Source organism: Bidens hawaiensis, unplaced genomic scaffold (assembly GCF_021521415.1).
Source record: "Bidens hawaiensis isolate Kalapana, Puna unplaced genomic scaffold, B.hawaiensis_p1.1 tig00001575_1, whole genome shotgun sequence".
Taxonomy (NCBI): Eukaryota; Viridiplantae; Streptophyta; class Magnoliopsida; order Asterales; family Asteraceae; genus Bidens; species Bidens hawaiensis.
In genome coordinates, this window is record NW_027491088.1 from 3977588 (window position 1) to 4049676 (window position 72089).

At 34.6% G+C, this 72089-nt stretch overlaps 2 protein-coding genes, 1 non-coding gene and 2 pseudogenes across 4 annotated transcripts; 3 read left to right on the forward strand and 2 right to left on the reverse strand.

Moving 5' to 3' along the window:
* The first annotated feature begins 9002 nt into the window (after window positions 1-9002).
* LOC143588323 (subtilisin-like protease SBT1.4) lies at window positions 9003-12824 on the forward strand. The gene is made up of 3 exons (XM_077069359.1): window positions 9003-9788; window positions 10752-11867; window positions 12364-12824. The coding sequence occupies exons 1-3, from the start codon at window positions 9059-9061 to the stop codon at window positions 12822-12824; spliced, it is 2307 nt and encodes a 768-aa protein (XP_076925474.1). The 5' UTR covers window positions 9003-9058.
* A 645-nt stretch (window positions 12825-13469) lies between these two features.
* TRNAS-GCU (transfer RNA serine (anticodon GCU)) lies at window positions 13470-13551 on the forward strand. Its single transcript has one exon. It is a non-coding gene; the product is annotated as a tRNA-Ser (tRNA).
* An 8236-nt stretch (window positions 13552-21787) lies between these two features.
* On the forward strand, window positions 21788-24943 carry LOC143588335 (trimethyltridecatetraene synthase-like; annotated as a pseudogene). Its single transcript, XR_013145092.1, has 2 exons — window positions 21788-22724; window positions 24248-24943. The product of XR_013145092.1 is annotated as a trimethyltridecatetraene synthase-like (transcript).
* Window positions 24944-29253: 4310 nt separating this feature from the next.
* Window positions 29254-31253, reverse strand: LOC143586949 (protein NODULATION SIGNALING PATHWAY 1-like; annotated as a pseudogene).
* Window positions 31254-33524: 2271 nt separating this feature from the next.
* Window positions 33525-34395, reverse strand: LOC143588358 (auxin-binding protein ABP19a-like). Its single transcript, XM_077069382.1, has one exon. The coding sequence runs from the start codon at window positions 34344-34346 to the stop codon at window positions 33711-33713; it is 636 nt and encodes a 211-aa protein (XP_076925497.1). The 5' UTR covers window positions 34347-34395; the 3' UTR covers window positions 33525-33710.
* Between the last annotated feature and the right edge of the window lie 37694 nt (window positions 34396-72089).

A 72089-nucleotide genomic window follows, 5' to 3' on the forward strand; every position in this document is an offset into this window, starting at 1 on the left:
CGAATCGAGTACAGTACTGGGTTAACAATGTTCCCAGATGTACCGATTGATACGTATTTAAGTTATGGGAATTATATAGTAACGACTAGATATTATATTACAGATCCAGGCACGTAGCTGTTCCTTATATTACTCACCGACTCACAAAAAGGTGAGTTTTCACGAGCCCCTTTTAATGTATTGTTTTAATTATATTTTCCCGGGGCGGAAAACATGTCTTATTTAAAGGATTTAAGTACATACCGATCGTATGGAAATACTTGTACATTTATATATATATGATCTGATGCACAGAATATATAAAATGTTTATCATGTGTTATTGTTCTGGGGTAACATAGTTCCCAGGGGTTATTATTGTTCTGGGGTAACATAGTTCCCAGGGGTTATTATTGTTCTGGGGTAACATAGTTCCCAGGGGTTATTATTGTTCTGGGGTAACATAGTTCCCAGGGGTATTTATTGTTCTGGGGTAACATAGTTCCCAGAAAGTTAATGGAAATGTTCTGGGGTAACATAGTTCCCAGCATGATTATATTGTTAATAAATGATTATTAAAATGATTTGTCAGTGTTTATTTAAATTAGTGAAACTCACCAACTATTCGTAGTTGACCCGTTTTCTTTACATGTTTTCTAGGTATGCCCAAGTTGGATTGATTGATGTGTGCTTAACTATCTGTGCTACCTGTTGGAAGCTTGCTGCTCTATGTTTTGTAATGAATTTATTAATGTCTTATCGGTAAAATATGTGTGTAACACCTAGACAGTAATGAAACTCGCAACAATGTAATATGTTATAAATTAATGTAGTGGTATTTTCTTTATAAGCAATGCTGTTGATATCAGATGTGTCTGTTGCATCCCGTGTACGTTTCCGCTGCGGTTACGGGGTGTTACAGTAAAAAACCCAACTAGGCGTCGAGACGATTTTCTTTAAATCCACTTAGTTACTCGGAATCGATCAAAAGTGGTCATCCTCCGCCATAATTGGATCTATTTGGTCAACTCGAACCGATTTTGATTTTAAAAAGTTAAACATAATTCATATTTCTATAATATTAAAGAATGACTATCATTTTATTAATTAATTATTTTTTATTTATATTGATATTCACGTATTTTTGTTATGGTCGCCAACACACAAGAAAGTCGTTTAAAAAAAAACACGTACGTTTAAACGGCATAGATTTGTCATTTTGGTTACAAGTGTATATGAATCGAACAAACACGGAGGAGGACATGTTCATCTTTGTTTATTTAACTTTAACCAAACTTGTAACCGAACAAACTTTTTTGTTCATGTTCATGTTTATTTATTAAGAATGTAACACAACAACCCGGAACGGGCTGACGTGTCACTATTACAGATATCATAACAAAATTCGAATAAGCCTAAGTCAAATTATATTTACTCAAATAACCGAAAATGAATAGTCTTTAAAAAGCATGAACTTCATTATTCTCTCTTATCACTAATTTCCCCGAGTCCCGGATTACCTGAAAACAAAATAGGAAAAACAAAACAAGAAAATACGGCTGAGCCATAAATTGCCCAGTAACGGAAAGAACAATAGTATAGGTAAAGACTAACGAAAATGAAATCAACAACTTTGATTTAAACTCGAAACCAAACTTTTTACCGAAAACATATACTTAATAAAATTCAGAGGTATGATCCGACACTTGGCCAGAACATAATCAAACGCATACGGAAGCATATCAGAAGCATATCATAACAAAATTCACACATCAAACCACGTGACTACACATATCAAAAACTCAAAAGTCACGTGAAACGGAAGCACCCACGAGCTAAAACAGAACAGACTCTTACGTAGCTAGCTAGCCCATGCACCTATGAGACGGTAAGCGTGGCGTACACTCATTATTCCATCTCCACACAACAAACTCAAACTCATAGCTAAGATCGATCTATACGCCTCTAGGGGCCAAAGTGCTACGTAAGCACTAGCTAGAGACACCGTAAACTTTTATTACGCACTGTCACGATAAGTGCATGCCGTTGACGCCCATACGACATTTCAGACATGCTCGGGTGACAGCGTACAAAAGCATATAACTAAATATATTTAAAACTGGAACATGCAATAAAGAGTACAAATAAATAATCTATTGCATGCTATATATTATATAAAACGTACAACTGAACTCAAAGTATTACTGACGGTAATGAAAATCCGTACTACAAAGTAACGGGATAGAGTCAATACTATAAGTAAGCGAAAACATAAATCGTAACGAAGTAACGGAATATAATTTATACTATGAGTAACAGAAACCAGAAACCGTACTATGAAGTAACAAGAAACAGAATCCGTACCTTAAATAAAACAAAACAGATTAAGTTGTCTTCAACTAGATTGAGAATCTACATTATAATATATAGTTCACGTAAGATTTACTGAACTCAAATTATATTGTGTGATTAACCGATCGGTCTTCCGACGACAAGACTTTTTATAAAAATATGATAATTAAACTACTAATAGTTACTAATATAAATATATAATTCTAAATGGATGACAAGAGTCCTGAATTTAACATTAATAGAATGATACTATTAGTTAGACTAAAATAATGTATGAAAATAATTTAGTAGAGTTCATGCTATATATATTACTTAGAATATATGTATATAATTATAAATAGTCATATAAGTGTAATAATTGAATTAAGGCTCCTGTGTAAAATTATAGCTTATACGTTTTAGTTATATTGATGGTTTTATGGATCACCAATACCCTTATATGATTATATGATGAAATCAAGTCAACATGTTCATAATTCACGTGCATGTTCTTTTAACAAACATGTCAGATTGGTTTGTTTGTTTTTTTTTTCTTCCAGCTTTCTTTTTATTTCTTTACTTTATTTCTGATTAATAATATATATCTCCAATATGCAAACATGCCTCTATTAACGTTTAGAGAGTTAAAGCTTTAAATGGCCGGAACCGTCAATCGTCACAGCCTCAATGAATGGATAAAACAAAGGAAGGATTGGAATTATTACCCGCAAAGTGAGCTGATATGATCAGAAAGCGAGGCGTTAGAGGCTGTAACACGGGGACGCTTACGACTGCATCGGTAGCCAAACGAACCAACAAAGTTTTTGAACAATTAGGACATCATAGAAGCAAACTAATCTTAAATGCTGGTCATGAACCAAACTGACCTGAGAACAAAATAGATGTCTGGTAGTTAGCGGCCCGGTAGTGTCCGATTTGTGGTGGCGGAGGCAGTCCGCGGCGGCAGCGGAGGACGAGGCTTATTTAATGGTGGCGGGGTAATGCAGTGATGGTAACGAAGAACAAAGGTCGTGTGCAAATAGGTGCCGGTAGGTTTCGTGAGATGTGAATTGAGAGAGTTTGAGTATGTTTAAAAAAGAAACAAATGATCATCACCATGCCGATTTATCCGGAAGTTTGTTGTAGCATATGAGAATTGAGTTTTTGAATAATAACTAAACCGTCATTCTTTGTTAAATTATATTTGTTATAATTATCTTGACTTTCCAACAAAAGTTTAAAACTAGTACATATACATATTATTTCTATTAATCTAGAATTACTAAGATTATTATAAATATTATCTAACAAAACTTGGGTTATTATAAAGAAACTAGGCATATTCTTGTTAGCCTATAAATTACCATTAATGAACACAAACGAACAAGTCTAATACAACACAGTACAAATAGGTATAATATTTTATAAGATTTTGAATTCCCTGTTGTTGCATGTTTATTTTTAACAATTCCATTTTCTATACAAAGTTTCGAAGTTTAAGAACACCCTTGCCGAGTGGCGGATCCAAAAGTTTTCCTCAGTGGAGGTAAAAAAATGGGTTCATATAAACAAGTCAAAATAGACCAGGTTTAAACATATCGATTAAGACAACTCAAAATGGACCAGGTTCTTACAAGTCGGTTAAAACATGTCAAAGTGAGTCGGGTTAAAAATACAATCCTACCCCTAGATTAATATATCACATCGGGACGAAAAAAATAAATTACAAATAAAGAAATTCAATACAACTTGAATAAACGAAGTAAGTTAATAAATAAGAGAACAAATAAAGATTTCATCTTAATTTTTTTCCCAAAAAAAAAAGATACTGCTTGAAGTAACCGGCTACACCTCATATATAATATGGCTCAAGTTATTATATAAAACAGAACAAAAATGAGAATAATAAAAAAATTTTGTAAACCACAAAAAATACCTTTCAACAAAAATTAAAAAAAAAATAATACAAAAATCATAAATCAAAATTTAATTTAAACACGGAGAAAGTAAAAACACAATAATGTATTCACCGTCTTTTTCGTTCTAAAAAAACAAAAAAACACACTGGTGAGTTAAAAAAATCATTGTGTCTTTTTGTTTATTATTGTGTTCAGTATTTAATTTTCTCATTAATTGAATATTTTTTCCTTGACATTGTGTATTTTTTCTATACTGTGACATGCGAATTGTTTTATTTTTTTTATATTAAGTTTTGAGTATTATCAACGACACAAGGTCCCTACTTCAGCGCATAAATCTACATTTGTTAGTTACATATATTAAAGTGCACACATTTGAATCTACTAAGTATAACAATTTTAAAAGGTAAAATCAACACACTTTGATGTTGCTTTTTTTTTATACTAATTTTGCTTTTGATCATGTAGCATCTAAAGTTTTCTCGCCTATCTAAATCCTCTCAAAAAGCCGCTACAATAATTGAAATGACTCGGTAATCATGATCGAAGAATTAACTCTTTGGCTTTGATGCATGATTTATTAGTTAAAAAAATCTGAGTTATCTTTGTATGCTCTAATATAATGTAAACTTTAGTATAAACGAATAAACTTCTAAAGCTCTTTTGAACACATATGTGTACCTAATTATAACTAACTTTATGCTTTAACGTGACTAGCTTAAAGCAAGTGAATATAAGAGCAGCTTCAATGGTATCATCAATGTCACTCGTCACTTTTTTACCCTCCGTCAGTCCGTTGACTATGTTAATATGTATATGATCCAACCGACAAAATTGATAGGGTTGAGATGACTGAGGAGAGAAGTTGGCTTGCTCCGGTCGCACCTTTTGCTCTAGCTTTTAAGTTAATCTCTCTTTTTCACAGTTTAATTTGAAAGACATGTGGACTTCATCACAACTTGTCAAAAATGAGAAATTGTCACCTTATTTATCTCAAATCAAAGTGTTTATTTCATAAAGTCAACAATTAATATACAAGACAACCAAACAAGAATATGAGAACTGATACGCACATACAAGCGAGCATTCTAAACAGATTGAGATCTTCAACATAAAGGACCCTAATGGGGGCCTAACCCAACACGAACGAAGACAATAATTACAGAGAAGGAAAAAAACTTAGACATTACAAGAGAGTGGATCGTTAATAAAAACCAATAAGCCATATAAAACTCAGCATCAATTATTGCAACACATAGGTTATAGTAAAGGTGTACAAAAAAACCGGTTCATGAATCCACCCAAACCGCCGGTTTTGGTACCGGTTACCCTTTTGAGTAACCAAACCTATTCTAAAACGAACCAGTTTGAAGAAAAATGGTTCTAAACCGGACCAATCTGGGTCAGGTCAGTCTCTCTTGCTTCTAAACCGGTTTGGGTCAAACTGGTTTTGAACAGGCTTTGACTAAACCGGTTTGTACACCTCTAGCTCTAGGTCATAGGCTCTAACTTTAAGCCCAACTTGTAGAGCAACTCCAAGCCCATTAGGTGTTTAAGCCCGTCAGTTGTCCAAGCCCAATGCAACCCTCATTAAAAATATAAGAACAAAGAATTAGAAGTAAAAACAAGCAACTAAAACATACAATATTTTGAATAAACAAACGATATTTCGATTATATGAATTGAACCTATATGTGTTTTAACACAGCTTCATAATCAAGTGATGTTTTTCATTGCTCTTTTAACTCCATTATCCATCCATATGGATTTCTTATGTTTTAAATCATGCAACGACATGTGTCTCACTATGTAAACAATATTTGTTAAATGATAACCAACCGTTTTGCTTTATGGGAAATTCATCATGAGCAAGGGGAGAACAGATCACTTGGAGGCATCAAACTTTAATTAAGAATGTGCAAAGAGTGTATGTGTGTCAAATACAAATTAATACGGTGACCTTACAAGATTGCATTAGAAACCAACATGGAGTATACTCAATGAACGTATTACGTATACTATTCGTCGAAATCTCTACATTATTACATTTGCATGGTAATTAAGTTTTGGATTCATTTTCCTTACAAAAATATATATATATAAAATTATTAAGCATTTATGTGTAAAGTTCTAGTTTTTAAAAACTGTAAAACAATTAAAACATCTCAGCAAGATGCTGAAAGCGAACAGACACATAAGTATTAGTAAACATATAATCAAGGTGCCTAATAACCTACAAAAGAACCACCTAATGGGATGGGACAAGGAAAGCAAACTACTTTATTGGGTCGATGCCGAGACGGTTAATGAAGATCAATATACCATATTATTGATATCTTGATCGTCTTTCGAAAACGATTGCATATACGGGTAGTTATTAATAGCCTTGTCAAGTGTGTGGTGAGACGCATACCAAATGAAATCCAACGAACGAAAGACACCCGTTAAGATGTACAACAATGTGGATGGATACTTCACTTTATGCCTTTGCAACCTTGATCCATTTCAAATAAATGCAGTGTCCAGATTCATTGTATTGGTAAATTTAACCTTGGTGAGAACCTTCTGATTTTTTTTATTTTTGGATTGGACTATTGGAGGAGTCCTTTTCACCACTTTTTGCCTTTTGTGTTGAATCTAGTCGGGTTTTATTTAAGAACAAATTCCTTTTAATTCTTGTTGTTTGTGTCACTTAAATCAAATATCTCTCACTCTCAAACTCAGGTGTTTAAAGATCTTGTCTTTTCAATAGACCATCGCTTCATTGGTTGTTAAATCCTGTACTGAAACAATGCTTGCACAACTCGGACCTTGAAGTTTAAACTTGACTTACTCGATAATATGAATTCGTTCCTTTTAGCACCTCAACTTAATATTCACAAGCATCTTTTTTATGTCTGTTATGTCCGAAACAATTTACCCTTGTTTATTTATTTGTTGTTCTACAAATGACTTTTGATTCTACATAGACAACTTGATTAAGACTAATAATATGTGGATTTGATCCTATACATAAAATATGTTTGCCTGCCTAATCAAATTTAAATAATAAATAGGGTCGATTATATATTTATTTCCTTGAGTACTACTCAACGTGCATTTTTTTCTATTGAAATATAAGATAATTAAATTGTAATATGCTTTTAGAGAACGTGACACATGGAGTGTATCTTCAATATCATTTAAATTATTGTTAATATATTATTGTTTAATAGTCTCTCTTTAGAAGTAATGACATGGAAACGAGCTCGTTGTTGATAGTTAATTTAATAGTTTCACTTTATTGCGATAAATAGAAGATAGGCAAATACGCCCATGGAGTAAATAACTAACTACAATGTGTTGATACACATAGCTCGTGTGAATGTGTGATATCCAAATAAATATAAGAAAAATTAAGATTTAAAATGAAAAAGATTCGAATTTCAATATTAAATTTAATATTTGAATTTACGAACATCAGCAATGAACTCAGATTCAGATTTAGAATGTCACGTCTATCCGTTATCGGTATTTCGCCATCAGTAAACTCTATAGCACCCCTTTTTTTCCTTTGTCGTGGGCGCACCCTCATTTCTCGCTTTGTATCTTCAAACTAACAACCTTGTTATTGGATTTTCTAAGAAAAAGAGCTCAACTTCTTTTCATGAGATGACTTGCTCCACATTTTTACGACAACTCATCTTGAATTAATTGTTATGTAACGAAAAAGTATTTTTTTTCCTATCCAGACAATTGTAAATTAAGACCTCTTTTTAAGTTTTCTTAAAAAAAATTTCAATGGTTCTTCAATATAAGAGAATATTATATACCTGGTTTCAAACCGATTAAAAGAAAAAAGTTTAATTAAAATCAAAACTTTTTAGACATTCAGTTATTGCCTATAGAAAACTTAGTTGGTCAAAACTAAGGAATCCAACTTACAAGTATTGGGCTATTGAATTTCCTATATGTACAATCTAGAGGTGCACAAGTTAGTCGGTCGCTAACCATAAATCTAACTGGTTACTACCTGGTCCATAAAAACTGATTTATACCTGATTACACATGTCGGTTATACATTTTAGGCTAGGATCGTTTTTTTTGTTTTTTAATTATTTTTTAACCGGTTTTTTTCCAGTTATTTGCCGGTAACCGGTTCGGTTAGACCCTAAACCGATTATACCGGTTAGGGTTTTCTGTGTTGAAAACCGACTAACACCTGACCCGATTAACCGGTTTAACCGATGCGCTCAACTAATCGGTTAATTGGTTTGTGCATGTCTATTACAAATACAGTCCGTTACAAAACCAAGGAAACAGAACAGTGAATGATAAATCCAAATTCCAAACAAATAAACACTCGTTTCAGGTTTTCAATAAGAAAGTTAACAAACCCTAGCCAAATTCGTTTTTTTTCTCGCTTTTCCAATCGAGTTCAACCAAAGAAACTTTTAATTAAATGATACTGATACTCGAACCGATAAACCTCAAACTTTAAACTAAGCATGTCTTTATATAATACATATATTATTAATCAATTGCAAGTTGATAATATATTACAATCTCACTTTACATACATACACATTTTTTATCTTTTTAATGTGATTAATTGTTACATGATATTTTGATCAAATTAAAAAATAATATGGCATGGGCTCTTTGGATTGGCCAATCCTGTTATTTACAAGTAGCAAAAGAGGTAGGTACAACTTAACAAGTGGCCCAATAGGATCACCCAATCAAACTCCGCCACGTACTCATCACACAACCATATATTAATATTTTAACCTTTCTCACCATCCTTTTAATCATCATATCATCCTCTCTGAATATCCAGTGTACCCAACAATGGCTACCACTACCTCACTCTCATCTTATCTTTACTTATTATTATTATTCATCATATCCTTCACATCTCTAACTCAATCAATCAAAATAAACACATATATTATCCACGCTTCTAAATCTGATAAACCTAACACGTTTTCCACTCACCACCACTGGTACTCATCAGTTCTCGGGTCAGTATTATCAGAAAACCAACAACCTGAGATATTATACACATACGAACGCTCCGTCAACGGCTTCTCCGCCAGGTTGACTCGATCTCAAGCCTCTCAACTCCGTCGTCTTCCCGGAATATTATCCGTGATTCCAGATCGAAAACGAACGCTTCACACGACTCACACACCTAACTTTTTAGGTTTAGCTGATACTTACGGCTTATGGCCGAACTCTGAGTACGGTGATGACGTCATTATTGGAGTCCTTGATACCGGAATCTGGCCGGAACGACCTAGCTTCTCCGACGACGGACTTCCGCCGGTGCCGGAGACGTGGAGAGGTGGATGTGAGGTGGCGTCGGATTTTCCGGCGACGGCGTGTAATAGGAAGATTATTGGTGCTAAGGCGTTTTATAGAGGATATACGGCTGGTTTAACTGGAAGGTTGAATGAAAGTAATAGTGGTTTTTCTCCTAGGGATACTGAAGGTCATGGTACTCATACTGCTAGTACTGCTGCTGGATCTGTCGTGCCGAATGCTGGGTTTTTTGACTTTGCGAGAGGTGAAGCCAGTGGTATGCCAGTTTTTCATCAATAGTTTACTTACCCGTTTAGATCACGAATTGAATGGTATTGCTTTCAGCTACTTTTCCATCTATAGTTTACCTACCCATATTTTTCATCGGATAACAAGATGATTTTGGAATAGTAGCCAATAGCAATACCAATGATTTTCAGATAATAATGATTCTCTAATAATAATGATCTCAGAACGGATGATTAGAAATCCCATAAGAACCGAAACTTTGTGTTTAGAAGGATTGAGTTTGTTATCCAAAGGGGATTGCAGCACAACTTGTTGTCCGCTTACCTGCCACTTCATTATAAATAGTTTAAATGTTTGACCATTTAATAGAACTGATACGTTGATACGTAAAGAAGAAAACTTGAAAACCAGTTTTGAATTTGGATTGTTTTTTATCAATATATTGTTTCTTATACACAAGCTTCTCCAGTAGTCGAGGATGGTAATATTTAGGATTCAGTAAAAAATCAAGAATGCATTACTGGGAGAAAGCTTTCCTATATTGGACACTAATATTGAATGGACGTTTTCCTTATTTGGACTGAAAAAATCGAACTTGCAAAAATTAACAAAATTTAAAATTTAATTGCTATTTGCTACTTTTCCATCAATAGTTTATCTACCCATTTTTCTGTTGGATAACAAGATGATTAGAAATTCTTTACTTTTTTCAACCCAGTTGCTCTTTTGATTTTGGATTTTTTTTAATATACTGTTGGTATACACATACTTTTTCCATTATGGAATAGAGGATGGTAATATTTAGGATTCAATTAAAACTCAAGAATACATTTGTGGGAGAAGCCTTTCCATATTGGGCACCATTGTTTTTTGAACGTCCAATTAGATCGGTTAATCATTCAAATAAAGAACGAAGTATCAAACAACCTTTTTCCTTATTTGGACTGAAAAAATCGAACTTAAAAATATGAACAAAATTTAAATTTTACAGGTATGGCGACTAAGGCGAGAATTGCTGTTTACAAAATCTGTTGGACTGAAGGCTGTTACGACTCCGATATCCTTGCTGCAATGGACCAAGCTATCGACGACGGTGTACACATCATCTCATTATCAGTCGGATCAAGCGGTTACGCTCCTAATTACTACCGTGACTCAATCGCAATCGGATCATTCGGAGCAGTGCAACACGGTATTCTCGTCTCCTGCTCCGCAGGCAACTCCGGTCCAGGCGCTTACACAGCCGTCAACATCGCTCCATGGATATTCACAATCGGAGCATCAACAATTGATCGAGAGTTTCCAGCAGATGTCATTCTCGGCGACGGGAGAGTTTACAGCGGCGTGTCGTTGTACTCCGGTGAGGGAATCGGTGACACTCAGCATCCGTTAGTTTACGCTAAAGATTGCGGTGATCGGTATTGTTATACCGGTAACCTAGATGAAACGTTAGTCGCGGGGAAAATTGTTATATGTGACCGTGGAGGTAATGCTCGGGTTGAGAAAGGACTCGCGGTTAAACTAGCGGGAGGTGTCGGTATGATACATACAAATTTAGACGAAAACGGCGAAGAGCTTCTAGCTGACGCTCATTTAGTTCCAGCAACTATGCTGGGAGCGTCAGCTGGAGATAAAGTCAAAGAGTACGTAAAATCAGACCCGTCACCAACTGCTACTATAAAATTTCGAGGAACGGTTATTGGCACGTCCCCGTCAGCGCCACGTGTGGCGTCGTTCTCAAGCCGCGGTCCGAATTATCGGACGGCTGAGATTTTGAAACCGGACGTTATCGCTCCGGGTGTGAATATTTTGGCCGGGTGGACCGGGTATACTAGCCCGACGGATTTGGATCTTGACTCTAGACGGGTTGAGTTTAATATTATATCGGGTACTTCGATGTCGTGTCCTCATGTTAGTGGGTTATCTGCTTTGTTACGTAGGGCCCACCCCACGTGGTCCCCAGCTGCGATAAAATCTGCGTTGATGACTACTGCTAGGTATATAGATGATATTGGTGAGAATATTACGGATCTTGCTACGGGTGTTCAATCCACACCGTTTGTTCATGGGTCTGGACACGTGGACCCTAACAGAGCCCTTAATCCAGGTAGTTATATTTTTCTGGTTGAATAGGTTTTTTGGTAAAAAACAAAAAAAAACAAACATACCCGATAACCCGACTCAAATAAATTTGGATTGTTTGATTTTCGGGTTTGAATGTAAAATAATAAAAAACTAATTATTCACGGCATATTATTATCGGCGCTACCGCATCGCACGGGTATTCTAGTTAACATCATATCATGATATGTAGTGATAATATTCGAAAATCACAAAATTAACTATAACATATAATATTTTAAATATTAAAAACTCCAAAGCAAAAAACATCTATAAGAAAAAGACAATTAATGTTCGGGTTGTTTGATTGGGTTTTTTCTGGTTTCTTTATTAGAAAAAATGACCCAATAACTGGCCCATTTAAGGTTTGGGTGAGTCAGGTTCAGGTTTTCAAGTTTTCTCTAATTCGGGTTCAGGTGGCTTCGGGTTGGGTTTGTTGTTTGGTATTAGGGTATAGCTAAAAAACACTCGCCTAAATGCAGGTCTAATATACGACGCCGGTTTTGATGATTACGTGGCGTTCCTATGCGCCGTTGGATATGATTCGTACAAAATAGCAACTTTTGTTAAAGATCCGGTGGATTGCAGTGCAAGTAAGTTAAATAGTCCTGGGGATCTAAACTACCCATCTTTTTCAGTGGTGTTTGATTCTCAAAACGGCGGCGTTGTGAAGTACAAGAGGGTGGTGAAGAATGTGGGGAGTGACGTGGATGCGGTTTATAAGGTGAGTGTGAGTTCGCCGCCTGGGGTGACTGTGGTGGTGTCGCCGGAGAAGCTAGTGTTTAGTGAAGAGAAGACGGAGGCTGAATACGAGATCACATTTAGTGCTGGCGGTGGTGTGTCGGAGGCGTTTGGAGCTATTGAGTGGAGTGATGAAGTGCATAATGTTAGGAGTCCGATCGCAGTGTTGTGGGCTTCGAGTACATGGGACGTTAGCATGTAATTTCACTGTTGTATTGTTGGACTATGTTAAATAAATTTGAACGGTTGCCCCGTCACACGTAGACTTGAAAAAAAACAGTTGTAAAAAAATGGTGGTCTTTTTTTTTTTTTTTTTATTAAAGTTGGGTTTTTAACTTTTTATTCAAATAATATTGTACCAGTTTCTCTCATGTTGTGAATATAGTAAAAGCAAGTTCTAGCAAATGTCAATGTACGGTTTATTTTGTTCTCAAATTTAACACCAAATATGCTAGGAACCTTAGAAAGAAAAAACACACACTAGTTATTTGTTTCACTAGTCAATTTTTCTATTAACAGGTGTATTCATATGACTTTTGAAATGATTGCGTGTAGAGAATTTGTTTAAAATTATACAACCAGTTGTCACACAACTTTAGTAATGAAAGATTCAGTATTGGAGTTAAGGAAAGTGTTCACCCAAAATGCTGATATCATATGTCTAGAAACATAATGATATATGCTAATAAAGATTTTAGACCTATTTTGAAAACACTTAGTGATCATAATCGATAGGCATGATGTATGATTTAGAAAGGATTTGAGATTTTTTATCCGTGTATTCTACAAAACAGAAAAATAATAATAAACAAATTATAGTAGTTATTTCTACTTGTGCAACATCAACGACGCTTTGGCCGAGTGGTTAAGGCGTGTGCCTGCTAAGTACATGGGGTTTCCCCGCGAGAGTTCGAATCTCTCAGGCGTCGTATGTATTTTTAATTTTTATTTGGTATTTTACTTTGCTCTATGAGTTTAATCGCATAAAGTTTTCATCCGGGTTCAATGAGTTTAATGCACATACTGTAACAGCTTCTAATAAGTATTAGTTGTATTTGTTCTTATAATCTACTATTTTTTTGAAATTCTTTAACGACCACGGCCATGAGCAAACTACAGTTAGATACCCTTTGACTGACTTATCTATGATCACCCAAATTCGCACCGATCTGTCTTGAAATTGAACCGTCATTTCTTTACAGCTTGAATGTTGTATCTAAAAGTATATATTGATCGAGCACATACACTTGCAGTTCTAAGTTCTAAGTATATAACAATTTAGTCGTGAACGCCACAATAAATTTTCATTTTATAAATGGCAATATTAAATCAAACTTGGCTGAAATGAAGTAGTCGCCTTTGTTTACTTTTGTCTAGTTGGGATAGAATAAGGGCATGTTAGTCCTAGTTATAACTCCAGGCACATATTGTTAAGTCGGTTGTAAATTGTATTCGTTATTTTGAAGGTTAAAAATGGCACTTGCACATAGCAAACACCCAAATCAAGTAAAATGAAAAGAGTAAACAAAAACAATTACTTTTGTACACATTTGTGTAAGCATAACCTAAACCCCATATCTACAACAACGGACACAAACAAAAAACTAAAGAAATCATATAGCAAATTGAGAGACACAATTTACACGAAGACGTTATGTTGATTGTTGAACTAGAAACTCTCTTCCCACCTTATATACAAGAAAAACTTAGTATTATTTTTTCTTTATTTTGAATATTTATAAATTTCAGAAAATATTTTTTATTTCTTTATAACGTGGTAGCAAATATTTGATAGAATGAAAGTGTTAACTAGTTACAGGATGCTTATTAGAGGTGCACACAGAAACTTGTTAACTGGTTTGTATCCGATTTCGTAACCGGTTACTAACTGGTCTAATCCTAATCGATTACAAACCGATCTTAACCGCCGGTTAGTAACCATTTATATTATTATATTCAAAACCGGTTATAAACCGGTTAATCCAACTGGTTACCGATTTTTTTTATTATTATTTTATTAAAAATCGGGGTATAACCGGTTATTAACCGGTCAAAACTGTTTCTTTAACCAGTATAACCGGTTACTACCCAGTCCGAAAAACCAGTATGACCGGTTAATTCCCAAAAAAGAAAAAACTGGTTAGCATATAAACCGGATAATGGTTAACCGATTTGCTTAACCAGTTAACTGCACAAGTGAACGTAGAGGTGCACAAATCGGGTTCGGGTATGACCGGGTATTAGAAAATCGGGTAATAGCAGTATCTGTGTCGGGTTAGGATCTGGGTATTGTCTGTAAAAACCATACTATATGCATCGGGTTCAGGTCGAGTATAGAACCTGGTATTTAAATACCCTATTTACAGCTATTGAAAACACCCTATTTTTTGTTTTTTTTTTCTGGTTTTTTTCCAGATATTTTTCGGATATAGATTGAACTTTTTAAGGGGTTGCACATTTTATGGGTTTTTCGGGTATTTTTCAGGTATTTTTTGGGTAATTTCGGGTATAGATCGGGTATTTGAAAACCCTGTTTCAGGTATTGGAAAAACCCGGTTCCTGGTATGGAACCCATTCCGGTTTTCGGATATTACCGGGTATAAATCGGTCCCGTTCCGGGTACGGATTTTGGTACTGAAATGCACACCTATCCGTACCCTATGAATGGGGTCGGCTACGGGTTCGGGTTCGGGTACGGGTATTTAAAACCCCAATATAAAAAAAACCGATTCTGAGTTTGGGTTTTTTTTCACCTCTGAGTGCACCGAACCCAAATCTTAATTAGCTGGGCACCAAAAAATGGGCCATTTAGTATATAGATGTATCATGATATAGGCCTGATAACGATTTTGTTTCAAACACACGATCTCTTTTACTTAGGCCCCTGAGTGAATTATTTAGAATGAGAACCAGGGCCGGCCCGCTGGGGACTTATAACATATGGTGTTTGCATTTTATAAAGTGTTTTAGAAACTTTGTTCAAACTCAATTAAGTTGGCCCGTTTAAGATTCAATCAGTTTGGTTTGTGGTTAGGTTATTGTTTTTTTCTTGATTCCGTCTAGTTTGAAACTTGAAATCAGCCATATAAACCGAACCAGTCGATTCTTACATTATTGGACCATGTATAATTGTATATCATAATCATGATCATCTTTATTATTTCAACTTTCCTTTACAAATTATAGTTAAGAATTAAAAAAATAAAAGAAAACGTACGGAGTGTAAAAAACAATATTGTAACTTTGCTTGAACCAGTCACTGTTATTACACTACAGCTTAAAAGTAATCATGATAATTACTCTAATGCTTGTCACACTTCGTACATTAAAAGTTATTTGTGTGTGTAACTGCGTATGTGTATTATAGCTTTTCTTATACTATACAAATTATTTTAAACACTATGAGCCGGTTGATAACCATCTATACACTTTTGGAGGTTGAGTCAAGATTGATTCAACTGGGCATCTCGGTTGCGACGATTGTGGGTTCAATCAGCGAAAACTTCCTGCTAATGAGTGCTGTCTCGACCGTCCGGTTACCCGTGTTGGTCAGTTGATGATGATGTAAATGGAAATATATGATTCATTTAAAATGTCTAGTTTGTATTATGATAGTTTTTAAAATCCACTAAACGTCCCAAATAGTTGTATGCCTTTTGATTCAACTTTTGCTTATATCTAGTGCCTTGTTTCAACTAGTCAAATTAATACTCAGTAAAAACATTAACTTTGGTAAAGAAATAATATTATATTATTATATACATCTAACTAGTTTTTATCCCTCGTATTACAGGGTTGTGTTTATTTTTCAAGTCTAATATTCATATTTTTTTGCATTTTAATTTTATGCATTATAAAAAAATTAATAATATACTTAGGGTTTGATGATGAAATAGTTTCACAAATAAATGACATGTTATAACCCGTTTAAAAGCTATGGGATTGATAAGACTCATGACCCACTTATTTTTTTACTATAAAATTGTTTCTTATTATAAATAATATATTTTTCTTAAAAAATTGGATATTAATATTTAGTATATCCATACTTTATAAGATTTGCATATCAAATACTTTGTGATATTTATTTTTATAACAGTGAGATGTTATAACTCGTTTAAGGTTATTTAGGTATGATGAGACCCATACCGTGAATTCGGGTCAAATGCACTTGAAGTCTTCATTTACAAATAAAACAATATGGTGGCTTGAGTAAATGTAAGAAACAATCAAAAAGCTTTTAAATGTTTCGTTTATTTACGGGGGTTGTTTTATATTATTTGTTTTAAATATTTATTTATGTTTTGAATTTTTATTGTATGAAAGTTAATAATATACTTATGGTTTGATGATAAACTGTTTCATAAATAAATGAGATTTATAACCCGGTTTAAAAGCTATGTTGTTTGATGAGACCTAGGGCTGTGCAACGGTTCAGAACAGCGAGAACCGAACCGGAACTGAAACTGAGTGAAAAATAGAACCGGAACCTATTATAGTAAACCGGTTCGGTTCCAGAACCGCTAAAGCCGGTTCTCGCTAAACGGTTCTGGCTATAACCGGTTCGATCATTTATTTATCAAATGAGTTATGCAAACTTTGCGATTTGCAAAACAAGTTTATACAATTGTATGTTTTTTTTCACGGTAAAACTAATTAAGATTACAACATGAACATCCATTATATTTTTTATTAAAACCTAAGTGTTCAAGTTAAATAAATCATTAGCAACGATAGATTAATGGAAGATCATATCATTTTATATTAAATTACATTGATAGCTTAAATCAAAATTGATCATGGTTGCTAGTTCTTGAACGTAAAGAAAGAAGATTTTGAATTAAAAAATGATTGAATGGATGCCGGTTAATAAGTTACTCTATAAAAAATGGGGATTGGTAAATTTATTTAAAACGTTTTGAATATTCCGGTTCTTCGGTTCCGAGTCTAGAACCGCCGGTTTTACCCAGAACCGAACCGGGAACCGTTTTATGCAAATTCTGATAACCGAGAACCGAACCGGTACACACATTAACGGTTTTGAGTCACCGGTTCGGTTCCGGTTCCTAAGTTCTGACGGTTCCGAACCGTTTTTTGCTCACCCCTAATGAGACCCCAAACCTGTTTATTTTTTTTACTATAAAATTGGTTTTTTAATTATAAATAATATATATCTTTTATTAATAAATCATATATTAATTTTTAGTATATCCCTACTTTATAGGATTTTTATATCAAATATTTGGTGGGATTTGTTTTTGATTTAATGAGATGTTATAACCCGTTTAAGAAATATTAGGTTTGATTAGACCAATACCCATGAATTCGGGTCAAATGCATGAGAAGCCTCCATTTAAAAATCAAGAAAATCTGGTGACTCCAAAAAAAGGGGGAGCGACCACATCACGACACATAGGATTTTATTGTTTCGTTTATATATATTATAGATACAGTTAAAACTTAAAAGTTAAAACTTATATCTTCTCTTTAAATTAAGACTTGACGATTATGTCTAATGGCGGGGACTGCGGTGGGAACAGCCGGCGGCTTAGTTGACTGTTGACCAACGTGGAAACTGAGATATTTCATTATTTCCACTTTCACTTTGATTTTTAAAAATGAATATTATGAAATTATATGAGTTTCCACTTTCTAAGAAATTCCTAGACGACTTTCAAAGATGTTCATTAGTTTTGTCCCGACTTTAAATCAATTTCATGGAAATATAGTCTTTCTTTAATAATTTATATTAATATGACAACACCAACGTGAGTATTTAGGTGCAATGACGGATATAGAAGAAAAAAATAAGGGTATCTTAAAATACTTTTATAGACGTAGAAATATTTTAATATTTACTCAGTGGTATCTAATACATAAAGTGGAGAAATTTTTTTTTTTTAATTTTTACAGTAATTTTGCACTTTGTCAAGGAAGTTGATGGGTATCTCGAGATACTATGGTCCATAGTTTGTATGCTACATCTGCCATCGATCTTGTGATTTGTTGGTTTACTGGTTGTATCAGTGTTGGATAACGTGATACATAGCTTAAAGTCACACACTCACGCATATATAGTGTCAAAGTAAAATATAAAACTATGGTATGTTTTGATTTGAATCTGAAACAATAAAGGAATTAGGATATGTATCGATGTATCGATTTACTCGTGTTTATAATTTGTCATCTTGAATGCAGTGTTACAAAACGATCATACTAAATAAAATCTCACACATAGCAAGTTATTACTAGAGAGTCTAGAGTATGGGAAATACGAGATGAAGACGAACCTTCACTCTATTTCAAAGAATAGAGTGGTTGCTTCGGCTGATAATTGTTTTTCTTCTTATAGCTATAACCATGTAGTTTGTTTATATTTGCAGTTTTAGTCCAATAGTTTCAAATTTGCAATTTTCGTCCCTGTGGATTCATTTCACTTGCAATTAAACTCGAATTCATTAACCTCGTTAAGTCTGGTCTTTAAATCCATTAACGTGCCCCTCACGTGAGACACATTTTTGTCCTTTTTCTCGCCAAATAAACCCCAGCCGTAATTCGCAAGCACCCTCACGTGAGGGGATGGGGTGTATCTGGGGGAGGGGGGATGACAAAACTGACCCTCACGTGAAGGGTACGATGATGAGTTTAACGACCAGATTATCGAGGTTAATGACTTTGGGTTTAATTGTCGATGAAATGAAACCACATAGACAAAAATCGTAAATTTGAAACTATTGGACTAAAACCACAAATTTAAACAAAGTACATAGACGAAAACCACAATGTACTCTTCCATCATTTATTTATTTGCAAGTAATGTAAGGTTCTAAGGATTTTCGTGATGGAAATTAATGGCCTACGGTGACTAGTGAGGAAGTCAAAAGAAAAATAATGTGAGTTTCTTTAAAGTGAGATGGTGTTTGCCTAGAAATTCCATAAAATAAGAAGTGATTTGGAAATGAACAAGGCATTGCTAACAACTTTCAAGGATTTTCTCATTCTACTCTTTACTTAATTCAATTATTTGTGTGAAAAGCTACACATATTGTCACCAAATTGAATCTTAAACTAAAAAAATGTGTTTTGCAGAATAAACAAAGAAACTTAAATGATTTTTCAATAACAAAAGATTAATTTAACAACCAACCACCTATGTATTTTTATACTAGATGTGTGCCTGCGCGATGTAGCGGGTGTTTGAACCTGTTAATCACGTAACAAATATAAGTGTTTATGGTTCGGTTAAAACCTTGAAATCGTTTAAACCGGTCATTGGTTTGACTTCTTTTTTCTTTCTTTTTTTACTTTCGGTTTGTTGGTCGGTTTCAAAGTTTTCAAAATGTAGTGAACGGCTGGTTTGCGATTTATACTGGCAACCGGCCATAAGAAACCAGACCATACTGTAAATGTTGAATGCATTTTAATGTTTTTTATTATTAATTATTATATATGTTTTGTAATATATATTAGATATAGTTAAAATTTAGTTGAACATAATCTTTTTATTACAAATAACTTGGTTATACAACTTCAAATTAACCTATTTGCAGTATGATTCATTTTGTGATATTTGTTGTTATTATTTCACGTCCTAGATCTTCCATTAATATTTACCATTTATTTGGCTAAATTATCATTTTTTATTTATGATCCTCTCAACTATCATATTATGTTGGTGTTTAGTTAAAATTGATGGTAAATTTAAATTAATAATTATTTTTAACTAAATTTATTATTAAAGTTTAAATTGTGAAACCAAACTCGAACCAGGCCATTGGTAACGATCTGGTTACAACTTTCAATGGTTGAGTTTTGTTTTGGACGACAAAAAAATCAGTATTAACGGTTGTACTCACAAGTTTAACTTAAAAACCATCAAAACCGACACTGAACACCCCTACGTAACATATTAATTTATTTAAAATGAAAAAAATTATAACAATATCATATCATAATTAAAGAGAATAAAATGCTCGTTTTTATGGTGTAATTTTTTTATAAAAATATTAACGCTTGAAAAGGCTATAGTCGTTTAAAAATCATGGGTGAGAAGTTAGTTTACAACTTAAATTAAAAACATAATATGGTTAAAGATGAGGGACCAAACTTGTAAGTTGAATGGATTGTGTTTAAAAGACAAGTTTACTCTTAGTAACACATGTATCACATGCTTTAAGTGTTGTAAATTACTTATAAATGGGTGTCTTAATTTGCCCTTGTTTGGTGTATTATATATAGTATAGATATCTATTTCTAAGGGTGTTAATAGACTGGCTCAATAGGTTTTAAGCAATGTTTACATAACAAGATCGCTCAACGAACCATACGGGTAACCGCTTAACTGGTACAACCGGTCGAATCGGCCAAACAATTTTTGGCTAAAAAATGATGGCGAAGGCTGAAAAAATTTAAATTACAAAATATATAATTTTTTCCATGGAACCACTTCGAACCGATTGGTTGTTTAAGAAGCGAACAAACTACACAGAACCGGACTGGTCATGTGACTAAATCCCAGTCCAACTAGTCGGACCGCCGGTCTCAAAAACACTGGTATTAAGTTACAGAAGTCCTGAGGTGAACTACTACACAGTACATACGGTTTCAAAAACATGAAACACAATCGGTAGTTGTTTTACCAGTGTATCGGTTTAACAATTCGTTTAGAAGGTTTTGCAACCGATTTTTACCCAATATAATTAAATTGTAGATGATAAAATAAGTTATGATTAAAATGTATATATGTAATAGCATATCCCATAAACGAAAAGAAAATGTATATATAGGCAAACAAACCCGGTTTCAAGTTTCACACCGCACCAAACCTTCAAGATTAAATTATCGATATCTTAGACCCACCAACTAGTTTCGACTAAATCAGTTTGATCGTTTTTTAACACTCCTAATTTTAATATGGTTAATTAAACATCAAATTCATTTTTTTTTGTTAATGTGAGAAACACGAGTCTCAGAGAGTCTTCAAAAAAAGCAAGTCAACGGTTTTGTTCGTTAGTTAGTTTGCCAGGTCGTGTTTAGATCTACCGAATCATTAAAAAAAGAAAAAAAAACATAACAATAAAATAAAAGTGTCACACTTACCATTCAAAATCCATCTATAAATAACCCACCATTAATTCATCTATTTTCATAAGTCAATAACACTCTTAGTCACCCACCAAAATATTCAACACACAATATTCCCAATGGATTCATTTTCCTACACTTACTACGTTACCGCATGGCTAGCCACGGTAACCCTCATCCTCCTAACTCGTCGTTGCCGCAATCGCCGCAACCTAAACCCGCCTCCCGGCCCTAAACCGTGGCCGATTATCGGTAACCTCAACCTCATCGGTTCGCTTCCGCACCGTTCCATCCACGATCTTTCGCAAAAATACGGCGAAATCATGCAACTCAAATTCGGCTCGTTCAACGTTGTTGTGGGCTCGTCCGTCGAAATGGCAAAAGTATTTTTAAAAACACAAGATGTTAACTTTGCCTGCCGCCCAAAAACTGCCGCTGGGAAATACACCACTTATAATTATTCTGACATCACGTGGTCCCCCTACGGCGGCGGCAGGCACGTAAAATGTGTCTAATGGAACTTTTCTCTGCGAAAAGACTCGAGTCGTATGAGTATATTCGCGTAGAAGAAACATATTCGTTGTTAAAAACGATTAACAAATCCGTGGGACAAGAAATTCTTTTAAAGGATTTGTTATCAACCGTTAGTTTAAATGTGATAAGTCGGATGGTATTAGGGAAACGTTATTTGGACGAGTCTGAAAACTCGGTTGTGAGTCCGGACGAGTTTAAGAAGATGTTGGACGAGTTGTTCTTGTTGAATGGTGTGTTTAACATAGGGGATTCGATACCGTGGATCGATTTTATGGATTTGCAAGGGTATGTGAAGAGGATGAAGGTTGTGAGCAAGAAATTTGATCGGTTTTTGGAGCATGTGTTGGACGAGCATAACGCGCGGAGACGGGCGGACGGGGAGAAGTTCGTGGCTACGGACATGGTGGATTTGTTGTTGCAGCTTGCTGATGATCCGAATCTTGATGTTAAGCTTGAAAGACATGGAGTCAAAGCTTTTACTCAGGTTTGTTATTTATTATTTGTTATAGAGTTAATAGCCATTTTCGTCCCTGTGGTTTGCTACTTTCGTCACTTCAGTCCAAAATTTGTTTTTTTGTCAATTTAGTCCTCATAGTTTTAAATATTAGCCAATTACGTCCTATCCGTCTAACGGCATCCAGCTATGCCGTTAGTTCAAGGGTATTTTTGTCTTTCTCCCTTTTATTTTGAGTTATTGGTCATTTTCGTCCCTGTGGTTTGATACTTTTGCCAATTCAGTCCAAAGTTTGAAATTTTGTCAATTTAGGTCAGTTTTTTTTCTATAACCCTAGAGAGCATTATCCAAGCCCAAAACAAGTCTACATTTACTCTGTCGACAACAGTAATCATACCCCCTCCTCTCGTATTTAGTTTCTAGACGGTTCCTAAACTCTCCCCCATGGTGGAATTCAATGGTAAAGTGGTTAAAACAATTCTGTGAAACCAAATTGTACGGAAAAAACTAAAAATCGTTTCTTTGATGAATGCATAATATTTAGGGTTTAGAGATTAAAATATCATAACGAAAATCTGGGTCGTAATCAACTATTATACATTAATCAACAAAACAATTTTTAGTTTTTTCTGTATAATTCGGTTTCAGGGAATTACCTTGACCACTTTACCATTGAATTCCACCATGGAGAAGATTTTAGGAAATGTCTAGAAAATAAATATAAGGGGGGGGGTATGATTACTGTTGTCAACAGAGTAAATGCATACCATTATTTGAGGTTGCTCGATGGTTTTGGGCTTGAATTATGCTCTTCAGGGTTATAAACAAAAAACATAAAAAATAAAAAAAACTGAATTAAACTGAACATTAAATTGATAAATTTTTAAACTTTGGACTGAATTGGCAAAGATATCAAACCACAGGGACTAAAATGACCATTAACTCAAAATTAAAAGGAGAAAGACAAAAATACCCTTATACTAACGGCATAGCTGGATGCCGTTAGACGGATGGGACGTAATTGGCTAATATTTAAAACTATGAGGACTAAATTGACAAAATTAAAAATTTTGGACTGAAGTGGCGAAAGTAGTAAACCACAGGGACGAAAATGGCCATTAACTCTTTGTTATAAGTATGAAAGTTAAAGTTACAACTTACAAAAATGATTTTTATTATAAAAGGACAAGATGCTTTTATCAATAATTCATGGTACTATTATTATGAGTACTGTGTCCTGTCACACGATATTTTGTGTTGGTATGTCCGACATAATCAATTCATAATTCCGTGTTCTTTACAAAACTCAACAAACGGAACGGGCCCTTGACCTGTATCCGTTTGATGACGATAACACTTGTCACGATATGATCTCAAAACTTTAAATTTTCGATCGAGTTAATTTTCGGTGTTGGATTTATATATTTTCAAATAGAATAATCTATCAATAAATGTAAAAATTAATAATCATATATAAATGTAACAGTCAATAGTATTAATAAATGTAACATATGCTCCCTTGCTAATATGAATTGCATTTTTTATACTTGTAGGACTTGCTTGCAGGTGGAACTGAGAGCTCGGCTGTTACTGTCGAATGGGCGATTACCGAAATCTTGAAGAAACCAGAGATATTCCAAAAGGCAACTGAGGAGCTTGATCGTGTCATAGGAAAGAACAGATGGGTTCAAGAGAAGGACATGCCTAACTTGCCTTACATTGAGGCAATTGCCAAAGAGACAATGAGGTTGCATCCCGTGGCTCCAATGTTAGTCCCAAGAAGAGCTCGTGAGGACTGTAAAGTAGCTGGTTACAATATAACTGAAGGAACCCGAGTGCTTGTTAGTGTTTGGACCATCGGGAGAGACCCGAAGATTTGGGATAAGCCAGAAGAATTTTGTCCCGAAAGATTCACTGGAAAGGAAATTGATGTCAAGGGCCACGACTTTGAGTTGTTGCCATTTGGTGCGGGTAGAAGGATGTGCCCGGGGTATAGTTTAGGATATAAAGTTATCGAAGCAACATTGGCTAATTTACTTCACGGGTTTAACTGGAAATTGCCGGGTACAATGACCAACGATGACTTAAACATGGAGGAGATATTTGGGCTATCAACACCAAAGAAATTTCCACTTGTGGTTGTGCCTGAGCCAAGGCTTCCACTAAATATGTACGAGTTCTAGAGTGTGTTTGTTGCGGGCTTTAATGTTTACGATACTAATGTATCATTATCTTATTTTGTATTCTACAAGCACTTTCAAATAAATTAATAAATAAGACATTTAACACTTTCGTTTAAACCAAATCAAAAAATACGTTCCCAATGCATCTCTCTCTCTCTCTCTCTCTCTCTCTCTCTCACATAAACAAACATAAACATACATATATATGTATATATGTAATGGGGCAGCGAAGCGGCGACAAATCACAATGGGACGTTATGGAAAGGGGTTTCTAAGTCTCGTTTCCTACGTGACGATAACATGGAAGGGATATGTTGTCCCCACATAAAGAACAACCTCAAGAACAAGATAAGTTCACGCATTTTAGACATACATCTTGAATTAATAGTTGATACATGTTCCTATAATAAATACTACCTTCAAACATTTAATATGTGACAATTATTGAGCGTATAAGTATATGTCGCATCTACTTAATTAATAGTCCTACATAACTTCTTAAAAATGAAAATAACTTCCTTTACAAACCATATAATTAGGCTTCAAAACACAATAATTTACCAAAAAATGAGGGGAAAAAATCTAAAAAATAAAGACAACTTTCTAGTTTCTACGTGCGTACAAAGATACCTAGTTACCTACCATCGACCAAACATGTAATGTCTTTAATGCAAAATTCGTTTTGTTTAACTAACTATTTACAATTCACCTTTTTTTTATTAATATGTTACTATTGTTATGCAATTTCCCTTTTATAATTCGTGAAGCTATTTATTTCTAAACATGATCACCCACCCACACACGAAGACAAGATCACGTTGGCTATTTCCGATCTCGTTTTCCGAATTCTAACATGATGCACTTTTAACTCACCAGTTTACAAGTGTGTTTTACATGGGATTTCGTTTCAAGAGGGTTTGATTTGCAAAGTGGAGAGGTGAAGACGTTTTGAGGGTTTGGATAGAGCTTTAAATGAGTTGAGCTGCTCATGAGCTACTACTGTTCGCTAAAATCTATAATTGATCCGAACTGAAACCCAAACTTCATACATCAAATTACTTGATTAAACCCTTGTGAGTAGACATGCTTTTACTTGTAAACATATAGTAATACTCAAATTAAGTAGATTGTACGCGTTTTGATGTCCACATGTTACAATTGATTTAGTTACATTAACTTTAGTTATGTGGAAATTATGAGGAAAATGTAGAAGATAATGTTGATGCGCAACATTTAAAAACACTATTGTCTTGAGACCAACACAGAGCGGAAGCTAAAATACTACTTCAAGCACTTGTTCTAATGGTGTATCTAAATATGGCAAGTTATGGAATTCAGCCCAACAGTTGACATGATCCGGCCCATCTAGACATTTCTATCCATTACTTATTGACCCATTAGCCGTCTTCAAGAATCCATAAAAACTTGAGTACTCGGGACAAGTAAAGAACGAGCCTCTAAAATATAAACTCAATAACTCTCGCATACAAAGTAAATTATAGGACGATAATCATGAAACAATAAACAAAACAAAAGGCATATTAGCAAAATAATTTGATTTAAGATCTAAACAAACCGTGAAGTTATCCTACCATTTATGGTTTTAAAATAAGTAGTCTTTTTCGTTCGTTCATTTATGTTCATGAACGTTCGTTTATTTATGTTTGTTTCTGTTTGTTTATTTATGTTTGTTTATGTATTTCTTAAATAAACGAACACAAATGTTCATTTTTTAAATAAACGAACATGAACATAAATATTTGTTTGATTAAGTGTTCGTGTTCGTTCAATTCGTTTACATGTTTTCATTAATCACATTGATGAATACATGAGTCTTAATCTCTAGGCTATGTCGGTTTTATTTGTGTTCGTGAACCGTTCATGAGCACATTAATTTCCTTAATGAATGAACACGAACATAAAATCTCGTTCAGTAAATGTTTGTGAACCGTTCTTGAACACATAAAATCTTGTTCGGTTCGTTTACAGCCCTAACCTTTTCCAATCAGTTAATGTTTGTTGTGTTATGTTATGAACTTCAGTTCATATCTTAGTATGTTTCCATGTGTTCTTTTGACTAGATTTCTTTTCAGCCACTAGTCTCACTAATTATTGCTTTGGAAAGTAATCATTCGGTTAAAGCATTCATGCTGGTGAATGTATCAATAGCAGAACCTTGTGGAAATCACGTGTGTGGGTTCCAGTTATGTTTCTAAAAGGAAACTATGATATTGGGGGTGGTTAAGCTAAGCAGCCTAGCATTTGCTTATAGACGTTCATGTTCCTGTTGATAAAAGTTGTGATTCAATTCTATGTGCTTGAACCACTCATCAACACTTTCATACAAGCAATTATAAAAGTCGTGTCTAATAAACGTACATGCATATTTTGAACCACTTACATATCATTCTAAGATTAACTTTGATTCGGTACATTGAAACGAACTGGCTCGATAATAGGTAGGAACGAGCCGTAGTTAGAACAAATATACATTTACTGTTTTATTACGTATTATAATATAATTTTTGATATGTTAACATACATACATTCTTATATTTTGGTTCAATTATATACATATTTTAAATTGTCTACTAAGTGAAAATTTGAATCGAAAAGGCAAACCAATTGAATTGTTTTATGGACTTCTGTTTGGATTGGTTCCTAAAGCTATTACTTAACAATTAACTTGGTCTAGTTGTAAGCATGCGTGACTTACAATCAAATAGTCATGGGTAAAATAGGTGAAAAAACGTTTTAGCGGTTAAGTTTTCTTATTACTTTTCAAACAATAAGTTTGACTAATTAACCAAGCATGTTTTGTCCCACTGGATTATAGTATTTGCCACAAGTATTAATACATTGAAAACGTGTATTTATATGTTTTAAATACATCTATAGAATATTTTGATTAACGTAATAAAACGTGTTTTATTTACTAACGCAATAAAATGGTAATTTTAGTAATGTGCCAAGATAGGTTAGTCAGGCGAATCAATGAAGTTAGTTGTAGACTAAAATCAGATCTGAAATGTGTTACACTTAAATTCTTTATGGAGAAACTTATAATTTATCAACCTGAAAATCGATTTAATGTTAATAACATTTGAATCATTACATAATAATACTTTCATATATCACTTTTATGAGATTGGTTTTTAGGTTTTAGCTAGACATGCTAATCGCTTATTTGGTTTAAATATAACTACACAAACTATAATACGTACTAAACTTGTATTTAACATTTATCATAGAATAATTTAAAATCGTATAAACACCTAAATGCATATCGAATGAGTGAATGACATAACCATACTCCCCTTTTAGCTTGTTAAGTGCATAAATATGTATAAAATGCGTATATGATGAACATTATTTTTATTTTATTCATCATAACGCTAAAAAATTGACAAGTTGTTAAGTCGAGCATGTTATGCTCATCGACCGTTCACCCCTCGTTAGCGAACCACAAAATTCTTCCATAGCCTTAGTCTACTCTCTCTTCTCTCCCTCTTAAAAAAACAAATTATAAGGTTCGTGGCCCTTCTCTTCCAGCTCAGCGCCACGTCATCTACACGCTAGTTAAATAATTGAAAGAAATGCCTGACTGAGTTTATCTTTTATCAACCATAGTAAGCTCAGATCATCCGATAGTATGATTTGTAAGCCCATTATATAATTACCTTTAATGTTCAAATATATTCAACCAACAATTCAGTAGTTATAAGCGTTGTGCACAGTTCAGTTTCGAGTTAAAACCGAAACTTTGATTTTCGAATTTTTGAAAATTGTTTGGTTTCGGTTTTGTCATTTGAGCTTGAAATATTTGGGTCGGAAAAAAAGGCTCAAAATAACAAATTTAGGTCTAAATTATTTTGCTAATTAGTATCTAATTGATTATTATATATTTGGGGCTAAATATTTTGGTTATATATTTATACAATTTTTATGAATTACTTAAAATAAAAAATAAAAAATCTATAAATTCCGTTCGGTTCGGTTATTTTAATCTTTATTACATGCAAAACCAAACAAAAATATAGAACCAAATCGTCGGCATTTCTTTCGCTTTGTTTTTTTCTGGTTTGATTTTTTCCGTTCAGTTTTATTACATGCAAAACCAAAATCAAACCATAAATTCGGCTCTTACAAAATATATACAACCAAACCGTTGGTTTTTGCTACAGTTCAGCTTTTTTATTCTGATTATTTTTATATCGGATCGTTTTTTTTTTTTCGGTTTCATACTCGCCCTGGTTGAATAACTTTTAGGTAACAGATACAAACTGAAAATAACAAACTACCTAATGATGATGACAAATAAACAACAGCAAGAAGAGATAAAGATCTTAATACATCAAAACACAACAATTTGAACTTATTCTACTAATGAACTTAATTCTACTAACTATATTACAATTTACCAATTCCTTTCAATCTAATTTCCATAAAGAACAAAATGAAACAGGCTGCCCTTTCCACCATAACCCTACAGACCCATAATCATCAACCTTCATTTCCCAGTGACTATCATACTTCTTCAACAACCCGCGCGCTTGATCCACAACATCATCCGCAAACGCGTGTTCCACAAACCCAACACTCATCATTCTATCCCCCCATTTATCCTTCTTTTCATTCATTTCGTATGGATTGATCAGCGCCTTTGCAGCTTCACATTCTATTAATGTTCTTTCGTCCGTTTCTTTCCCTTTAAACGCCACACTTGTCGAGTCCAAGAAACTCCATAAGTAATCTAGGCTTTGTGAAAAACTTGAATCAAAGTTGTTGCAAATGTTCCAGCTGCAGTCTATATTATTATCGGTTAAGATCACGCCTTTTGGATTCATGGTTCTCATGAGTTTCAAGAACTCGGTTCTGTTGTCGGGTGTTGTGTGATTAAGGCTGTGAAGTCTAAACTGACCACATATGATTAATGTTTCATCTGGGGATGAATTGATGACATGTGAGTTTAGATTTTGTAACGGGTAGTTGTCGAGTCGGTTGATTTGTAAATTAACGTTGACGTCTTTAGCGAATCGAAGGATGTTTGAGGTGAAGTCGTAATCGGGTGGACAGTTTGCAAAGGGGATGTGATGGTTTTCGTGTGTTGGTGGGACTACAGTGAGTCTCACCAACGGTGGCGGCCCCCTGGTCGGCGGCCCAGTGATTCCAGAAGCGTGGGCCACTGGAATCCGTGTGAGACTCCAATATCTAGAATGTGAAGAGTCTTGCACGAACCGTAGTCGTGCTCTGACAACACTTGGAGTATAGCGTTGTTGGCAATATTGTTCGGGACAGTGAACCATGGGTTGATGTCGTTAAAGTTGGTTAAAGATCGTTTGAAGAAAGTAGGTGATGACGTGGCGAAAGTGGTGGTGGGGGCCACCGTATTTGAAGGAAGGTTGGTGGTGGTAGAGTTATGACGGAGGAGGGCTTCCATTCCATGAGCCGCCAGGCGGTAGTTGGCGTCCCCAGCTGGGGACGCCAATTCTTGGAGAACTAAAAGAAGGTGTTGGACCCGCGTCTCGTTTCCTGTAGCGATAGCCGCAGCACACGGGTTCAACAACTGCTCGGCCCACCGTCCGTCTTTGTTGTAACCGGCATTACTATTATCCTTTGACGATTTTCCAGTCCCCTTCTTGTTTGCACTTGGTTTTCTCACCGTCTGATCCTCTGGTGCTTTCCGTTTCTTCGACAGACCAGCCAGTTGTAGTTGTTCTGGTTGATCCGTCATTACAACCGAAATATTTGTACTATATACAGTACTGCTCTCTACAGAGTTAGAATTTGAAATAATATAATCATCAATGGGGTCCAGGTCCAGACCCCACCACGGATCATCTATGATATCCGTGGAACAATATAGATCATCTAGAATCAATGGCAAGTGTGGCATTGAATCTTCTAACCAATCCAGGATTTGACCCGAGTTGATATCCGGTTCGGGTTCCCCAAACATCATCGTTTCGTACACCGGGGTTGTGCTTAGAGGACAAGAAGGTAAGAACAAAGAGCCTTGCTTAATTATGGTACTAGTTGAAACTAAAAGTGTATTTTTGTGTGTGAGTGTGATTAGTGGATGGTTTAGAATATATAATAAGAGATGGTTGAGGGGGTATATTAATACATGTGAACTGGGCGTGCTGTCTTTGGTACATATGATGTCTTCTTTAGGTACTTTTAATCTGGCTTCTTAATTAGTAATTAACTAATGTTTAATTAATCTTAACGACAAAGTGGTAGTAGTTAATTTATATAAAATTTGTAACCAGGACGGCAGTTTTGTTTCTTTACTAGTTCTTGTACTATAAATAATCACAACTGGAGGCACTTAAAACAAATGACTGGATGAGATGGCGTCATCATGTTTCTGCATGGTGGATATTAATTTTTTAATTTAAATAAATAAATAGTTTAACATCATATATAGTTGACTTTTTGTTGTTATAAATAACCCAATCCCAGCTATATGGAGGTCATTACTGGAAATAAAAACTTATAATATAAGAGGAAAGATGCCATACAGAAAATTTCTAATTTAATCTAGAATATTCCAATTCATATACTTCATGTTACATATTTAATAGATGGGCATAACATTTTTTTTGTTAAACTTTAATTTGTCTAGTCAACGGACAAATAAGTGACATCGTAATGAAATTTTTTGGCATCCAATGTAGTCTAGTTAATTTAATAATGATAGTAATGATTAACTCAGTGTGGGTAGTTCCCATCGTTAAAGGATGATCGGGGTGTTCTCGTTTAAGGGGATCGACACTGGCACTGATCGTTCATCGGGTTTGGGAAACCAAATAGAAATGGAGGATGATGGATGATTGTGTTATTGGCTTACGCCCCTAATGCATCAGGTAGTTTTGAAAGTAAAGGGTGAATCATGTTTTTCTCTTCGGGTTCTTGGTTAACACCCTTAGAAATGAACGTACTACATAGAAACATTATAAATGCACAAAAATGTTTTATTTATAATTAAGTAATAATTACATAATTACTCTATGATGTAATTACATAATTACTCTACTTATATATAATTACTATATTTGATTCTAATATTTAATATGTTAATTTTATTTGTACGTTAATTTTCTCCTAATTAAGTATTATTATAACACTGATTATAATTTAAAATCTCACTATAAAAAGATTGGAAGTTTTCATGTAATGAGCGGCACATAAGGTTTCATTAAATTACTATTTAATTACACAACCCTTTTTTAATTAGTTTATGTTGTGAGGGAGAAACCGTCCATGATATATATTTTAATTCTTGTGAAAAGGTGATTTTCGTCGATTTTGAATTTTTGATATATATAATTAATAATATGTGGCTGTGTTTTGTTAATAGAGGTTTATAACGGACTAAGAAATGTTCAAAATAGAGTTAAGGTGAGTTTAATATTGTTGTTCAAAGTGATGTGTTTGAAATGAAACTAGTATACGGAATTAGGTGGGAAGTCATTTCAAATAGACGTAACTTTAAAAATCTTTATTGGTAAGGAGTATATACGTTTATTAGGCTTCTTTATTTTGTTACACTTTTTCTCAAAGTGGCCTAGTAAAATAGTTTTAAACTTATCTATCCCGACTGCAGATGAGTCAAGACTCTTCTGTAGTCGTGACATCTACCTTCCGGGTGGTTTTCTATAGTCGGAAGTGAACATATATCTTATGTAGTCGGGGCACTTTTATAGTTAGGGGCCTAGGACATGTATGCATCGGCTCTTTAATTGGTAAATGGGACATGTTTTCTGACCCTTTTGTAGCCGTAATACATATCTTCCAATTCTTATACAGCCGGGACATATATATCTTGATCACTGTAGCTAGGGCTCTACTATAGCCATTCGCCCAGGACATGTATGTTCCGACTCTTTTGTAACCGTGACATGTGTTCTCTGAGTCTTTTGAAGCTGGATGATGTAACGTGTAGGGTTCTATTCTTCTTTAGACGTCACATCCAGTTTTTGCATGTTGTTTTGTGCCAACTCAAAAGGAGCCTTATTTGATGAATGAGCTCATGTATCAAGATGTGATTGGTTGTTTAGAGATTTTTAAAAGGAAAAAGTCTTTTGACTATCTTGTATTGTAAAGCTTTTCGGTCAAAATGACTATTTAGAGATCATAAGTTAATGTTACCTACTTTTATAGATGTTTTGTCAAAATCCTTAGAAAAACCAATATTAAACGTAAAGGTTTCATTAATAAACAATTCGATTCTGATTCAGTACAAACAACCATGAATGAGTTAATCCTGGATCTATCATACAACTTCAAGAACTCATGTACTTGTATCAACAACGGCCAAAAAGAAATGAAATTCCATAAAAATCATAGGAATAACAATGAACATATATCAAAATCTCAATATGCTAGACCAAATACATAATTAAATATTGAGAAATATAATGTGAACTGTCTCTTTCCCTTAAAATCAACTTTAGCCCCTCAACTTTAGTCAACAATAAGTCCAACCACTAATTTATTTACATAACTAATACTCCAAGAGTCCAAGTTAATAATCATGTAACATAAACATACAACTTAATGATACTCTTAGCACATGCCTTAGTAAACATGGATATATTATAGTATGAGTATAACCCTGTTTATGTTAATCCACAATAGAAAATTGGCAAAAAAATAAACTATAATCAAAACAATAACATTACAACAAACTTGTGAACATGTTAAAATCCTCAAGTTCAAAACAAATACAGAATGTCGTTAATCGTTAAAAAGTTAATGACGACATAAACAAAAAAAAACTGATAGTCAACACAAAGAATGATGTGCAAATAAAATGAAATCAACAAACTTAGCCAGTTCCACCAAGAACAGCCTTGAGCTTCTTCACAGTAGCATCATCAAGGAAAGTGGTTGCCTCCACCAATTTTGACGGTAGATCGTTTGCAAACAATGCGAAATCGAGAATTTGTAGGCCAGGCGTCGGGCTACTGAAGCTCGCAAATGCAACCGCGGTAACTCCACCAGCATTCACTTGAAAATGCAACAACCCTTGTGGGAACACCATGATATCACCCTTCTTTAAGGTCTTCACATAAGCGGTATTAGCCGAGGAAACAAATCCCGCGGTAATAAACCCTTGTGTCACCAACAAAAGCTCAGAACCACCGGGGTGTGTGTGGAATGGGACCACACCACCCGCGGCTAGGTCCAATCGGGCAATGGAGATCCCCTGTCCATTAAGACCGGGAAGCTGAGTAGAGAATGCTGGAGTGACGGCTGCTTTGATGATGTTGGAAGTGTTTCCAGCACCCCTCAGGCTTGTTGACACAAAGTCATCTACAGTGACTGTGGCAACAGGCTTGCAGGTGAACCCTGATGGGGTGTCTGGACCTTTGAGGTCCGCGACACAGAAGTCCTGGACAGAGGCATAGGCCGAGAAGGTGAAGAGAGAGCTAACAATCAAGAGAATGTGAAACATTTTCATGATGTTGGGAGTTGTTATGGTTGATTAGTGTTGTGGGAGTTTGAGTTATGGTTAAGGTTGGTTTATGTAAGGTGGGAGCTTGAAAAGGTGATCCATGCAAATCAACTACAACCGTTGGATTAGATTATCTAAAAGCCAAAAGGCAAGCTGGTTTGGTAGTGACATCCATGTTCCAGTAAAGACAATAGAACAAATCATACCTTTTATAAAGCAAATTTTTTAGTAATATTGCCTTAGATTTTTTCAATGATTGGTAACTCATTACTTTTTTTTTTTTACCATGAATTGTGATTTTTCTAGGAAACTAGTCTCCATGCAAACATCTCATATGTATCTTATGACTTTTATTCCTTAAGCTTAACCTTTTATACAAGTATAATTGGTTTCTAGTCACATTAGAAGTTGAGGTTTATATATATTATAGTTTAAAAGTTATGAAAGCAAAATTAGGAAGAAAAGAAAAGGCTTAATTGCTTATGCCTTGTTCATACGGACTAAATCGACGAATCATGCATGTCTCACTTCTGGAACCCGACCTGCGCGCACCAGCCACAAACCTGGTGTTTATTTACCATAGTATCATTGCCCATTGCCGGCCGATCACCGAGCAGACCAACAGACCAAGCCCTTCTATGAGCACACAAGAGTTTATATCTTGACTTTGTTAGTTTTCATACTTTTATTATTTTTACTCTTTTGTTTGATGTTATTACTGATTTTCTTTCTGCAAGATAAATGATTTTGTGCAACCATTTTTCCTGTGATAGTTTTATTATTTTATTGCAGTAATGTTTATTATTTATCACAACAGTGTTTATATTTTTGTTTTGGCAAAAACATAAGATGTTATCAAATATATTTATTTAAATACTGTTGGATGCTACAAAATTTACTTGTTATGGAAAGAGTTTTAAAAGATATTTATTTTTATTTTTAAAGGCCAGTATTTTAAGAGAAAAAAGAAGGGGGCAACGTACTCACAAGTAACAAGAAGCTCAGGCGGTACAACGAAAAGAAAAGATTATGAAAACGACAACATTGTTAAACAACCTACAATGGGATGTTCATCTTTTAAATTTTATAATGTAATGTTTTTCATATCTAATAATATTATATCTTGGTTATATACTACCTTAATTTTTGTGACCTGGCCCGGCTGAACCTGATAAATTTATAAATCGAGTGGATAGAAAACCACATACGGTTACATGATGACAACAATTAAAAAAAAAGTTCATGGTTTGTCACTGATTGACATGCATTCTTTAGTTTATGGTACCGATTGACAATTTGACGTGCATTTTTTACGAGACGCAGCAAGGGTTAAACCTAAAACCGTAAAACATTTCCCCCCTAGACTAATCTAACCATCCTAATCTTTTTGTGTGTACAAATATGTGACATAGTTGATTACTTGTCTGAAGTATAACATATCAATAACTCAATGAGAAATTTGGTAATTTTGACAGTTTGCTTATCAAGTTGTGATATAACAGGATGCATGAGTGAATACTGAATAGTATTTGAGAAGATAATGAAGGATGGATACAGTTTTCCTCATCTACTTAAATATCTACAAAATATCTATGGTCATAACTCTCTTCTAGCCAATATATGATAATACTTTTTTAAACATTATAATATTCTTTTGTATTGAGTTAAATCATAAATGTTGATCAAATTAAGATCACATTATAATTCTAATTGAGTAGATCCGAAAATTTTCATAAGCGTTCTCATAAAACTAAACTTTGTTTGTTTACAAAACTAGTTGATTTTAAACCTTATATAGGGTTTGGATCAAATACAAATGAAATTAACGTGCTAAACGTGATAATCAGGTAGAGTAATTATATATACAAGTAGAATAATTATGTAATTACATTGTAGAGTAATTACATAATTACTCTACTTGTATGTATAATTACTCTACTTGATTCTCACGTTTAACACGTTAATTTCATTTGTACGTTAACATTCCCCTTTAAAAGTAAACGCGCATATAAAAAACTCATTTTGGTCCACAGGTTCAACTGAACCCGCTAGCTAGAACATATGTAGCTCGACCCACTCATTCATTGCATCGCTTATGACAATTCATAGGGATGGCGCATACTGTGGTCCTTGAGTGCTCGCACATGTGTTAAATCATAAATATTGGTTAAATTAGGAACATCAAATTAAATTGCTAATAGGGGTACTAGAGCCTCAAAGTTTCTTAAGCATTTTCATAACAAAACTTATTAATGTTTGTTTACAAATTAACTAGTTGACTTATCATTAAACGCGTATATATAACGTTTATTCGGTCTACGAGTTCAACCGAGGCCGATGGAGCATATGTAGCTGGATCCGGACAATTGATATGGCTTGTGCATACTGTGGTCCTTGAGTGCACATGGCAATGGAGTTAAGAAAGTCCATAAGATGATAAGAAGACATAGTGAGACAGCTAATAACTGGCGAGAGACTTTATTCTAGAGTTGTTTTCTAGCACAATTTTAATAACAATTAGTTCTTTCATTTATGTATGGCCGTATGGCCATACATAAATAGTTTCCCTTTGGGTAAGGTGCTTTCTGATTGGCTGACCAAAGCCAAAAGGGGCCCACTTTACCTTTTTCCAAATTGGTGTTTTTTGATACATCAAATTAGAAATTTTTTACCAAAAATCATATAATTTTGTTTCGTTTTTTTTAAGAGTAAACTGTGATTTTCATTCATGTGGTTTGTCAAAACATGCGGTTTAGTCTAATGTGTTTAAAGTTGTGATTTACGTCCATGTGGTTTCATTTCACTTGAAATTAAACCCAATCTCATTAACCCCGTTAAGTCTGGTCGATAATCCATTAGCGCAACCCTCACATGAATGGCAGTTTTGTCCCCCCCCCCAAATAAAAAAAATACACCACAACCCTTCACGGGAGGGACCTTGCAAATTAGGGGAGAATAAGGACAAAATTGCCCCTAACGTGAGGGGCACGCTGATCAAGACTTAACGGAGTTAGTAGTCGGGTTTAATTGCAAGTGAAATGAAACCACGGGGACGAAAATCGCAAATTTGAAAATACTGGACTAAAACTGAAGATTTGGACAAAACACGTGATGAAAACCGTAGTTTACTCTATTTTTTTTAAGTTCGTTTTTAACCGCTCAACCGAAGACAATTTAAAAGGTTTAACATGTTTAAGTACTTTACTAATATAAATTGTGGGTGGACGTTGGAGTGTTGACGGACACTCCAAACTCTAGTTAGTCAACGTGTTTATCTTCTTCTGAAGATTATTAACTTAGACTTAGGTTGATAAGCTCATAAACGTGAATAATTGAGCTTATCGGATTAGTTGATTACAATAAAATTCGGAAACACAAACTAATACAAATATGCTTTGCGTTATGATTCGACTGGAGTTACTATTAGTTCACGAAAACGATAGGACAATTGTGACAAAACTGATTAATAAATTATAAACATATTAAAGTGACAATAGTTTGTCCTAGCTTGATCTAAATGATGGGTGGGACAAATTCATTACGTGTAAATCAACTTAATATAATCATAATCTTTTTTAAGGAACTTGTAGGCATCCGCGTGGGTTTTATACAAATAATAATAAAAATAATAGGTTTAACAAATAATGATTCTTCTATGTTTTCATACTTGTGTTTATAACAATTAATTCACATCCTCTTTTAAACTACATCGGCATCTACCATGGAACTAAAACTCACAACTATTTAAGGAGAATACCTTAACTGTATAATTTAATACCGCTAGTTGCAAATCATTTGATTCCGCTAATTAATGATGTGCCTACTTTGGATATACATGTCCCTACTATAAATGATTCTACAAATCATTTGATACGTTTGATTCTACTTTAAAATCATTTATAGTTAGTATTAAGGTATTATACCCTAAATCCGAAATCATTACATTTATTAGAAAAAAAAAACTATAAATTCCTTTTGATTATTCGATTTAACATTTATCTGTCGCTCATGTTCTCTCTTCTTTCATTTTAATGGTCCAGTAGTTTTAGTGTCTCGTTTCTTTTGCATTTATATACAAAACAATGTAACGCTAAATTTAAATCCATTTTAAATAAAAAAATTATGAAAATCAGATAAGTAATCATTGCCATTTTCTTTTAACTATAATGCATAATAGTATGAGATGGTTATGTAATCGCTTATCTGGTTACTTTCCGTCTCTTGTTCATTATGGTAAGATCGGTGCAATTTTACACACACATATATAGTGTGTGTGTGGTGTTTTTAAATAATTGGTGCAATTTACATATATGCTTTCATAGTATAATAACTAATAAAAAATGCAAATTTGGTTTTTATTAAGGCGAGACAGAAAAAAACTCAAGTTACCTACATAAATTGTATTATCAAAACCTAAATGGGGGAGCTTATATTGAGCTTTTATAGAGCTTTTATAGGTTCTGGTTAAATTTATCACATTTCGAGAGCATTTTGTATACTCCCACTCAACATCACTCTCGTACTAAAACAAGTTTAAGTTTAATAAATATTCAAATCGTATGTGACTTATTATTTGCTCATTTTAGTACTATTTTTTCCCCTAATAATTGAGGTATTTGGCGTTAAGGTGTTTTTAAATGTGTTTTTAAAAACAAGTTTAAGTTTAATAAAAATTCAATATGTGTTTTTAAATTCTTTTCTAGAAAACAACTTTTGTCTCCAAGGACATTATAGTGATATGATGTTTTCTCTCTTTTTAAAAGGTAGAAAGTTAAATGCTGCAAAATGCATATGTTGATGGTTAATACGAAATGTTAGAATTAGAATTCATTATAAACAAAACAACTTTCGATTAGAGGTGCCCAAAATACCAGGTTTCCGACTCAACCCAAAACCAGTTTTTACCTGTACCTGACCCGCGGATACAACATGATATTGGGTTTCTCCTTGGGCATGTACCCAGAACCGGACCCAGCCTGGACCCGGTTCCACCTTTATCTTGTCAAAACCTGACCCTACCCTACCCGAAATCCCAAAAGACCCAGAAAACCCTGTCAAATATCCGACTATACCCGGAATCGGTTCCTATCCGACCCGGTTTTGACTTTTGTTGACCATACTGAACCGGTTTCTACTCGGTTCCGGTTACTAAAAAACACCCGGTTTGTCCACCTATACTTGCGATTAAATGGATTTGAATGGACCATTAGAAGATTTTCGGGATTTAAATGAACATTTAATGGCCACGTTACCAAAGCCCACAAGGCCCAACATTTACTTCAAAGTGAGCCCGATTAGTCATGGGCCGGTTAACGTTCAATGTCAACCAACTTGTTGAGTGAACAATTTCCTCCCTTGCGAAAAACTAAAACGGTACATAAAAAAAAATATATTAATAAATGTAAAAAATTATGCAAACTAAATGGTTGATTTCTTCCGATGATAATCGATTAATCGTTATTTGACCAATTTGAAACTTCATTGTGTTCATATGGATTAATATGTGTTTCGTAATTCGACTCGTAATCCGCTTGACCGTCTTCAAGAACCGGATTAGAGGGTTGTCGTCAAAATTTGCATAATAACATGATTCTTAACCGTTTAGAGGTTTCCCATAATAACTTAGTGAGGGTAAGTAAAATGCTTGGAGGACATGCACGTTTTCTTGCACAACAATCTTGTCATTTACATTATTACATTATCACCCAAGTCATAAAGTAGGAAGAGGGTTATTGAGTCGGGGACTCGGTGAGGCACTCAATCTTATCTCTAACCTACTTTAAGTTTTTACTTTATCATCTAACATTTTAAAATGAATAAATTAAATAACATATTTGATTTATTCCATAAATCAAATAACTTCGTATATATTATACAAACTCTAAAACAAGTGTGATGATTTATCATCCATTTGTTGAGAAACCATTCACAAAATTATTAATAGTGCTACATGAAATAAACTTACCATTAGTAAATGAAATGCTAGATAGGGGTTGAAGCAGAAAGTCGGGCTCATTGTTTAACACAGTTTCTTTAAAATAGATTTCATGTTTACACTAATAACACATCTTTCTCCCATGATACAACAATAAAAACTAATAGCGCTGCTGGAGTAGAGCGTTGGAGTCTGACTAGTTGAATTGGACTTTTGTGATTGCTAGAAAAATTAGAGTTGAAATTGGTAATGTACCGAAAAATATAGAAACTCGAACGATTATTCATCGGAGGTGCTCTAAGCATTAATTCGTACAATTATTTATTCACAATAATTTCTATATTTTCGATTTAAGATTAAAATAAATAAATAAAACATTCATATATTTAAAGCTATATAGTTTGTATGTATATTCTCAATCCTCTGGATTCTTTCCTTCACTACTAAGGCTCGAGTTGTATCATCAATAATAATGTACTAGTTTGAGGCCCGTGTATTACACGGGTAATTGATGAAAATTTTGTACTTTAACCATTAAGTGAAATATAGTTAACAAAATGATTATATATTTTATACAGTTACAATTTACATTAAAATTACAAAAATTACATAACTTAGATTACACAAATCTACCTATACTATTAAGACAACATCTTTTTGGATACATGTCATCATTCTATTGATCCATTATCAGTAGATCGTTCATGTACCTTATCTACCATTTGAAGATCATGTATGCACAAAGTATTGTTATATAACTATACCTGAAAGTCATAGTAAACAAATCATTATATTTGGATGCATTGGTATGAAGTTTTAAATGCTTGTAAGAAATAAGTTTTTTTATTGGTTAGAAACCATAAGTTCATGTACCTTATCTACCATTTGAAGATCATGTATGCGCAGAGTGTTGTTGGGATCTGCATTGAAGTAATCTCCATGGAAATTGTGTAGTTGCAAAAATGATGAACATCTATATATTGATGTACCTTGTGCTACTAAATCTCCTTAACAATATAAAAAATAAAATGAATATCATCTGTTTACGTAGATGCATAATCCAAAGTGGAAATTAAAAATTTACCAAAAGAAGATAGTTATTATTGAAACAAAAATATGAAAGCTCAACACATCAAGAACTAATAAACTGGTAAAAATAAGTGGCTCGTGCCGGGTTGGTCTATGAGTGAATGATGAATATAGTTTCATAAATAAATTATCGGCAAACACGAATTTTTCAATCCAAACATGAGTTGACAGTTGACCCAATCGAGAAGTTCAAGCAATTGCATGTGTGATAACAGAAATCATAAATATGAGGTTTAACTACTTGAGTATCATAATAATAAAAGTTAAGTATATTTAACCCAAACATTCCTTTAAATAATAAAAATAACAAAAATGCCCTTCTGCTTAACTGAAAAATCTAACACAGTTATTCAAGTGGTTATTGATCAGGCTAGGTACTAAAGTTGTTAAACCATAGGAAAAAAAAGTAAATCTAGCTCTTAAAAATAAGAAAATGTTGTGGTTAGGTTACCCAACAGAATGAATATCGGGAATGAATACTCCACGAAGCTGATCAACATCAGATAGTGAATTGCCATTGCTGTGAATACACAGATGGATAGTCCACTCACCAACATCCTAAGTCCTGATTATAGTTATAATTTAAATAACTTTATTATTAACAAACATGATATTATAATGACAAAGAGCATCAGAACGGACACTATATACATATTAATTAAAAAGATATGTGAAGATAATATATTAATTAAAAACATATCGGATAATAATCACCACAACCAAACATTTAGATAACACCACCAAATCAAATTCAAATGTCATTTTTCTCTTCTTTTAATCCCACCCCACGATTCACGGTAGGCACCAACAGTTATAAAGTCGGGCTGTGTAAATTTACCTAACAATAAGAGACAATGGAACGATCTGAAGCAACGTTGGAGATGAACGATAACAGCGGTGGAGATGAACAGTCCCGTAGGTTTAATCAGATAAGGGAGAAGGCAGCGAAGTAATGGCGGATTGTCAACGAAGGGGTCACGATGCCTGATTGAGGGTCTGCAGCGTAGGGTTATTTTTTATTTGGAAAGGGAAACAAATTGATTGAAAAATATACGGATCCGGATAATATTAGTTGGGCGGGTTGATCTGAATTAATACTATTTTAGTGAATATGGGTTAAATTAGTAAATATGGGTTAAAAATGTGAGGTGTGATGAGAGGATGAGAAGTGGCAAAATATAGTAGCCTTTTATTAGAGTAGTAAGATGTACTATATGTCGAGTTGTATCATCAATAATAATGCATGTACTATATGTTTGACCATTAATAAAATGATTGCATTAATTTTGTTTGATGTCTCTCTAAACTAGAGTAAAATATAAGGCTCGAGTTGTATCATCAATAATATTGTGTTTTGGTTTTTATTACTCTCAACTATTATTTTTTGGTTGTTGTCGGTCTCAATTAACAAATTGACTGATAACGATCTCGTCATTTATCATATTTGTTTCCAACGGCTGACGACTAACAGAACGCTAACGTCATTAGTTGCACGTCGTCGTTATTAATCCCGACTAGACGTTGATTAATTGCTAGTTGCTACTTCATCGAATTGTAACCGATTAATCCCTATCTGTCCAAATCAATCAATATTAAAAATTTTATATATAAAATTTGGAATATTTATATTTGTCCATCTCTATTAATCCGATTAATCGCTAGTCTCTACAACCCGACTAGCGTATAGAGATTTTTACAACAATGTCTATATCCGTGTAATTGGATCATTTTACGTTTATATAAAACTAGCTTTTTACTCAGTGCGTTGTGCCTGGCAGGTTGGTTAAACTTAAACGATAGTAAAACCCAAACGTTAAGCCAGTGAACGTGAATTCGGTCGGTTTCGATGACGTACGTGATTATACCGAAATTAAAACCAAATATAAAACAAAAAAAGGGTGACTGGGGTTGTTTATTAAAAATGATAACCATCTTACGTTTTCATGTTTTAGGGATTTCTTATAAAAATGATTATTTGTTATTTTCTTTTTTCATGTTTTGATACATATGTATCAGTTTTAACTTTTAAGTTGAGAAACATACATATGAGAACCACATAAACACATGTATCTATTGCTAGTCTCATTAGTAAACACACGTATCTATTGCTAGTCTCATTAGTCCGTACATTTCTTTTAATACGGTTATTTGCTTGCAAAAAACCTCGTTTTCCCTTTCCCATTATATTCGTTAGCACTACGTACAAGTGTTTATGTGGTTCCATAGTTTTCTACTTCAAACTGGTTCTAAATTTAACTTGCCCGTATGCGTGTGTATACTGTATACATGTATATCTGGCCATTACTTTTATATTAGACATATCTCACTTGTTTAGAGTGCTTTCTTGTAGACCATCTTTCTGAAATCTATACTTTAGAATTTAGATTACCTCTAAACAATCAGCAAGCAGACAAAACATATGCAATCATTCATGTACTGCATATCAATGTTATTTGTATCATTTGAGACCCAATATCAAGAGAGGCAATGTATCAACCAACTAAATAGGAATGAAAAATATAAAAAGATAATAAATACTCGTTTTACTTATTAAAATTAATCACTCTTAACAACCCCAAATACATAAACAAATACCATCACTCACACACTTTCCTGTACCCACCTGTCTTCTTTCACGGCATTGATTACGACAAGTTTCACCATCACAAGGATCAAGCCTCCATCTTTCATAACACGCTTCACCCATCATCAGTGTGCTTCCTAATTTAGTCAGACATATATGATGCAATACAAATAAGAAATATGTCATCACAAGCGTGTTACTCATACATAATAAGAATGTTGGAAATAAAAAAAAGGAAAATTGGATTTTAATAATCCCAACTTTACGCAGTTGGCCGATAATAATCCCAACTTCGAATGTAGCTGTCACTGGTCCCAACTTTCACACTATTTATTTTCATTAGACCTCCGTTAAAAAAAAACTTAACGGCGTTAAGTTTTTTTCAAATTTCAAAATGATATTTTAGGGTTTTTGATCGGAATGAGTATACGAGTCGATTGATGTAAAACTTACCTCCAAACAGTGGTCCAAACGCCTAAAGGATGCTTCAGTTCCGGTGTTTAAACTATTAATTAACAAAAATCAAGCTGTTTGAAGCGCTGTTTCAAGTTAAGTTTTACATCAATCGACTCGTATACTCATTCCGATCAAAAGCCCTAAAATATCATTTTGAAATTTGAAAAAAACTTAACGCCGTTAAGTTTTTTTTAACGGAGGTCCACTGAAAACTAATAGTGTGAAAGTTGGGACCAGTGACAGCTACATTCAAAGTTGGGATTATTATTAGCCAACTGCGTAAAGTTGAGATTATTAAAATCCAATTTTCCTAAAAAAAACATGAACTAATAAGTAATTTGTAGCTTACCAACTACTGCGACTACGAGTAAGACTGCAAACCAACACTTTATGGAAGACATGCTAATAATATTTAGGTTAATTGAACTATAAGAATTGTGCAGCGAAGTGTTAGGAAAGTCTCAAACTATATTATGTCTTTGTTTTAGTAGAGAAAAGAGATTTGGAGAAAAGATAAATAAGGATATATTATATAGATCTCAGCCAAAACAAATATACAATGTATCTGAAGGTCCTTTCTGATTGGACACCGGCAACAAGTGGTGGGTTTGGTAGTTGAATAGGACATTCATTATGTCGTTTTATTATAAAAGTAATCTAAAATGTCCTCGCGTTTACGTTGGTGAAGGATAACCTGCTAAACGTGATAACTAAGTCGAGTAATTATATATACAAATAAAGTAATTATGTAATTAAATCATAGAGCAATTATCATAGAGTAACTCGGTTCGACTCTTGATGAACCCTAACTTGGTTGCATCTAGATGAACTCTAACTCGATTACATCTCGTGAGTATCTCTAGATGAACCCTAACTCGGTTGCATCTCACATGTTTTTATAATATTTAACCATAGCTCGGTTTATATAAACCAACTTAACTTGCTAGCCAATACAATAAATACATAACCTATTATCGTTGAAGTTCACCGGCTTGTGACTTGGAGTCCGAAATTACGTCAAACAGTCGTCAGCCACTACAAGATCACTTGAATTCAGTACACTCATGTGCTAATTTTTGTATCTTCAATTACAAAAGAGCTAGAAAAAAAACATTATTAGTGTAACGAAACAATAATACACTAGTATCTTGTATGCATTAATTTTCATTTTGTGAACCTAATAGATCAACTTTTGGTTCTATCTTCTATGATAAATTTTTAACATTTCATTTTATTAAAAAAAGAAGAGATGACTAATCAGTAACAAAATATAATATATGACTATATATGTACTGCCATTTTAAAGCAGACAAGTTATGTTCTCTACCAAATAATTTGGTATAGGTAATTGCTCATACACGAGGAAGGCAAACGATTCTTTTTAGAGTATGACATATCAAGAAGGTACATGCCACACCTAATCACGTATACATAAAATGAGTTGTTATTTCGCCTTCCATCAGTAGATTGTGAAAGATCAGGTGGATGAGAAATGTAAGATTTAATGTTGTAAAACAAATAAACTAACGTAAACGAAAATTTTAAGCCCCTCTCCTCGTGTTTTCATACATCTTTCGCTACTGGTTTCATTAGTCTCAACACAATTTTTATGAATTAATTTAACAAAGATTAGAAAAAAAAAAAACTTTATCCAGCATGTCAGTATGATCAAGAATGTTGGGTTCAAGAAAATCTCTGTCTTTTTATCGGAAAACGATGAATTAACCTTAAACATACAAACAAAAACGTAGTTTTGAGAACTGCTAAAGAGAAAAAAAAATTCGATAATAACCTTCTAGTCTTCTAGAGGATAAAATTAGCATGGACCGTCTAGTGAAAAAATAAAATAAAATCAGAACAAACTAACAATCAATTAAACCAGTAACTACCAAGTCAAAAATGGACATTTTAATAAGAGAAAATTCCCAAAATGTCTCATTAATGCAGAGATATTCCATTTTTATTCTCATAAATAAAAGTTTCAAAAAATGTCTCATGCAAACACGTCTTTGACGACGTGTTAGGCCTCAACATGTCTTTCACGACATGGCCACAAAACGCGTCTTTCACGACTTGTTCGCCTCCAATGCGTGTCTTTCGCGACCTGCTAGCCTCTAACGCGTCTTTCACGACCTGTTCGCCTCCAATGCACGTCTTTCGCGGCCTGCTAGCCTCTAACGCTTCTTTCACGACATGTTAGCTTCTAACGCGTCTTTCACGTCATGTTTGACCAAAAATATTTCTCATGATTATGGCATCATAATTTAAAAATTCATAATTGAATGTAAGCATAGGACACTTTCATGTACAACAACAAACTTTCACAACCTGTTAAATCAGATTTCAAACTTTTTGTCACACCCCTATTTTAGGCCTAGGAGTATGATCCATAGTTGGTACCACTTTTGTAAATAAATGAGAGTTGCGAATTAATGCAGAAGACTTTTAATAAACATATGGATTTAAAGTTAAAATATTTACATTACAAAAGACGAGACAAAAGTCTCGTTTAGTATTTACTTGTTTATATGTTTTACAAAAACATCATAATATTTAAACAAAATATCTGAGCCATCGGATTCTTGAGCCCTTCATCCTTCAGGCTCTAATCTTGGTTACCTACAAAATGTTATAAAATACGTCAGCAACGAATGCTGGTGAATATGCTGACGCAAAAAAATATTTTCTTTACTTAATTACCCCTCGAGACCACGTAAGTCTCGGCCCATCTTGACTTAGAAATAATCAAGTTAAACAATCATCATAAACTCAAGTCTCTACACTAGGTCACCTTAGCAAAACACCGCAACGTTTCGACATAACTTAGGTACCATAAATATACACATGGTCAGTCTCACTCGGACGTAACTTAGGTCCGGCCCATCGTGGTTGGAGGTCGTGACCAGGCGTCGTGCGATGTGCCCACCGCATTCCACATATGTAAGGATCCAGACAAACGTATACTATAGCCTGAGGGCTAGGCTCATACTCTTATTTACAATGTTTTTAGAGACACGTAGCCTCATGTAAAGTTTTACACATAACACGTTTGATTTGTTTGAAAACAAGTTTGTAAAAGCGGGGCGTATTCACCTTTCAAATGGAATCGGCTTCCAACACCGTCCGTGTGTCTTTCCTTGCTATCTCGCACCTATAGTACGAGTATAACCTTTATTAGTCGGATATACAATCCGGCTTAAGACCTTTAGTCTTATTTATCTCGATGAACCTTTAGTTCATAATCTCTTTTACTTAAAAACCTTTAGTTAAAAAGTAATATTTATAAACCTTTAGTTTTTTTTCATAAAAATCCTACGTTTCTTCTTCTTTAAGAAACATATTCTTTTCTTTACTATTCAAGAATACTCATTATTCTTAAATAATATATTCTATAACAAAGATTAATCATATACTCACATATATGTTTTCATTTTTCTTTTCTTTATTTCTTTGTTATAGGTTTCTTTGTTTATCGAGAATAACTTCGACTTGGGGTATTAAGCCTTTATAATATTTTATTATTATTTTGGTAGGGCATTATGCCTACCTTTGTCGGCTTAAAATCCCTTGACACTTTGGGCAGCACTTCAACGCTGCTTGAATACTTATTCTTTCCACACTTGACACACTTCTTGGGACACCAATACTTCTTGGCACGTACTTCGAGACGATCGTCGGGACGTTGGGACAACACCTCCTTCTTGTTTGGAGTATCGTCGGGGAATGGCACGTTTATCGAGGTATAGTACGGAAATTGGGCACGCAAAACGAGATGGATCGAGGGCACGTATTTTGAGGTAGTGAGAGAAGTTAGAGAGAGAGAGAGAGAGTAGTATGTGTGAATTTTTGGTGTGAGTGGATCAAACCCGTGGCCCTTCTATTTATAGCCAGTTTTGGACCCCGTCGCGGTACGCGATGGGTCCCTTGGCTTAGCCTATCGCGTACCGCGACATAAGATTGGCCAGTCACCACTAGATCTGCCACGTGTTGACACGTGGCAAGCACTGCGCCACGTGGCGACACGTGGTGAACGTGTGTGCCACGTGGTGACACGTGGTGGCAGACGTTGCCACCGTGTGCCACATGGCACACGTGTCACCGCGTGTCAGACACTCCATCACGATACGCGATGGAGCTCTCTCTTGATCCATTGTGTAGCGCGGTGAGTCAGAAAAACAGAATTTTCACTTTAGACCCTGGAGTTTGGTATTTGGCAAAATTGGTCCCTTGACTTTGGAAACTTGACATTTTTGGCCCGAAATTTACGTGATGTTACATCCACCCCACCTTGAAATAAATCTTGTCCTCGAGATTGCTTCACGAAAACAAGTTGGCATATTTCTTTCTCATTTCGGACTCGAGTTCCCATGTATACTAAGGTCCTCTTCGGGAATCCCATTTTACTTTCACGATTTTCAAGGTTCGTCTTTTAAGTTTCTTTAACTTTGAATCTTCGATTGGGATTGGACGTTCTACGAATTTTAAATATTCGTTAATTTCTATGTCTTTTAATGGCATCGAAAGAGATTCGTCGGCTAGACATTTTCGCAGATTAGAAATATGGAATACGTCGTGTATCCCTTGCATTTCCTCGGGTAGTCGCAAACGATATGCGACGGTACCAATTCGTTTGATTATCTCGAAGGGTCCGACGAATCGAGGACTTAACTTCCCCTTCTTGCCGAATCGAACTACGTCTTTCCATGGCGAGACTTTCAAAAGAACTTTGTCACCAATATTAAATTCTAACGACTTACGACGGACATCGGCATAACTCTTTTGACGATCACGTGCCGTCTTAAGTCGTTCTCGGATTTGAATGACTTTGTCGGTGGTTTCTTGGACTATCTCGGGTCCAGATAATTGACTATCTCCGGTTTCAGACCAGCACACAAGCGTCCTACATTTTCGACTATATAACGCTTCGAATGGTGCGGTTTGAATGCTCCTGTGATAACTATTGTTATACGAAAATTCCATTAGGGGTAAGTGGTCATCCCAACTTCCACCTAGGTCTATCACACATGCACAGAGCATATCTTCCAACGTTTGAATCGTCCTTTCGCTTTGCCCATCGGTTTGTGGATGATAGGCAATGCTAAGGTTAAGTATTGTGCCAAGTGCTTGTGGGAAGCTTTTCCAAAAGTGAGACGTGAAACGACTGTCTTGATCAGAGATTATAGATAGCGGTACTCCATGCAAAGCAACTATGTTGTTTACATAAATATGTGCTAATCTATCCATTGAGTACGACTCATTGATAGGTATGAAATGTGCGGACTTGGTTAAACGATCCACAATTACCCATATAGCATTATGTTGTCGAGTCGTTTTCGGGAGTTTGGTTATGAAGTCCATGGTTATTAACTCTCACTTCCATATGGGAAGTTCGGGTTGTTGTAACAATCCCGAAGGCTTTTGGTGTTCAGCCTTGACTTTCAAACATGTTAAACATTTCGCAACATGCGAAGCGACGTCCCTTTTCATTCCATTCCACCAGTAGTTCGATTTGAGGTTTTGATACATTTTGTCGCTTCCGGGATGCATTGTATATTTGGATGTGCTTCATTAATAATCTTTTCACGTAAGTATCCAATGATTGGTACCCAAATCCGGTTTCCCATTCTAAGTATACCATCGTCACCTTTGACTAACGAGTCAATGGTGCCGTTACGTTTTTCATCGGAAATCTTGTTTTCATTGATCGCTTGAATTTGAGCAGATTTGATTTGGTCGATAAGATCGATTTGAAGTTCTAGCCTTAACGCTCGGACTCTTTTTGGCTTTTCGTGATCTTTACGACTTAAGGCATCAGCCACAACGTTGGCTTTACCTTCGTGATAGACAATTTCACAGTCATAGTCGTTTAGAGTTTCCATCCAGCGTCGTTGGCGCATATTAAGCTCTTTTTTGATCGAAAATATGTTTTAGACTTTTGTGATCGGTGAACACGGTGAATCTTACTCCGTAGAGATAGTGCCTCCATATTTTGAGTGCAAAAATTATGGCGCCTAACTCTAGATCGTGAGTCGTGTCTTCTTTTCGTGCACCTTGAGTTGACGAGAGGCGTAAGCGATTACCTTCTTTCATTGCATTAATACACATCCCAAGCCGGAATGAGATGCATCACTAAAAACAACGAAATCTTCGGTACCTTCTGGCAAGGCTAATATAGGTGCTTGGGTAAGTTTTTGTTTAAGTATATCGAACGCCTCTTGTTGCTTTGTTCCCTATTCGTATTTAATGTTCTTTCGAGTCAAGGAGGTTAGGGGAACAGCAAACCGGGAAAAATTTTCAATGAATCTTCGATAGTAGACAGCCAATCCCAAGAAACTTCGAATCTCGGTTGGCGACTTTGGGATCTCTCACTTAGAGATAGCTTCAATCTTAGCGGGGTCCACTTGAATTCCGTTAACATTAATAATATGACCAAGAAATTGCACTTCGTGCAACCAGAACTCGCATTTTGAGAACTTGGCGTACAACTTCTCGGTTCTCAGAATTTCAAGTAAGATTCGAAGATGATTTTCGTGATCGTCTTTAGACTTAGAGTAAATGAGTATGTCGTCGATAAAAACGATAACAAATTTATCTAAGTAAGGTTTACAGACTCGGTTCATCATATCCATGAACGCAGCTGGCGCATTAGTAAGTCCGAATGGCATAACGGTGAACTTATAATGGCCATACCTTGTTCGGAAGGCGGTTTTTGGAATGTCTTCGGATTGAACTTTGAGTTGGTGATAGCCAGAACAGAGATTGATTTTGGAAAAGAAGCTAGCACCTTGAAGTTGGTCAAAAAGATCATCGATTCGAGGGAGTGGATAGCGATTCTTGATTGTAACTTTATTGAGAGCTCGGTAATCGATGCACATAAGCATGGATCCATCCTTTTTATTGACAAATAGTATTGTCGCTCCCCACGGTGATGAACTTGGTCGTATGAAACCTTTCTCGAGAAGTTCGTCCAATTGTTTCTTTAGTTCTTTCATCTCGGTTGGCGCGAGGCGATATGGAGCTTTGGCGATCGGAGCAGTTCCAGGAATGAGATCGATCCTAAATTCTACTTCGCGATCGGGAGGAATACCAGGAAGTTCATTGGAAAAGACATCGGCATAGTCAGAAACAACAGGAACGTTTTTGATTTCTTTGGGTTTAGATTCTTCGGTGACATAGGCCATGAATGATAAGAATCCTTGATTCAAATATTTGTTAGCCCTTATCACGGAGATTAGGCTAACTTGGCCAGCGTCTTTATCCCCTTCAATTCGAATAGTTCGTTTATCTGGGGCTCAAAGTTCAACGGTCTTGCTATTGCAAAGGATACGAGCATGATTGTCGGATAACCAATCCATACCCAATACAACATCAAAACCAGCAAGAGTCATTGGTAGCAATTGAATAGGCAAAACATAAACGGCTAATAAGACTTTTCCGTTTTCTAGAGCTTCGGAGATTTTAACAATTTCGCCATTTGCGGTCTCGACGCTTAGAGTTTTGTTAAGTTTGATTAAAGGTTAGTTTAATAGACTACAAAACTTATAATCTATGAAACTTAAATTGGCTCCTGAATCAAACAAGACTTGAGCGTAAGCGTTGTTAACTAAGAACGTACCGGTGATAGTTTCCGGTGTGTCAGCCGTTTTCTTTGTGTCCAGGACGAAGACTCTCGCGTTGCCCTTCTTGGGCTCGTTCTTTTGACCGCTACCACCCGCACCACCAGTCGCGGGCTTATTTTTGGGGCACTCGAAGCTAAGATGCCCCATCTCCTTGCAGTTGTAGCAGGTCATCTTCTTCTTCCAACAGTCGGCCGTAGCATGGCCGGGTCGATTAGAGATTCACAGACTCGGGGAGTGAAGTTGCATTTACCCCTACGATGTTTCTTACAAACTTTGCATTGTGGAACGTTGGGGTTGAAGCTGTACATTCGTTGGTCAACTCCTTTACCCTTGAAGCGGGTATCTCCTCCCCTCCTTGAGTCATGTGTTGTTACGACTTTCTTATCCTCTTCTTTATTGCGGATCATTCCGCCCATCAAGTAACTTGCCAACTCCATCGCGGAGTCAGCGGTTTGTGGCAAGTGTGGCCTCACCATGTCACGAATCTCTCATGGCAGTCCCCAAATGTAACGTGTCACTTTGTTGGATTCAGGGGAAACCAGCTGAGGAACTAAACGACAATATTCGTGAAATTTCGTGTTATACTCACGATGGTTCGTTCCAACAACCTTGTGAGCCAAGAACTTTGTTTGGATTTGGTCTGTCTCATTCATCGGACAAAACTTTGACATCAACGACTCCTTGAACTCGTTTTAAGTCATGTTATACATCACCTCCCTTCCTCTACTCATCATTAGCGTGTTCCACCACTCAAGCGCTTCGCCTTTGAAATCAGGGCGGAGTACTGAATCTTCTCTTCGTCCGAACACTTGCTCGTAATTACAATTGTCTCCATCTCTTCGAGCCACCTCACTGTTGTGATGGCTCCCTTGTCACCATGGAATTCCTTCGGTCCATAGTACTTAAAGTCTTTAAAAGAACACCCACCGATTTTAAGTTTCTTAAATTCTTGACGAACCCCACCATCAGTGTTCGATTCATGCACACTTTCTTCTAAATGTGAAGGTTTCGGACGTGACTTAACAGATTTTTGGGAAGGGTGAACAGATTGGGAATGTTTTGTTTGTTTAGATTGTGATCTAAATTCAGACTCTTCCCTAACAGCCTTCTTAATCATTTGTTGGATTTGATTCATATATTTATCGGGGATAGGTTCCTCTTGTTCTTTCTCGGGACCTTTCCCTTTTACTTATCATTTCTCAGCTTCCTTTCGGGAAACCTCTCGGTTATCATTTTGTCTAGACATTCTTTTTCTTTTATTCTTTTATCTGAAATTTAACATATTTCTTTTCTTAATATACAAGTTTATTTATTTCACATATTTATACATATCATAAAATGATATGTATATTATTTTAAAACATTCTTATATATCGTTTATGCGATATATAAGTTCCTATCCTTATTACATCATATTTTACATACAACACATAAACTATTTTACACATATAAACTTCATATGCCATTGCCATCATCTCCTTAGTCTTTCATGAACTTCTTAACAACCTTTGTAAGTTTATTACACTTACTAATAAGTGTTTCTCCCATTTTCTTCTTTTTCTTCCCGTCAACCGAAATTTTCTTTCTCAAATCATTGGTCTCGTGTAAAGCTCGATCTAAATGCTCCTTCTGTGACTGGGGAATATCATTGGGATAACCGTAGCGGGGTGGTGGATTACGGTATCCCATCATAACCACGTCAAAAGGATTCCTTGGATCTGGGTATGGGGAAGCAGTCACATCGGATTGGTAGTTAAAGAAAGTGTTGGCAGCCTCATTATGCTCTCGTATTTCATTTGCTTGTTCTTCAACTGGTGGGATCTCGCCAGTGTACGGTGGGAAGCTTGACGATGCTTTACCCTTGAGCTCTTGAAGAAATTGTATGTAGGGGTCAACAGAACCATAACTTGGGGTTTGTTGAGAGTATGGTTCTTCCATTGGTGTCACCTCTTCATTTGGGTTGTCGGGAAATTCCTCTTCCTCAGGATCTGTTTCTTCCTCCGGATCCTCCTCTGGTTCCTCTTCCAGTTCTTCTTCAGTTATTGCAGGCACATGGATCTTCTCGTATGGCATTGTCACTCTCATCTTAGCCTTGCGAGATGGCTCTTATTTGTTGATATGTGGATTGGCAGAATCCATTGTTGAAGTGCCGGTATGCCACCTTCGTTGATCGGAGTGGCATTCTATCCAGTTGGAAGAAGGAGATCTTGGCTCCTCTTTGATTGTTCGGTTAGAGAGAAAAGCATACGACGGATGAGGATTTAGCGGTAAAGATGTTGAACCTCCAAATGGATAATATGGCGGGATTTCAGTGGGTTGATAGGTCGGAATCTCGGAAGGATAATACGTCGGAATCTCAGATGGTTGATACATAGGTAGACTTTTCGGGTGATAACTTGAGTGTCTTGCCGCTTGGTACACTTGATGTGGAGTGTTATCCAAATGGTAAATGGGACTTGGTTCGATGTTGGGATGTTGGCTATGTCCTTCGTTGGAATTGAAGAATGATTCAAAGTAATCCTTACTCATGATGTCCTTTGGGAACTTATAGTATTTCCTTGCTCTTCTTGCTTCATTATCATAGTATTCCATTAATTTCTCGTAAGACATCTTTGATAGGTAGTTTAGAATGTAGAAAGGGAAAGAAAGGATTACCAACCAATCTTATCCCGATTCAAATAAACATGTAAATATTTCATATGCTTGGATCGAAGATTGGGTATTGTTTTATGATACCCAATTCGCTAAGATCGATGGCTCTGATACCAACCTGTCACACCCCTATTTTAGGCCTAGGAGTATGATCCATAGTTGGTACCAATTTTGTAAATAAATCATAGTTGCGAATTAGTGCGGAAGACTTTTAATAAACATATGGATTTAAAGTTAAAATATTTACATTACAAAAGACGAGACAAAAGTCTCGTTTAGTATTTACTTGTTTATATGTTTTACAAAAACATCATATTTTAATATTTAAACAAAATATCCGAGCCATCGGATTCTTGAGCCCTTCATCCCTCAAGCTCTAATCTTGGTTACCTACAAAATGTTATAAAATACGTCAGCAACGAATGTTGGTGAATATGCTGACGCAAAAATATTTTCTTTACTTAATTACCCCTCGAGACCACGTAAGTCTCGGCCCATCTTGGCTTAGGAATAATCAAGTTAAACAATCATCATAAACTCGAGTCTCTACACTAGGCCACCTCAGCAAAACACAGCAGCGTTTCGACATAACTTAGGTACCATAAATATACACATGGTCAGTCTCACTCGGACGTAACTTAGGTCCGGCCCATCGTGGCTGGAGGTCGTGACCAGGCGTGGTACGATGTGCCCACCGCATTCCACATATGTAAGGATCCAGACAAACATATACTATAGCCTGAGGGCTAGGCTCATACTCTTATTTACAATGTTTTTAGAGACCCGTAGCCTCATGTAAGGTTTTACACATAACACGTTTGATTTGTTTGAAAACAAGTTTGTAAAAGCGGGGCGTATTCACCTTTCAAATGGAATCGGCTTCCAACACCGTCCGTGTGTCTTTCCTTGCTATCTCGCACCTATAGTACGAGTATAACCTTTATTAGTCGGATATACAATCCGGCTTAAGACCTTTAGTCTTATTTATCTCGATGAACCTTTAGTTCATAATCTCTTTTACTTAAAAGTCTTTAGTTAAAAAGTAATATTTATAAACCTTTAGTTTTTTTCATAAAAATCCTACGTTTCTTCTTCTTTAAGAAACGTATTCTTTTCTTTACTATTCAAGAATACTCATTATTCTTAAATAATATATTCTATAACAAAGATTAATCATATACTCACATATATGTTTTCATTTTTCTTTTCTTTATTTCTTTGTTATAGGTTTCTTTGTTTATCGAGAATAACTTCGACTTGGGGTATTAAGCCTTTATAATATTTTATTATTATTTTGGTCGGGCATTATGCCTACCTTTGTCAGCTTAAAATCCCTTGACACTTTGGGCAGCACTTCAACGCCGCTTGAATACTTATTCTTTCCACACTTGACACACTTCTTGGGACACCAATACTTCTTGGCACATACTTCGAGACGATCGTCGAGACGTTGGGACAACACCTCCTTCTTGTTTGGAGTATCGTCGGGGAATGGCACGTTTATCGAGGTATAGTACGGAAATTGGGCACGCAAAACGAGATGGATCGCGGGCACGTATTTCGAGGTAGTGAGAGAAGTTAGAGAGAGAGAGAGTAGTATATGTGAATTTTTGGTGTGAGTGGATCAAACCCGTGGCCCTTCTATTTATAGCCAGTTTTGGACCCCGTCGCAGTACGCTATGGGTCCCTTGGCTTAGCCTGTCGCGTACCGCGACATAGGTTTGGCCAGTCACCACTAGACCTGCCACATGTTGACACGTGGCAGGCACCGCGCCACGTGGCGAACGTGTCACCGCGTGTCAGACACTTCATCGCGATACGCGATGGAGCTCTCTCTTGATCCATCGCGTAGCGCGATGCGTCAGAAAAACAGAATTTTCACTTTAGACCCTGGAGTTTGGTATTTGGCAAAATTGATCCATTGACTTTGGAAACTTGACATTTTTGGCCAGAAATTTACGTGATGTTACACTTTTCTCAAAACCTCTACTTTTTCCACGACAAAAAACATCCACAAACCACCAAACCATCATCTACTTCTACACTTAATTTAATCAGATTACTTATATAAGAGATTTAGTTTTTATATGTCAATGATACATTAAACATTTAAAAAATATAACTTTTGAAGAAAAAACACTTGAAAAATATAACTTTTGAAAAATAAAAGATTTAAAAAATATAAATTTAAAAATAATGGGGTGTTTGGGATTCCTTATTTTGACTCCTTATAACTTTTCATGAACTTAATAAGTTAAAAAAGTATAACTTATGAAACTTTTCCTCTCATAATATAAGCAATCACAAATACCTTATTACTTTTCAAAAAGTTTATAAGTTATAAGTTGGTGAAAATAAGCAATCCGAAACACCCCTAAAGCATTTAAGAAAATAAGAAATTTAGTTTTTTGGGCTATGTTATGTGCGTATTAAAATTTATAGAGCTGATTATATATTTAATTTCTTTTAACATATAACCATTACAACATGAATTTAATTTAGTTAAAGAAAAGATGCAAAAAGGAATAGAAAAGTGCATTGTAAAAGTCTATAGTCAATTTTGTTAAACCTTTAACAACGAGAATGTATAATATAAATTGGTTAAAGAAATCTTAATATGTATTTAACCTAACTAGTGATTTTTTAAAATAGCTTTTAAAATAACAGATAAAATTGAAACGAGTAAACATGGTAAATGACGATTTGTTAATCAAACCAATTGTGTATCATGCAAACCCGGTGTTGGTTTATTTACATCTTTTGTAATTGACTAATTTTGTATACAGAGTATAACCTTTCTATCTGACTCGACCATTGTTCATATGTGATATTTGGTTCAAGTTTGATGTTTATTAATGCACTTTTGGGTTTTTTTTCGAGTTATAATTGTATTTATATGGAATTATAATGTTTATTATTTAACCCAGTTGAACCTCCCGGTACATTCCGGTTCAACCGGTTGTACCATTTTTGAACTAAATCCGATACGAGTAAAATACCGGTATTTAAAACATTGCTCGCGCATCAAGTATACCACCTCTTTTCGCCAGGTAAGAACTCAACCCAAACCATACTTCTAACCCTCTTCCAAGTAGTTAACGCGAATTTATAAAGATATAAAGGCATGAATGCTTGAGTAAATAAACATAAAATAAAGTAATGGTTAATGGCATCACTCATCACACACCCCACCCAATCAAATGGTGCCACATCACCAACATCAAATCCATCACATGTGATGGGTTTTTACTAGGGGTGGTAGTGTGTGATGGATTTTTTTTTTTGCAACCTAAAAAAATAAAACAATATTTTACTAGAACTTAAAAAATAAAAACAATAGTTTACTAGAACATAATTCAACTTAAAAATTCAACAATAGTTATATAGCAACATGAACCATTCGAGAATGTCATCGTCCGAAGACGAAGAGCTATCGGTGTCTAAGGCCATCGAGTGTTTCGGAAATGCCATATTTTTTTGTTGTGAATGAAGGGGAAGTTTGAGGTGTTTTCGAGTTGGATTTGGTTTTGAGTTGGATTTGGTTTATGTTTTGGTTTTGGTTTTATATTGGTTTTTTTTATTATTTAAACCCCCACCCCCTCCAACGGCTAATTCTCTCCTCTCAACGGTCATCTTCCTCGAAAAACACACCATCACGCAAGTGATGGCCATCACTCAACAAAGCCATCACGCGCGTGATAGACAACCGGCGGCGGTGTTGAGTGGTGCCATCACGCGTGATGGCTCTTCTTCACGCGGTGCCCCGTGTCCCTTAAAATTCACTAACTATAGTGGAGCAAGAACTGTAGCCAATAATGACAATAGAGACGAACATCATCATACTTGAATGAATAAACATTGATACAACCAAGAATGAATTGTTATAAATAGAATTTCTTACGATCTTGGATCCTAAGACAAACCAAAATACAATGTAAGGAAAGAAAATGGTATGATGGATGCTTGATGTGCTTGCATATAATACTGAATGTTATTTGTATCACTTGCTCACCAAGAAAAAGAGACAATCAATGGATTCAAAGACAAACAAATCCAAAAGTTAAAAAAATAACATATCAACTAACTAAATAGGAATGAAAAGTATAAAGTATGACACAAATACTCTTGTTTTATTTATTAAAATAAATTACTCTTAACAACTCCAAGAACATAAACAAAAACCATTAGGCACACACATTCCCGTACCTCCTCTCTTCTATCACGGCATTGATTTGAGACAGACTGCACTATCACAAGGACTAAGCCTCCACCTTTCTGCACACGCTTCACCCGTCATCAGTGTGCTTCCTAATTTAGTTAAACATATACGATGCAATACAAATAATAAGAAATATGTCATCACAAGCGTGTTACTCATACATAACATAAGAATGTTAGAAGTAAAAAAAAAAATGAACCAAAAAGTAATTTGTAGCTTACCAACAAGTGCGACTAAGAGTAAGACTGCAAAGCAAAATTTGATGGAAGAAGACATGGTAATGATATTTTGGTTGATTGAACTATAAAAATTGTCAGCTGTGGATGAAACAGGCTCTTGGAGTATCTGGACCTTCCGGCTAACTATATTATGTCTTTGCTTTAGTAGAGAGAAGAGATTTGGAGAAAATATATTTTTTTAGAACGATAACTTTCATTCAACAAACTAGCAAGACGCTAGAACCAACAAACACACCAACAAGCAAAAAACGGACCTTACAATGAAAAATTACACCAATCTTTCCAAGAAATGCTATTAAACGGAGATCGGTATTTGATCCAAAGATAACTCAAAGCCTTAATATCTTCCATAATTTTAGATAAGTTTGCCGATTTGTTATCAAAAATCAATTCGTTTCTCAACTTCCATATGCACCAACATGCCGTAAGAATTATCGCGTGAAGAACCTTCGCCTTCCGACGGTCTAAGATACTAGCTTTATGCACCTTAAGAAGGTCACTCACCAAGAAGGCATATATAGGGGGGATTTGGCACCAATTACTGATAAACTGCCAAACCATCGTAGCATAAAAACACGAGATGAGAAGGTGATTACTAGTTTCTTCCCCAACGCCACATAATCTACAAACAGTTGAACTCACATTCACATTCCTTTTAGTTAAGCCCACAAGAGTCAAAGCTCTATCCATTTCCGCTTTCCGCTCTATCCATTTGTAGAAAATATATAAAGGGATATATTATATAGATCTCAGCCAAAACAAAATGTATCTGATTGGACACCGGCAAGGCAACAAGTGGTCGGTTTGGTAGTTGAGTAGGACATTCAATATGTCGTTTTACATTATGAAAGTAATCTGAAATGTCCTTGTGTTTAATAAATATATATTTCTTTATAAGTTTATAGAAATTGTATATACCAAATAGCTTCAGTCTATGGGTATCAAAGTAATTGGAAGTTCAAGTTTTAATTTTAACAAATATGTGAATTTTATAATAAATTTAGCGAGTGTGCGAGTTTACCGCTCTAAAAAAGTTATAAACTTTGTGTGCGGAGCAAAATTCATTTTGATTTTAAGTAAATGATTTGATTGCTCGAGTTAAAGACTTGGTGTCTAAGGAGGCTATAACGTACGGAGAAGTTGTGTGTTGGTAACGGATTAAGTATGTATACGTTAATATATCATGTAAAGTTATTATCAAAAAACGATGAATTGACCTTAAACATACAAACAAAAATTTAGTTTTGAGAACTGCTAATGAGAGAAAAATCGAAAATAACCTTCTAGTCTTCTAGAGGATAAAATTAGCATGGACCGTCTAGTAAAAAAACAAAATAAAATTGGACTAACAGTCAATTAAACCACTAACTACCAAGTCAAAAATGAAAATATTAATAAACATAGAAAATAAATTAGAAACTGGAAAGCGAAAACAAGATGGATGACCCGGATGTCCCGGGTTCGAATCCTGATTCCGACCGGATTTTACCAGAGCATTAAAAACTTGTTGTGCCTTCGGGCAAGGTGAGCCAACTGGGTTTTACCGGGAACGCCAGCCTAACTCGGATGCCAGCGTGGATCCCGATCATATCAACATATAGTTGGCCTGAGTGAGGTGGTGGGGCGCTACGTGTTCACGCAGTGAGATAACTTAAATGTGAAAGCCACCGTTCGAAAAAAAAACACAATTGATTGATTGAAAATGTTAAATTCATTGAGTTTTTTATTACAAGGAGATAATTACATGTGTTTTAGCTTCTTTTTTTTTAATCTTGTTTTAATTTGTTCCACCATCACCAAGAAACACAAAACAATCAGTGGATTCAAAGACAAACAAATCCAAAAGTAAAGAAAATAACATATCAACCACTCTTAAGTCTTAACAACTCCACATACATAAACCCACACACTTTCCCGTTATCACATATCTTCTTTCACGACATTGATTGCGACAATCTTGATTATCACATGGATCAAGCTTCCATCTTTCGTAACATGCTTCACCCGTCATCCGCGTGCTTCCTAATTTAGTCAGACATATACAATGCAATACAAATAATAAGAAATATGTCATCACAAGCGTGTTACTCATACATAATAAGAATGTTGGAAGTAAAAAAAAAATATTTGTAGCTTACCAACAAGTGCGAGTACGAGTAAGACTGCAAAGCAAAACCTGATGGAAGAAGACATGGTAATGATATTTTGGTTGATTGAAAGTCGACGATTGATCGGATATTGAAAGAGACAATAATTGTTGTTGAGATCTAGAATGAAAAAAAGAAGAAAAGAGAATGGAAAGAGTGAAAGAGCCAAAGAGGAACGTGTTTCGTAGTTGAATATATAGGACATTTAGCCAGTAATATATAATCAAGCCTTTGGATTTATGGGTTACGTGTCACAAACCTACGTGTGTGCCCCCCTCTCTTTTCTTGTGGTGATAATAAAATAATATTTCATTTTAAATAACAAATAGTCTTTCCCCTTAAGTTGATTTTCTTTTCACTGGTAATTATTACTTTGGAGTAGAGGTGCACAAATCGGTTTTTTTAAAAAAACCGGTTCGGTTATTAACCGGACCGGTTTTTTTTGTCCTGGAAAAAAACCGGTTCGGTTAATAACCGGACCGGTTAATAACCGGTTTTTGTGCATGAAAACCATAACCGGTCAAACCGGTTACGACCGGTTTGTGAACCGGTTAGAACCTGTTAATAAACCGGTTTTTTTATTAACCGGTTTTTTAATAACCGGTCTAACCGGTTAACCGGTTTTTTTTTTTTTTTTTTTTTAAATAACCATTATTTTTTCACAGTATAAACAAACCGGTAACTACAAGGCAAACCGGTAACTACAAGTATTAAATCGTTATCGCATATTCGTAACTCAAAAATACATAACTTTCATTTATAGCTTTTACATTAAAAATACAAACATTAAATCGTTATCGCATATTCGTAACTCAAAAATACAAACATTAAAGAATGCTTAGACACGATTACATTAACAACTTCCCGATTCGTCCTTCAAGGCCTTGCAAAAGGGCCTTTGTACATGCGCTCTTAAAGTGGAGTTTGCATCTTTGCCATAAAACTTCAAACAATGTTTGCATCGAGCTTTTTGGGTACCGTTAGACATTTCGCATAGGTCGAAATGTTGCCAAACATCTTGGTTTCGTTTCGTGGGGATGACCCGAACGACCGTTTCTCCCGTGTTCGAGGCACCCATGTTGACGGATGAAGCAGCACTTTGGGAGGCCATGATAATCGACTACGAAATAAGAGCGTATGGAGTGGTAATGTGGTATAATTGAGCGTGAGATAACAAAATAATCGCGTATGTAATAAACGTTTAGAGCATTTGGAGTTGTATAATCGAGTGTGATCTAACCAATACCCAACCTAAGCTATATATAGATGTTTGTGGGGGTAAAATGGGGAAAAAAAAAACGGTCAAAACTTATAAAAAACGGCTATATGGCCGTTAATCAACGGGAAAAAACCGGTTTTTAACCGGTTAACCGGTTTTTTTATAACGGTCAAAAACCGGTTTATAAAAAAACCGGTTAACCGGTTTTTTAAAAAACCGGTTATTAAAAAAACCGGTTTTTTAATAACCGGTTATTAAAAAAAACCGGTTTTTTTTATAACCGGTTATAAAACCGGTTTTGGCTCCAAATTGTGTAACCGATATATAAACCGCCGGTTTGTAAACCGGTCAAACCGGTTTACAAAAAACCGGTTTTCTTAAAAACCGGTTTCCGGTTTAAACCGGCAAACCGGTTCGAGGACCGGTTTTTTTGACCACCTCTACTTTGGAGTAGTCACTTTTATTAAACAATAGAAAACAAAGGATAAATATAGAGGATGAATTGTTGTTAATCGACATATGTTTATTTAGGAACTAGTTTTTGTCTCCCGTATCACGGGGACTATGTTGAAATAATCAATTTAAATGGTATGATTTATTTCTGCTTTTACATATGATTTTTCATTTATAATAAATCTTTTTAATAAATGTTGATTTCCTTTTATTTGGCATGATTGAGATGTCACTAAATTGGAGGGATTGATTGGATTAGTCTACACGTTTATGACCAGACTCTTTTTGGGTATATAAAGGGACCATTGACTAAGGGTTAAAGCACACAAGAAGAAATATATTCTTCAACACTTCCAACCACTTTGTTCAGTCTTCTCAATCATATTTATTTGTTGCTCCTTACAGCTTCATCTGCTTGCTGTCATCCGCTGCTTACATCAATTAGCAACCAGTAGGTTGAAGGCTTACAACACCATTACACCATGAAGCTAGAGTAATCTGTGATATCCAGTGTAATACCATTTCATGTTTTTCACTGTTATATTTTTTGATTCTAGCTTATATCTGTAAGGTGTTTGTTCAATAAGAAATTGTGTTTGTCTGATTGATTACGTTGTCAAAGGAAACCATATTGTTAACAGACTATTTTACATTACTTGTTTTTAATATCTATATATTTTTTTGGGTTTAATTTTATTTATTGTATTGAAATTTATAATATAATTAGAGTTTGATGATAAAAAGGTTTCACAAATAATTAAGATGTTATAACCAGGTTTAAAAGTTATCTGGGTTTGGTAATTGTTTCTTAATTATAAATAATATTTAAAAATATCATATAAACTAGATGTTATAACCAGGTTTAAAAATTATTTGGGTTTGGTAATTGTTTCTTAATTATAAATAATATTTAAAAAATCATATAATAATATTTAGTATATCTTATTTTATAGGATTTTCATATCAATAATTTGGTGAGAATAATTTTTAATATAATGAGATGTTATAACCAGTTTAAGGAATATCTGGGTTTGGTAAGACCCATACCGTGAATTCGGGTCAAATGCATGAGAAGCCTCCATTTAAAAATCAAGCAAATCTGATTACTCCAAAAAAGGGAGAACGACCACATCACGACACGTAAGATTTTTATGTTTTCGTTTATATATATTATAGATATAATTTAAAGATGTCAAAACAAGACCAAAGGGTTTCAAAATTACAAATAAAGTTTTTCTTTCCATTTCCACTATGTAAAATTATGTATAATATTTAAAGATGAAGAGCACCCACAAGGCAAGTGTTGTGGGTATGTCTGTCTGATATGGCTCAATATAGAGCATTCACTTTACTAGTAAGAGTTAAAGGATTCAAACCTAACTATCACCAATTTATATGAGGGATGACCCTGACGTGCCAGAGTTTGAGTCCTGATCTCACCCGGTTTTACCTGCCCCTTGCTGTCGTGCCGTTTTGGCGGGCGTTGGGTTTTATCCGGAGAATCCCTCAATAGGTGGACCGCTAGGGGCTCCGTCCGTCCGGACTCCTGGCGGGCTCGGGCTATCTTTACTTAGTTGGTCGTTCCAAAAAAAAGTCCGTCTGATATGACCAGTGACGGAAGTAGAAAAGAATTTCAGGGATAATCAAATCTTTTTTTTTGAAGTTAATGGTATTCTAATTTTGTAAAAAAGTAATAGTTAATGGATAAATATGGTTTTGAAGGTTGGAAGTAGGCGCAAATGATAGTTTTGGACTAATTTGAAAACCATTTTGTAGTTAACGTATCAATCTTGAAAGTTGTAAATTGTAAAAATAAAATGTGTGCAACAAAAAGGGAAAGAAATGTGTTGAAGCCTCTTGGCATGAAAAACTATATATTATTATATATATTAAAAAGAGTATTTTTCACCTCCACACAATATCACTATTCAATTTATTATTCAATTACCTATTATTTTATTGGTAAAGCGCAAATACTATGCTACAAATAGAAGATTAACAACTCTCTTCTTACATTATCATATGGTTATTATTTCCTTTATTTTCCTTAGTATTTTAACTAATTATAATATTTAAAAAACTTAATCAATTATCGACTTTACATGTATTATTTGTCAATAAATGATTTTCTTCAACTTTGCATTAGTACTTGCTATAATTAGTCTTTACAATTACTAATACTTTTTCGTATTTAAAATTATCGCATCGTCACATGTTTTATATCCATGTTTCGACGTTTGATACCACGTCTTTAAAATATGTTCTTTGGCTTACTAATTCATGTTTACAAGTCCGTGTTGGTACCGCCGATACCGAATTTATATCGGTTCTCAGCTATAACGTGCTGGTTTTGTTTTGTTCTACATGTGATAATGTTTTGTATTTTGGCATTGACGAGTTTATTTCTTTTGTTTACTTCCAATGTCGTAACCCGATAATGGTTGATTTCACGTCGACTCACAACACGTTCGTGGTTTAACGCTTTTATGCATGTTTATTCGTTTAATGTTCCCGTCGCGAAGCGAGGGTCCTAAACCCTAGTTATATAATAAATAACGTTTCTCTTGTAGTGTCGATTTAATAAGAGTATGTTTTTTTACATGCTAGGCTAGGGATACCTAACCTTTTCTTTTTTAGTTAAACTTAGAAAACGTGCATCGGTTAGGTTATGCGTAGTGAATGGGCTACAAATGGGGGCGAATTGTGACACGTGGCGCCCAGTCAGCAAGGATGAGAATTTGTTTTTGGGGTGTAATGGTGTAGGGGCTACAAGTTGGACCCACAGTATCTTTTTTTTATTATTTTCTTTTTATAATTAAACTAATCAAATAAAAACCAATTTATTTAAATAATTAAATAAAAATGTATTAAAATTAAAAAATAAATACAAAAAAATAAAAAAAACACACCAATAATAAAAATAAATTATAATAAAAAAAAAACACACCACAACAAATACACATAAAAATACAAATAAAAAAACTAATCTATTCGTCTTCATCTTCGTCTTCGTCCTCCTCTTTGTCCTCAAAGGGACGATTATCCCACACGTGTTGAACCAAATCCGCCTTCCGTTGGTTATGTATATCACTTGATGTGAGTTGGTGAATGTTATACGTTCGTTGGTCTTGGGTTGGTTCAGGGAACTGTTCTGGAACGCTTCCTGGTATATAGTGTTGACATATTGCGTTTCCCTCGTATTCTAAAATCATATTATGCAATATGATACCCGTATACATAGCATTGCTCATTTTTGCCAACGTCCATACACGACATGGGTTTTTCACATAATGCCAACGTTTTTATAGAACCCCGAAACACCTCTCGATATCCTTTCTCGCGGACTCTTGCTTCTTCTTAAAATAATCTCTTTTTTCTTCGATCGGGTCTTGAAACGTCTTGACGATGATCGAGTACTCTGGATATATCTCATCTCCCAAATAGTATCCGTGACGATAGAAGGTATCGTTGGCATAAAATAGTAAGACCGGTATGCTACGGCTGATGTAATACTCTAGCACGGGTGACGCGTTGAGAACGTTTATGTCGTTGTTGGACCCGAATGAGCCGAAGTAGGCTGACCAAATCCAGAGGTCGTGTGAACAAATGGCTTGAAGAATGACCATTGGCAATCCATGGTCACCATGAGTGTATTGACCTCGCCATGCGGTTAGACAGTTGGCACACTCCCAATGCATGCAATCTATACTCCCGATCATGCCTGGAAAAGAATGTTTGCTTTCGTGTACATCGTATATGCGAGTCAGGTCGTTTGAAGTAGGAATCTTTAGATAACGACGAGAGTATAATTGTATTATTCCTATACAAATAAATTATTAAAAAATATTTATAATAAAAACAATAGTTAATAAAAACAATTTAAATTTTACCGACACAAAAATTCTCCAACGCATCTCTCGTTGTTTTCTCAGCCATCTTTAAATACTCGTCATTGATACCGGTCGTGTTGCCGTATGCGAGGATGCGTAGAGCCGAAATACACTTTTGGACAGCGGAGAATCCTAAATACCCTATTGCGTCGGGTTTCTGCTGAAAATACTCATACTCCCGCTCCATATCTCCAATGATGCGCAAAAATAAACGCTTGGACATCCGAAAACGACGTCGAAACATAGCGTCATTATATGTAGGTGTGTCGTTGAAGTAGTCCTTCATCAAACGCTCGTTCGCTTGCTTACGATCCCGAATAATATATGACCGTCTACGTGGTGGCGTATAGCTAGCAGAGCCGGACACCATGTTATTGGCGACGGCCCGAACCGCGTTCATGGCCTCTAAATGCTCTTCCGCCAATCGTCGATGAATCTGATGAATTCTTCGACTCTCGTTGATTAATTGATCCCAAATCTCGGCAGAATTCGTGGAATCCGGGGAACTCATTGAGTTTGAAGAAGTATGAAATGATGAAAATGATTTGTATTTTTATGTTTGAGTTTGTGTATGATATGGTGAAAATGGTTTAATTGGTTTGATATTTATATTAAGTTTTTAATTTATTTATTTTTATTTAGCCATTGGATAATGGTAACATTATTATTATATTATTATTTTCATCACATATAGGCGACAATAACACCCCGCCCCCGCCCCTTTTCGCCCACTTATCGCCGGGGGGGGGGGGGGGGGGTGTTCGCGCCCATTGTCGCCCAAGCCCTACTACACATTGCCTTATGGGGATTGTCTTCATGGTTGATGACTAATAAAATAAGTTAATAACTATATATTAAACACAATGACACTTTAGATTACTTTCATAATAAAACGACATATTGAGGGGTGTTTGGGATTTCTTATTTTGCCTCCTAATAACTTTTCATAAAGTTAATAAGTTACAAAAGAGTAACTTATGGAATTTTTCCTCTCACAATATAAATAATCCTAAATACCTTATTACTTTTCAAAAAGTATATATTTCTTTATAAGTTTATAGAAATTGTATATACCAAACTAGTTTGAGGCCCGTGTATTACACGGGTAATTGATGAAAATTTTAAACTTTAACCATTAAGTCGAATACAGTCAACAACATGATCATATATTGTTAATACAATTACAATTTACATTAAAATTACAAAAATTAAATAGCTAAGATTACACTAATATGTTACAAATAAGTAAAACTTTCCTTGTACACTACATTTATGATTGCATTTGTCGGTATACATTGTTTATCAAAAATCAAAATATTTAGTACATGTATGCTTGTAACTCTTGATAAGGTAGCATATAGCTCAGCTTATAACTCTTCCGTGTGACAAGTATGGTTCTTTAAGTACATACCAACCCTAGATAAAGATAAATAAGTATGTGTATTCATAAAACTAATAAAAAAAATACGCATACACATAAAATATCATACTTTTTAACTAATTAATATGATGTCATATGAGATCATCTGCTCATGTTTATTCAAAAATCATGATTATTCCAAAAACCCAAATTACCTGAACTTTGATGAGATAATTATTCTTAGAATCTTTAGAAATTGAAATTGATTGATCATGATAAAATTGTTGTCATTAATATTCCGTGTATGACAAATTTTAAATTGATGTTATATCTTACAATTAACAATTGTATAATCAAGGAACATATAAAATCAAAAATTAAAATATAACAAAATGATTTGTTTCATTTCATATGAATGTAGTTGTCAGAAAAATGACAAAGACATACTAACCTTAAAGCATGCTCAAATAAGAGTGATTATTCTGAGTTAAGAAAATATTTGAAGATTTAAAGTTACATAAAGTGAAAGTAGTGATTCTTATTTACAATACTTGAAAGTATTGGATTAAGAATATTTAAATTTTGAATACTAATCCCTTGTTATTAGTTAATATTATGAGAAGTTGTTGGAATATTTAACTAATCAATATATATATATATATATATATATATATTATAACAACTTATAGAAAAAAAAGAAGAAACAAAGATTTCTAATTTTATGAAAGACTTTTAACCGGATTAACTGTTTTTTTAAAATAATTAATGTGAATGTGAAATGTCTTTGAAATATAATGAAAAGCATGATTAAGTTACAAATAATAAGAAACAAAAATAAAAATAATATATATTTCTATTAAGTTACATTATAATTAAGATGTGAATCTTAATGATTTTTTATAAATTTTAATAATAAATGTTATAATTGTACTTCTTTTACTAAAATTTGTGTATAAATTTATTATTTTGAATATAAAACATAATAAACACTTTAATTTTGTACAGGCATACATGTAAAACTAACATACTCCCAGTTCGTTATATTTGTATATAAATAAAATTAATAAGTTAATATAGTATTGAAATTATATAAATAACTGATGAAAACGATATTCTAGGTTTCAAGATCCTAAATGATTTTTGAAAAACGAAAATAGTGAAATGAGATTGAAACATATTTTTTGGTTTAACGTTTTGAATGCTTCTAGTTAAGTAATTTGTCTTATAAGGCATATTAAATTAAATATATTAAAGAAGTATTAATCAAGCCATAAAATATATATTTTTGAAGCATTTCGGTTTGAGTTATGGAAAAAAAATATTGAAAACCAAATATTGATCTTTTTAATGCTAAAATCATTTATACTACACAAAAAGTCATATAAATAAATGACAAATGGTTCATATAGTAAATCGTTATACATATGGATTATAATTATAATGTTAAAGATATATATAATGGGTATTCTCCATGTTTTTGATATTTATACAAAATGTTCGGAGAAAAATAAGAAAAATACACATTTTCCTGAGTTCAAATGCATATGAGAAAATTTTAAATCCAAACCAATCTTATATAAAAAATTATGCACAGCTGCTCGAATCCAGTTTGAAAACAATTTGTAGTTTCCATACGAATCTGAAACCTTCAACAATGATGTACCTTTATTTTTTTTAATTTGCAATTACCTGTGACTTTAAAATTTTATTGTAACAGGTTTGCAACTTCAATTTTCATATTTCTTTATTTTCTATTTCACAATTAATGTTAATGAATGGATGGGTTAAGATTTGCATTTCATAAAAATTGAATTCATATATTGAAATGACTTAAAATATAAGGATCATATATTGAACTTGGTTGTAAAATGGTGAGGATGGCTAAGAGATTGACAAGTGACAAGAATGAGTATTCTTTTATTAGAATAGATAGATAGCTTCGAGTCTACGGGTATCAAAGTAATAAGGTATTTCATTTCTCTTTTAGTAGTTGGAAGTTCAAGTTTTAATGTCAACAAATGTGTAATTTTATAATAAATTTAGCGAGTGTGCGAATTTACCGCTCTAAAAAGTTATAAACTTTGTGTGCGGAATAAAATTCATATTGATTTTAAGTAAATGATTTGATTGCTCGAGTTAAAGACTTGGTGTCTAAGGAGGCTATAACGTACGGAGAAGTTGTGTGTAGGTAACTGATTAAGTATGTGTACGTTAATATATCATGTAAAGTTATTATATGTAAAAGGCCGGTTGAGAAACATAATCACTTCACGTAGAGGTAGTGTTCTCATAACTGAACTAGACGGCCTTTTACACCGAGAATCACCTACATAACTGTTCTGATAGAGTGCTTTTGAATCGCCTTCGTTCAAGGTCAGCCAGAAAAGGTGCTGATTGGTTGAATGATAAACCAGATCAACGGTTTGACTAGATTTATAATCTTTATCTTTTTTTCAAAGAGTAAACTATGGTTTTCGTCTATGTGGTTTGTCCAAATATGCGGTTTTAGTCCAATAGTTTTAAATTTGCGATTTTCGTCCATGTGGTTTCATTTCATTTGTAACTAAACCCGAATTCATTAACCTCATTAAGTCTGGTAGTTAAAGCCATCAGCGTGCCCTCACGTGGACATGATTTTTTCTAAAGAATTCGCCATGATATATCTGATCAAATAGAGATTTTTTCTTTCGACCATATTTCGATTGTTAATACGATATATAAGGACCGCTACTCCAAAGAGTATTACACCCTTGATCGTGAAATATCTAGAAAGAATCGCAGGAAATCCTTTGATAACACGAATTGCTATTTCTCAATGATATTCCACGATCTATACAATTGACTGAAACCTGACAAGGGTTTATATACAAAGAACAGGCAAACCCTTATGGGTTGTATCCGACTGGAGTGGGAGAGTTAGAGTCGGAAAGAGGATTCCTCACTTCTTTCTCTCATTCACCGTCTATTCAATTTTAAAAAATTCAATATAAAAAAAAGAATTGATAAGAACTAAGAAATCACTATGGGAACCGGATTCATTTTTACCTTACTTTACTGGAATAGTCTATCAATGAAAGAATCTATTCTTATTTGATTGAAGTTACGTGGACAGCCCGACAAATAAATATCTACAGGAATTAGCTTATCGACTCCACGAACAGTAAAGCGTTAAAAAAGACGTTCATGTACATGTGTAACATTATTAATGTTGTTTGATTGCAAAAATCTAACAAGTAGTGCATAAAAGTTCCTAGAACCAAGGATATCAATTCTATTGAATCATATAACTTGAAAAGGTGGCACCGAAAAACAGGGCACGACTGGACTGTTTAAAATATATGAATTTAGTTCGGGTCAAATTGGATTTAGGCTAAATGAGTTTGGGTTGGAATGATCAAAATGGGTTCACCCACTATATGTGTTGTTATGACATGTATGACAACGGGTGTCATCCTCATGCTGACTTACTCAAGAGGTAGATGGTGATGAAAACCAATGGTTATGGCTGCTCGCCCATTTTGACCTATTTCAATTTAACGACTTATAAGAGTGATCTATTTTAATTTGTCTACCCACATGCAAATAGAGAGGAATTTAAAAAGAGAGGAATGCGTCATGAACTCATGATTATTATTCTTATAAATATAGAGGAATTTAACAAGATAAGTTATGAGTCAACTCAGTCAAGCATATTTATAAATTAGTTTTAAACATTATTGACGTATGCAATACTATTTAAGAGCGAAAAGTGAGCATATATATGCGCTCGGGTACTATAAAACTTGTGATTAATCTTATCATCATCATTGTCATCATTTCACCTAATCAATAAATAAAACATAATTCCAACCTAACCATTTGGTGTCATACTCTTGTTTGCACTTTTA

Excerpts from the sequence above, each read along its gene's own strand:
- LOC143588323 (XM_077069359.1), top strand. The coding sequence starts at position 9,059 with ATGGCTACCACTACCTCACTCTCATCTTATCTTTACTTATTATTATTA. Across the intron at positions 9,789-10,751 it reads TGCGAGAGGTGAAGCCAGTG|GTATGGCGACTAAGGCGAGA; the intron begins GTATGCCAGTTT and ends TAAATTTTACAG. Across the intron at positions 11,868-12,363 it reads TAACAGAGCCCTTAATCCAG|GTCTAATATACGACGCCGGT; the intron begins GTAGTTATATTT and ends GCCTAAATGCAG.
- LOC143588358 (XM_077069382.1), bottom strand. The coding sequence starts at position 34,346 with ATGAAAATGTTTCACATTCTCTTGATTGTTAGCTCTCTCTTCACCTTC.